Below are 72,089 nucleotides of genomic sequence, written 5' to 3'. Positions count from 1 at the left end.
CATATTTTACCTGGTGGACGCCGCCCCCCCTGCCAAACAGCTGGACTTCACTCTTTGGCCTCTCTAGGATGAGATCAGAGTTCACAGCACACTGTTTGCGCGCTGGCTTCTCAGATGCAATCAAATCTAAGGGGTGAGCGAGGGGAGGCAATAAGCACGATGGTGCAAGCCACCTTTTGTGATGTCACTACCGGTCGGGACGTCACTTCCGGTGACAGCATCCCCCCACTTCTTTTTTTGAGAATTGTGCACTGAATGTAAGTGCCAGGGAACCCGCTTAGCTGAATAGTTTTGCTCGATGTAACAGTGGTCAGCTGCTGTTTTGAATGAAGCTGTCCGCCTACTGTGGAAATACCATGGACATGTATTGCATGGACTTCGAAATTCCCCCTTTTAGAAATGCTTGAGATTCTTTCATGTAAGGTGCGAGAGTTGTGCGGCCTGAACATTATTATGATCAACTAGAATGGGGGCGGGGGCGTTTGTCTAAGTAAACCCTTCCCTTTTGAGACTACAGCTAGTGAGCATATGATAAACTCTATAATGTTAAAGAGTTCAGCTAGTTGAGTACAAGGCCATCAGCTTCACAGTCCTTAACTTAGGAGAGCTACATTTAGGTGTATTTATTTTTTAGCCACCTGCATAATGCATTCTGCGACTTGTAGGTCAAGTGCCAGAAACCTGAATACTGCTGGCTAAAATAAGCCTGGGCTGATGGAGGTGACCCCATGTCATAGGAACTGAGTAGAAACTAGTGAACTTTAATGGACCTCACCTGATGTCAGTGAGCATGGTGGTAGCCAGGTGTACCCGACACACTCGAGCCATGTTGGCTACTTTCACTTGACCTCACATGCCTGCATATATTAGTGCGTGCACTAGAGCACAGAATCTGTAAAAAAGTGTAACAAATGATTTTGTTTACTGGGCGATTCATGTGGGTTGTAAAATAGTGAAAACACATAGAGGCAGATTTACAAGCCCGTTGCTCCCCTTTTACGCTGCCATTGCGTCACTTTTGTGACGCAGCGGTGGTGCAAAAGATGCAGGGTATTTACAACGTAACGTATCTGGGAGATGCGTCACGTTGTAAAGCCCTGCGCCAGAAGGAGGCGTTCCTGCGCAGGGGGGTGTTCCGGTGCAGGGACGCCTCCTAAAAGTGGCTGAGTGAAATCTACAAGATTTCACTCAGTCACTTTTGGGCCCATGCTGCGTCAAAACCCTACGCCTGCTTGAAGCAGGCATAAGGATTGATGCAGCATTAGAAGAATAGGCCCCCCCGAAATCCTTGCTGGAGCCGCGTCGCGCTTGCGACGCAACTCAGACAATGCGCCGCTTTTACGGCACAGATGCATAACACATCTGTGCCGTTATGCCCCATGGTGCACCGCATTGTAAAGGCGGCGCATCCATTTTGGCGGGGGCAAGGCACACAATAAATGGCGCATCCCTGCTGATATACAGGGATGCGCCAATTATTGTAAATCTGCCCTTGAATATTTATACCGGCATGCTTTTCAGCATAAATCTCAAATTGTTGACTCTCCATGAAGGGCAACGTGAGATTTTCCTGTTGAAGCAAATGGAGGCAAACTACTTCTGGAAAGGGTGCACCCTTATCAATTTGACTGCAATGGGGACTTACTACTTTGGGGTGGGGTTCAGTTGTTCTGTTAGGGTGTGACATTTGAAATCTCTGCAGGTGGTTGGCGTGCTCGCACCTTCCAAATGAGGGTGAGTCCATGCCTTCTCAAGTCATCCTTTGACTGCCATATAGGAAGACCCGAGGGTGCCTTACCAGTCTCACTGGGGCAGAGTTTCAGCCCTGTCCTCTCCTCCACCCACCATGTAAGCATTAGGGCCCAGAATTACTCACCTTTTGTTCCAGGTTTACCTTACTTTTATATGCAAACTTGGCACAATGTGTTGTGGTATTACTGACTTTCTAATGCAAATCAAGATGTGCGTTGGAAAATTAGCAAAAGTAGTGATATCTTAACATACTCTCATCTTCTCTGGCCTCTTCAATGCCAGACCTTACTGGCCTCTCCTTAGACTCGCAGACAGAAGCCATTAGCACCTGGCTTTCCTCCTCCTGCGATCAGGTTGCCCCTCTCAAAAAGGTTAAATCTGTCCGCCCCTACGACGCACACAAATGGTTCACCAAGGAGCTTAAAGATCTTAAACTCGATCTCAGGCGCTCGGAACGTCACTGGAGACGTAATTACTGCCCCATCCTCCGTGCTAAGTATAAACTCCTTCTTACTGATTACAAAAAAGCGATCTTGACGGCCAAAACTAACTACTTCACTGAGAGAGTTGCTCTCTCTGTTAATAAACCTCGAGAAATGTTTTCCCTGGTTCATCATCTCGCCACCTCTGACCGCACCAGCACCAGTCTTGTCCCTACCCAGACCCTCTGCCTCTCACTTAATGATTATTTTATTGACAAGATCGCCAATATAAAGGCCAATATTCCCTTGGCACAACATACTGGTGTTCCCTGTTCCCTTACCCTGCCTTCCTCGTCAATGGACCATTTTTCTCCTATTTCTATAGATTGCTTTCTTAATCTGCTTTCTAAAGTCAAATCCGGCTCGCCAGCGGACTGTGCCCCGGCACGGATCCTTAAAGCTCTTTTCACCAACTGTCCCGCCCCTCCTCTTGCCCTTCTTAATGCTTCCTTGACCTTGGGTTCTGTTCCTTCCTCTTTTAAAAACGCAAGGGTTCTTCCCATTCTTAAGAAACCCGGAATAGATTCTTCTCTCCCCTCTAACTTCCGGCCTATTTCTCTTCTCCCCTACTTGGGGAAGATCCTTCAAAGCCATGTTACTTCTTGCCTGTCCTCTTATGTCGAGGAGAACCACCTCCTGGCTTCCCATCAGGCAGGCTTTCGACCAGGACACTCTACGGAGACAGTTATCATCGCCGTCCTGGACGAACTCAAGGGGAAAGCGGACACCAATCTTCCCCAAGCCCTGGTTCTCCTCGACCTCTCCGCTGCGTTTGACACGGTCGACCATGCCACCCTTCTCGACCGTGTCAGCGCAGCGGGCATCTGAGGCGTAGCCTTTTCTTGGCTGGCGTCCTTTCTTTCGGGCAGGTCCCAAGCGGTTCATCTCTCGAGTTTCTCCGCTCCCCCTCGTCCAGTCACCTGTGGGGTCCCTCAAGGCTCTTCCCTCTCCCCTCTTCTTTTTAACCTCTATATCCACCTTCTCATCATTTCCCTTCGCGAGCTGGGGGTCTCTGTGTACAATTACGCGGATGACCTCCAGCTCGTCTTTGATCTTTCTTCTACCTCGATTTCTCTTCCTAAATTCTGCTCCACTTTAGTTTTTATTTCTGATTGGATGAGCACCAATCATTTAAAGCTCAATCCTGACAAAACGGAGCTCGTCCTCACGGGTGGTCCCTCCAACCCTTGGTCCTCGATTCACTGGCCCCCCTCCTTCGGCTCCCCCCCTTCTCCGGTCCCCTCTGTTCAGACCTTGGGCATTAAGGTCAGCCATGACCTTACCATGCATGCCCAAGTCAGCTCCGTTGTATCCTCTTGTTTTTTGTCTCTTCGTCTCATCCGGAAGATCTCCCGGTATTTCTCAGCGGACGCCCTTAAAACCATAGTCCTGGCCCTTATCACCTCTCGCCTTGACTATGGGAATGGTCTGTATGTAGGCATTCCTGCTTATGAAATCCGCCACCTACAGGCCATCCAAAATCAGGCTGCCCGTCTCATCCTCCGCCTCCCCAAATCATCCTATATCACGCCTGCACTTAAGTCCCTCCATTGGCTCCCCGTGCACCTCAGATCATTTTTCAAATTGGCCTGTTTGGCCTTTCGGGCCTATACACACTCAGCCCCCCTGTTCATTAGTTCTTTGATTACTCCTTACACTCCCACCCGTACTCTTCGTTCCTCTTCTCTTTCTGTTGTAATATCTTTATTCGGCAATTTTTCACCATAAAAGAATACAAATACATAAAACATTTCACTTCAGTAAAAGATTATAAAATACAGTAAAAACAATGACACATCATTCAACAGTTTACTGGCAGTAAAATCGCCCTTAGCTAGTGGGACTTCCAATTTGAAGTTTCAGCAAACGGCAACGTGTCATCCACGCACTTCCTAAAAACTTGGCCACCCCACAGATCATACTGGCAGATGAAGAGTCTGAAGAAAGGACACGTAATGCCTGGCTATGGCACCTCAGCCCTAGTTCCCTACAGACGGGTTTCAACCAGAATTTCCTAGCCCCTTTGTAAGCTGGGCAGGCGAAGAACAAGTGGGCCACCGATTCCTTAGGGGCCGCACAACCCGGGCAACCACGCGAGCAAGCATCTGTATTCTTCCATCTACCCGTAAACTCACACACCGGGAGCGTCCCATATCGCAATTTTAGGTACAGTGCTCGATCCAATGGTTTGGTTATTAAATCTAGAAAGGGTTCCATTTTACGCATACACTTAATAGACAAAAATTGGTCAGTGAGTGAACCCAATTTCCTAGACCTCATAACATTATTCTGTACCCAGTCCCAGTATAGTTTTTTTATGACATCTTTCGGTGGTGGTGACTGCAACTCCCATGCCTCTCTGAGACCCAGCGTGAAAACCAATTCCTTCAGGTTATTTAGCCATGCTATTTTTTTACAGGTGTCCAGTAATAGCAGTTCATCTAGCCCTTCTGCATACTTTGCCAGCTCTTCAGTTCTTCGTAATCGGGACCAGAATAACAACGGGCGAAGCCTCACCAAGTCCTTAACTGATTTTCTACCCAGATCTAATCTTAAAGGGATCATTGGGGTGGAAGTGGGAAGAGCTACCACTTTCCTAAAAAAGTTGTTTTCCGCTCTCATCAAGTCAGAAATCCCTTCAAACCCCCACAGCTCAGAGCCGTAAAGTGCTGCGGGTAGGATCTGGCCCTCATAGATGGTCATAGCTGGGGAGACCGGTTTGCTGGTTGACTCACGGATCTCCTTCAGCGTCACCCCGGATACTCTTTGATGGTTTAATAGCATTTTTGACAAATGATCCTTCCAGGTCATGTGGCTGTTAATTCGGACACCAAGATAGTCAAAAGACTCGACCAGTTCAAGGGGGGCGTTGTTGAGCACAAAATTATTTTTAAATCTTTTCGAGGGAGCAAAGGCCATCAGTTTGGTTTTCGATGTGTTGATGGTTAAGCCTCTGTTGGTGCAGAAGGAGCTAAACCGATTCAAAAGTTTTTGCAAGCCCATCGGGGATTTAGAAATTAATAGGGTGTCGTCAGCGAAGAGAAGTGTGGGGATTCTCTCCCCCGCCAGGGATGGAGCATCCGACTCCTCCCCCATTAGATGATCCACCACTCCGTTTACGAATAGGGAGAAGAGAGTCGGAGCCATGACACATCCCTGACGCACTCCTCTACGCACAGGGATCCTATCTGTAAGTTGACCCTGGGATCCCCATCTCACCCTTGCATAGTTCCCCTCGTGTAGCTTAACGATTAGGCTCAGAAGACCACTGGGAATACCCATCTCTCTTAGAATTCCCCATAGTTTTGTGCGAGGGACCAGGTCGAATGCGGTTTTAAGATCAATAAACGCCATATACAAACTACCCTTCATAATAGTAACCGCCTTCCAATATATGGCGAATAGTCGAAAGACCTGATCCATCGTACCTACCCTCCTTCTGAACCCCGCTTGTAAATGGGAGAGGATACTAGCCTCCTCTATCCAGTCGCCTACTCTTGAAATGATGACCCTGCCGACCACTTTCTGAATTATGTCTATCAGACTAATGGGTCTGTAGTTTGCAGGGTCATCTCTAGCCCCCTTCTTGTATACAGTGACTACCTCAGCCCCTTTCCAGGAGTCTGGAACCTGGTGTCCCCTCGTGATCAGATTCATTATAATCGCGATTAGTTTAGCCCAGGCTTCCGGATCCACCAACAATAGATCCCCAGGGATCCCATCCTGCCCAGCGGCTTTTTTTGGGGTTAGGTGTCTAATCGCCAAAACTACCTCACCCGTTGAGAACAAAAGGTCGTTTTTATCCCCAGGGTCCCCTTCACCCTGGCTATTCACCCCTGGACTAGTTATTTCTTCCGAGTCTCCATAAAGAGATGAAAAATGTGTAAACCATTGCTGGCAAGTTATGTGATCAGCCAATGGTTGCGATCTTCTCTGCCTTGTTCTATTGACCAGTTCCCAAAAGAGGTTTGGGTTCCTGCCACTCACTGCATTGGAAAGGTCCAACCAATGCTGTTCCTCCCACTCCCGTTTGGCCAATGATAATGCTTTCAGGTAATCCTTCCTGGCCGCTCTAACCAGTGGAGGGTCCCCTGAAAGCAGAGCTTCTGTCAATTTTTTCCTTTTGCTTTTACAAAGGTCATTATACCATACTTTGCTGAGAGTAGAGGGTATAGCAGGAGCCCTATTACCTTTCCTCTTAGTGATAAAGAATTGGCCAACTTGATCTATTGTGGTTTTATAGGCAGAGTCAAGGGAGGGGTATTGGGGATTGACGGTCCGATTTTCACCAACCCATATATCTAAGGTAGAAGACAAGTCCTCAACCATTGCTTTAATACTTCCTATATCGCCCTCATTGAGCTTGGCCTTATCCCATTTCAGCCTACGATTGTTATTAAATGGGATAACTTCTTTAGTTGTTTTTAGGGTGACCACCCCTCGCCTGTCATTCAGCACACCCCAGTGAAACTTGCAACACAGGGGATTGTGGTCACTATCCTGGCTTGGGATGACCTCCATATCAATCAGGTCCGGCCAGAATCCAACATCCATTAGGATGTAATCGATTCTGGACGGGCCCGAAAGTCTATTAAAGGTCCATGCCCCCGACTGGTCGGATATAGTCCTACCATTCAGGGCTCTTAATTTATGGTCCCTTGTCAGTGCATTAATTTGTATGGCTCTAGGCGACCACTTCCTAACAGGGGGCAGAGAGAGAGATGGAATAGACCATTTTGAATCCTCCTCTTCGATTCCTAAAGGGTCGTCTCCGAGAAGGGGTTCAAATGTACAATTAAAATCGCCCCCCACCAGAATTTTAGCTGAGCAGGGGCAATTGGCTAAGGTCAAGTCCAAGGATGTTAGGGTCAAAGAGGGAGAGTCACCCTGTGTCCCTCTTGCATAAACATTAAAAAGGTCTAGCCTGGCAACATCCTCCCCTCCTTTTGCTGAAAGGTGGAGTATATCATTACACTCCACACTATGTCTTGTAACCACCCAGTCCAAATCTATTTTTATCCAGACTATTAGACCGCCCGAAGGTCTGCCCTTTCCCTTACTTACAGCGGGCACGCAGTGGGTGGTATACCCTGATTTATGTAGCGGCACAAAACTCCATGTCTCCTGAAACAGGCAGACATCGAACTGCTCAATTTGTGTGTGCCACTCCGGGATATCTAACTTCCTCTTTAGCCCAGCAATGTTCCAGGAGAGGAGGTTTATTTCCCTCCTTCCACTTGGCCTAGAAGTGTAACCTACCTTGGGCAACCTCTCATTAACCACCCTGGTCGGGGGGCGCCCCCCCTCCTGGGTTGGTGTAGTGAGGGTTGCAGAACAACCAGCCGTGCTCATCACGGGCCCAGTTGGCCTAGAATCCTCTGTTATTACAATGGTGGTCACCATGTGGTCAGTAGATAGACTATCTTCTTCTTTACCGATGCTACCCCTGGGAGGACAAGAATCCTTAGCCCCTGGAGGTTCATTATCATTTCCCCCCCCCCCTTGCCCCCACCTTCAATCGCAGTCTTCCAGTCCTGACAACTGGGAAAACCGATGGTAGGTATCCAACGGGGTAAAGGGCATCAGATGGTTCATACTAGGACCCTGGTTCAGCATATGTCTATGGGGGACCATGGACCAGGCGGAGTGTAGATCTGGCACCCTAGTCAGCTGATGGCCATACTGAGGTTGATTATTAATGTAGGGTGGAATAAAGGGCGGCCTATAACCTTGTGGTCTGTTTGAATGTTTAGAGTTAGTAACTTTTGACCTGGGATAAAAATATGTTAAGGCCCGTGGGATAACACAGGTTTCGCTAGTCCCAGGTGGCCAGTTTAAGATGTAATCAACTGCCCGAGGGTCTCTAAAATTGACCACCACTAGATCTCCCTCAGTATCTTTAGTTCTACTCCCCAGCCAATTGATCCGTCTTACATGAACTATGTCCCCATCTATGTTTGGTGCTATCGGCCTATGCAACCTTAGCCAATGGATAATTTTGTTTTTAAGGTCAGAAAATCCCTCCTTCTTGTTCTCAGATAGCTGCGGAACCCCCGTTAGGATCACCACGTAGGGCACTGCTTCTGGGGGGATCTCTACTTGTGGGATCCTTTTATGAGGCATTCTGCTTTTTCCATCATCCCCATGTGCACTTTGATTGTTACTCGTCGGGGCCTTTAGGGGTGGTTTTGAGGGGCCTGCTCCCAAGTCAGTAGCTGATGTTTTAGGCTGTTTAGATGGCAGTATATTATGAGTTGGGGGCACAGCTCCCCCCGAGGGCTGACAAGTTTGCTTAGCCGGAGCAGGAGTGGGAGGAATTCTAGATTTGCTTTGAGGTGTGGTTGGAGGGGGTATCGGCTGTACCACCACACTTCCTTTATTTTTGGTATGGGAAGCCATACTAGTAATGGCGGCTTCCAATATAGTTAATCTAATTTCCACCTTTTTAATAGACTCATTAATGGGTAGAAGGAGAGATCTTAACAAAAATTCCAGATTCCCTGATACTAAGGAAGGAAGTGGTGGTGAAGTGATAGGTGGGGTGACTCTAGTATTATTATCAGGGACCTCCTCTTGTCTGATTGCTAAAGATGGACAAGGACCCGGGGAAGCAACTACCTGTGGAGTGTGTTCCTGCTCAACTGCTGTAGGGGTCTCAGTTGTGGTCGGAGTTTTAATCCCTTTACCAAAATCAGCGTGCGATGTTTTTGCTTTACCTGTTACCACCCTTTGTTTCCTTCTTTTTTTACTAGGGGGCGGGCGATGGATCTGGGCAACAGGGTAAATGTTAACTTTCTGCTTCCTAGATTTGGATTTGTCGGCCACACGACTAACACTAGGGGTGGGTGAAACAATTATAATATTATCCTCAGGCAAACAAGGAGTGGCTACGAAGTCACGAAACAATAGGGGGATACCATCTTGACTTACATTTTCCTCGCTTAGGCCATTCGAATCACCTTCCCGGTTCAATTCAAGTAGACTATCAGTGAGGGATCTGTGTTTCATATTCTCTACAGAGCGACGCCGCTCTGCCCTACGCTCCGCTAGGATGGAATCCTTATCTCCCTCGCTCCTCTTGGGAAAGTAATTCTCCAGGGATCCATTACGTAATCTAGATTTTTTCCCCGGGGTTTCTGCTTCTGTTGCCCTATCCATTGTATAACAAACACTGACCTCCGGTCACCAAATGAAAGCGGTCAGGCCCTGCCCGGCCTCCTTCGGCCCTGGACGGCCACAGACGGTCCCGCCCTTGTCCCGGGCTTCTCCCGGGACGCTCCCGCGCGCTCCCGCGCGGCGGGAAAGTTACTTGGTTTTTATAACTGGGGGATTGAGAGATGAGGGGGTGGAGCCGGCAGGGAGAGCAGCCCAGGTGGTAACGGGCGCGCGGGGGCTCCTGGTCCTTGGAGTCCCCCGCTGGAAGCTCGCAGCCCTGCCGGTCAGAGGGACACCCAAACCCCCGCAGAGAGATGGAGCACAGCAAGGCTGTCAGCCGCGCAGCGGGACCCGCGGAGCGGGTCCGGCCAGTCGCAGCGGCAACAGCGGCACCAGCGGCAGCAGAAAACAGGGAGCCGAGTTCTTCAGCGAGTCCAGGTGAGGCTTGTGCAAGGAGGGATCCACTTGTCCAGTATTCGGCCGCCGGTTTTAACAATGATGGGGGTGGAGCCGGCAGGGAGAGCAGCCCAGGTGGTAACGGGCGCGCGGGGGCTCCTGGTCCTTGGAGTCCCCCGCTGGAAGCTCGCAGCCCTGCCGGTCAGAGGGACACCCAAACCCCCGCAGAGAGATGGAGCACAGCAAGGCTGTCAGCCGCGCAGCGGGACCCGCGGAGCGGGTCCGGCCAGTCGCAGCGGCAACAGCGGCACCAGCGGCAGCAGAAAACAGGGAGCCGAGTTCTTCAGCGAGTCCAGGTGAGGCTTGTGCAAGGAGGGATCTCTTTCCCTCCTGCATGTCCCCCGTTTTCGTGAATCTAGAACGAGGGGCACTCGCTTTTCGGTTCTGGCCCCCCGGTTCTGGAATACCCTTCCTCTCTCTATTCGTTCTATTCCCACCTATGCTTACTTCCGTAAAGCTTTGAAAACTTTTCTGTTCTCCCAGGCATTCCCCTGTTGAACTCCCTTGGTCTCCTCCTTAGAGTCTAGTTTGGTCTCAGCGCCAGGAAGCCGCTTGGTCGCAGTGCGCTTTATTAAGTTTCTTTTTCATTTCATTTCATTTCATTTCATTTCATTTCAGTGATATGCACTACTTTGCCTCAAGGGGGGGGGGGGTACCATGGGTGGTACATGAGAGTTCCCAGGCAACCACTCATGGACTTCGGCGCAAAATCCTATCTAGTAACATTGGTAGACAGGCATATAGGCCAAAAGCTTACGCCTCCTTGAGGCAGGCGTAAATTTGAAGACACTTTTTTAAATCTCCACATTTATCCAACTTTGCATGTGTGCTGCAGTGTACAGCACACATACAAAGTGGGAAAAATATTGCAGCATAGTCTTTGCACCGCAAGGGTCCCCCCGTGTTTTGGCGCATTGCCACCTGAAGTGCGCCAGGGCAAGGAGAGAGGGCCACAAAGCCATCTCTCTTGAGATATGGACCTGTTCTGTACTCTCCCTTTTATGCAGCGCACCGCGTTGCGTGCACATGTAGTATATCTATCTGCCTCTAGAGGTTTTTAAATTATCGACACCCAAAACTTAAAACCCAGTTGTTTGTACGAGAGTTCAGTGGGGTTAAGGATCTGAGGCAGAGATTGGAGCCTACTCTGCAGGTTTACAAATTCAAATGAAAGCTCGGAGGACTCATCTGTTCGAGGCTGGCAAAATAGGTGCCAGAAATTAGTATCAGAATCTGTCATTAAGCGCCAAGAGGCCTTTAAACGAGTTCAGTGTGCTCTGTGCTACTTACCCACATCCACATGCGTCACATAGAGGACACAAGGTTGAATAGGCGGACTTAGGCTCGCTTATTCTCTAGAAAGGGCTGTCTGGCATCTCTCCTTGAGAGCTGGGTGCGTTCAGTATTATTTAAAATGATAATGCTAGCGCCTAAGTGTTTCCAGAGAGTAGTGATGGAGCGAGGTGGAAAACAAAATTTTGTGTACCCCTGGTGAAGTTACTTCGTCATAACAGTAACATGAATACATTGTGTGATTTTGAAATTAACCAACATAGAATAGAAATGTAAACACGCAAATACACGTGGAAAACTAATTTGCTTATGTTGCAAATCATATTCGACCAATAAAGTGATATTGTTACGTCTATAATTAACGCAATTGCTATAACCGAACCAAAATCGGCATAAATGTGCTTTTGACTGTTTATTTGTGGCATGAAAGATGGAGATTGGTGAGTAACCCACTCATATATGATGCTTTATCTGCTAGGTAATAATGGTGGGAGGTAACAGAAGGGTTATATTTTAACAATTAACTTTTAATTGTGTTTGTTTCTATAATCGTTCCCATTCTGTTCCATGCGGCCTAATAAAAAATGGACGTCTCTGTGGCTCCGAGATTGTGGTGCTGTACGCATGCGCAACTGGGCTCAAGACGAGCGTGAGCTGCCTGTGACTGTGCAGAATGGGTCAAGGACAATGTGCCCTGAAAGCCTGACTGATTGCTAACAAAAATAAACATCCGCATCGTGGGCATGTGAAAAACTGTTGAAATATCCATTTTAAGGACACAAGTGAACAGACTATAGCCAAGACAAAGAGGACTTTCATATTTGATGACACCAAGATTGTTTAACAATAAGATGATGAGGTTATGCTCATCCACCCCTCGATTTGTCCAATCAGAACTGTTAAAGACCCCAAATGTTTCAAAATTTAGATTGTTTGGTTAGTGAAAAAGGGTATAATGGAGTACGTTTGAAATTAAGAAAAAACCCTTCCTTTCCACTTTTCATCTTTGCATGCAGACATGCTTCCGGATTGCTGAATCTTTCCTATGACATAAGGACTTTGAAATATTTCTGAACTTTAACTTTTCCTTGAATGGGTGCGGAGTCCTTGTACGAGATGAACAACTAGAGAGAATAGAGAGATGGTCTTTGGGAACTATTCTGTCCTATGCTGATGTCTTGTGTCCTGTGATTGTGGTAATATAGCTTTGTTTATTTCCTGAATTTTTAAGCAAATAAATATAAATGTTTTATTAAATTTACACCTTTTCTTCCTTAGGCTGTTTCTGATTAAATGAATAAATATAGGTCATGCTAGGAGGTTTCCTCTTTAAATAAAAATTAAACAAATGAGGAATTAAGCTGGTCTTGTTCATTCTTTAGTTAATTTTTACTAGCAGATCCATTGACAAAATAATGGTGGTGTGTCTGAATAATTTTTCTCGTAAATAAACCATGGTAAAAGAGTTTAAACTGCAGATGTATATATTATAAATATTAGCATTTAATTTAGACACTCTGCTATGATCCAGCAGCTCTCCTTCTGATCTTCACTGAATCCTTGAAGTAGGGTGAATGTGTGTGTAAGTGACTTGCAGGGTTATGGGCCCCACTGATGAGTAAATGTGTAATTGAGTTCTTCAAGGAATAGGTGATGGGTTTTAAAGAAATTTCTGGAGTAGCGCTGCATCAGTAGCCAACAGGTATATAAAAAGATATGCAATTCTCAATTTAGGATTTTTTTTCTAGAGCCTACGTGGTCCAGGTGTACACTTGCGATTGTGCGAATGGTCACTACTCTATTGTTTTTAACATTATGAGGACCGCTTTTACCATCCCTTATCAAGACAACTCTATCTATTGCCTTTCTGTCTGTGTGTAAAATGCACAGGGCGACCCCCCTGGTCAGCAAGGCCTTGCACTTATTGCATTCCCACCATTCAGGAAGGAGGTGTGCATTCAATGTCTGGGTTTAGGGTTGGCTCATTCCGTGTCATCTGGTCACACAGGGCCTGCAGGCAGGTTTGCGGGCCGCCGCACAGGGCGGGGAGGGTTTCGTGAGAAGAACAAGGCGACAATGGGCATGCTTGGGGGAGGCCCTTACCTCGTGGTGGGCGAACAATGGCATCTCGATGCATGTGCCATCTGTCTTATTGACTGCCATCCACTCAAAACCGCCCAGCCTTTAGCAGTCACTGTGGGCAGAGGAGCCCGCCCGGCACCGGTGGGGGCCCACTTAGCTCCCGCTGATGAGTTTAACATTTTAAAAGACGTGGGACTTTCAGAAGAACACCCTCCGCTCTTTCCACAGGGACAAGATGTTAACCCTCTGTTAGGAAAAATAATTGTATTTAGCAATTGAAATGAGCCCCCAACCCTCACGCGAGGTTATCCCTTGAGATGTATATTCTTTCTGTGGAGGAGTTATTCAGTCTGTTTTGAAGAGCGCACATTAGTAGCTTGTTACAGCGCACGTCTTCAGTTTTTACACTACTTTTTTACTGCCCTGGTGTTTAAGTTGCTTTATCACTGTTAAACTGTCTTCTGGCGTGTTTACCTCAGTCTATAACATGAGAAACGAAAAAACATGGAAAGAACTGATGCACCGGTTGTGTTGTGTCATGGAAGTAACATTACGTTAGCTTCGTCCATGTCCCACTGACACTTGCACGGAGTGCTGTGACGTGCATAGCTACCCTCTAAAGCTCCAACCGCAGGAGAAATAACAAGTGCGCGCGCCTCATGTTCAAAGTAAATTTAAAAAACACGCTTGACAAGAGTCAGCAGAGGGAGGGGAGAGAGGAGGTGGCCAGCACCTGTTTCCCTTATGGGAGCGAGCAGGAACCATCTGTTAATTGGTTTGAAAGCTCGCTCCCGCAAGGGAATTGCAAAACGCGTTGCTATTCAAAGCACTGCGTGCACGTTTTTGACCGCAACTCAGATTCGATTTCTAAAGGTCTTTTTCATATCCAGCACATGCGCGCTGCATAGGTGAGACCTAATAAATAATTGGAGGGCCGAAAGAACAACTGAAACACCGGATTTAAAAAAATAAAACAATAAAACACTCACATAAGCAAGTGTTTTTTTTTTCAATGTAACCTTAAACTGGGAAGCGTAGGGTGCCCACATTTACGCATGGCTTGTTTATTTATTTATTTTTGTGGCATTTGCTTGCAATAAAAAATGCAAACAATAATAATAAAAAATGCAAAAAATAATACTATTAAGAACCATGCCCGAAGCACACCAAGGCCAGATCTATTAGCTTTACTAACTCTGCTGAGGAAAGCGCACCAGAAGTGGTTCAAACGTTAGTAGAGATGTATTGCAACAATCTTTAAAGGAGCAAAATGTTCAGTGGTTGATCACTTTACCACTAGACTTTTTTTTAATAACGTCTTACATTCAATCATCCACACCTCAGTAAAATCTTCATTCCACATCTATTTATTTCTACGAATACCTGCAGATGCACCCTCCCTGGCAGGCAAATGCATCCCTACCCATCTATTTGCGGACGACACCCTCCTCATCTCGAAGTCCCCAGTAGGCTTGCAGAAGCTACTTGATAGTTTTCATCTGTTCTGCAAACTTAGGGGTCTGGCAATTAATACCGGCAAAACTAAATATCTAGTATTAAATCCGGCAAAAAAAATGGGAATTCCGCCAAACTTGAATGGGGCACAGCTAGATAGAGTGACAGAATTCGATTACTTGGGCATCAGACTCTCTGACCAAATGCACTGGGGCCCTCACATTAATAAAATGGTCCTCTCGCTCCAAAGGGTAACAGGCACACTCTTAAAACAACAGTGCAGTTCTACAATAAAACCTATTTCCCCCATTGTAGAGATCTACAACGCAAGAGCAGTTAGTGTGTCCCTGTATGGGGCAGAATTATGTGGTGCCTGTAATATTGACCAGCATACCCAGTCAGAGAATAAATTCTTTAGGTCATTGTTGTCCCTTCCCCAAAGTAAACCTACGATTCCGATATTGTATGATCTGGGGAATCGCCCAATAAAGGATCAGGCCCAGTTCCGTCCACTGTTATTGTGGTCACGATTATGGCGAGTACCGGAACTCGCTCATTATGCGGAATGGCTAACGGAAATTCTGTCTATGTCTGGTTGGACAAAAATAAGTTGGCTGCGAAATGTAAAATCCCTACTTGTTGAGCTTGGGTTGGGGGAGGCATGGTCAACTAGATCTGCTGTGCCAAAATCCCAATTGAAGCAGATTTATTGGAGCTGGGTGTACAATAAAAAATACTCAAACCCTAAAAATGGTAGGATTGTTTCTAACTATCTTCTTTTAAAGGATGTACCCTTGTTAGAGCCCTATTTTGATTTTATTACAAAACCGCGTGATCGCATGCTGTATTTTAGATTTAGGATTGGTACCCTTCCTCTTGGCGAGTTTACAGCACGCTGGAGCGTGTCCTCAAGTATCTCTAGCTCGTGTCCATTCTGTCCGCTGACCTTGGAAACAGTGCCTCATATTTTATTTGAGTGCACTGCTTATAAACTTCCGAGATCCAGGTGGCTAAAACCAGTGTGCAGGAATATGAGTACTAGGTCTCATTCGATGGCCTTGCGAATCCTCATGTCAGATACTCGGCAAGTGTATGTTTGTGCTATCTCTAAGTTTCTTAGCTGGGCATGGATCATTAGAACAAGAAGGCTTAAAAATAAATAATTATAATGTTTAATCTGTTCTTAACCCTAATGTGTTATCAAATTTTTTATTGATGGATGGTATATTGTGTATGACCATCCTCCTTGTTTTATCTTGTGGAATATGTAATGTAAAGTTGTTTTTATTGTGATGCTTTTTAAGATAACATTTTATCGAAATAAAGCCTTCTACAAACAAAACATTTAAAAAAAATGTTTTAATTAGTTTTATACATTCAACATATCACATGCCACATGATGAAAGGAATAGTAAGATCTTCCCTTTTTTATATTTGAGATTAGAAGGTACAGTGGGAGACATTCAGTGCTACATCCAAACAGTGTCCAATCCACCATCTAACTGCTAGGTGGAGGTGTGCAATTACAGGATAAGCATGTCCTCCGTCATTGTAAACATTCCACATTCATGTCGCTCATCATTGACCATTTTACATTCCACTCCTTCACCCTGCCACGCACAGCATCAGCATCCTGCATACACCTCATCAATCTCTCTAGCAGAGGGGATTGGCCTATGATGTCAATGACAGCAGATGGCTCAAAGAGTCCTTTACTGATGACGGTCTACTGCTCAGTTAGTCAAAAAAGCTAAGCTCCTAATTTGGATCTTGGTGAGGGGGTAATACTCCATCACATCCATCACCATTTGATCCTATGGCAATCGTAATACAAAGGACAGGATATCTGTTCCGTTTGCCTTCTGCTGAGATCTAAATAAATCCCTAAATACAGATTGTCACAAAAAGTGATCTTGTTTCATGACCTGGGAACAATTTCCTTGTTTATGGGAAGCTGGTGTCAAACAGCACTGTTGGTTATCTTGCTAAAGAAGGGTACCTTGCAAAAGTATCCTACAAAGTTGCATAACTACTGCTCACTTCAGTAGATCTTATTCACATATTTGGATGGAAGTGAGGTCTCCGAACCTTTGAGATCACAAACTACCCTTTGAATCAATCTCCCAACTAAAGAAGACAAGGACATGTTCTCCCACCTGCCCCTGGGGACTACTAGTCCATAAAGGTAACATTAACTGGCTGACTGAAATGCTTATAAAGCGCACGAATGCCGCGGCGTCTTGGCGCTGTGAGATACAGAAAAGAAAAGCAGTGAAGCAGTTAAGTTTGGGTAAAAAGCCAGGTCTTTAGGCCCTTCCTGAAGCTCTTTTTAGATTTTTGGGCGCGTAATACTGGGGTAGCGAGTTCCATATTTTAGCCGCCTGGTAGGAGAATGACTTTCCTCCCCATCGGGCTCTGTTTATTCTGGGCTGGCAGACTAGGTCATGATTGGCTGACCTCAGCATTCGAGAGGGTACATAACGGGGCAGTAGATTGCTGAAATCGTCAGGTCCCTTACCATGTAGAGACCTATGTACCAAGCAAAGAGCCTTGAATTGAATACGGCGCCTGACCGGGAGCCAGTGAAGCTCCCGAATGGCTTTGGATGTGGGGTGGCGTTTGGGGAGGTTCAGCAGTGCCCTGGCCGCCGCATTCTGGATTGCCTGCAGTTTGGACAGTTGTTTTTCTCCTGCTCCCAAATAGAGGGAGTTACAGTAATCAATCCGGGACATTACAAGGGCTCCCATCACCGTCTTTCTTAACATGATCGGGATGTAGGGTAAAACTTTTCTGAGCACCTTGATACTATAGAAACAGGTCGATGTCACCTGATTAACCTGGGCTTTACATGAAAGATCTTTATCTAATTGAAAACCAAGGTTCCTGACCTTGTCTACAGGGAGAGGGCAAGATCCTGCTTTGGGAGGCTACCACAGATCACTCCAGATAGATGGTTTATGACCGAACTCTATGATTTCGGTTTTATCCGTGTTCAGTCTAAGAAAATTGTGGCTCATCCAGTTCTTCACCCCGGCAAGGCAGTTTCTAAAGCGGTCCGCCGTGGCTTCGATGGACTGTGAAATTGACACTATGATTTGAGTGTCATCGGCGTAAGACACCAGTTGTAGGTCATAGGATCTGATCAAGGCTAAAGGAGTGACATATAGGTTGAATAATGTAGGCGACAATGCCGATCCTTGCGGGACCCCACCCGGAAGGGAAAATTCAGTTGATTATAATCCATTCCAGATCACTTGGTGAGTTCGGGCGTCCAGAAAAGAGGCGATAAGGGCCAGAGCAGTGCCGGTGAATGCTAGGGTGCTTAGTCTTTTTAGCAAGACAGAGTGGTTTACAGTGTCGAAGGCCGCTGTAAGGTCTAATAATATCAGGGCCGACCGACCACCCCCGTCCATGGTCTTACGTATTTTTTCGGTGGCCATGATAAGAGCTGATTCCGTAGAATGAAGGGGTCTAAAACCGTGCTGTGACGGATCTAGCAGCTTCTTTTCATCCACATGTCTCATAATTTCCTAATTCATGGCTTTTTTGCAGGTAGAGGCAGGCAGGAAATGGGACGGTAGTGTTTGGGTTCAGAGGGATCAAGGGTGTCCTTCTTAAGAATAGGTCTGATACAGGCCATCTTCCAGCTTTTGGGGAATTCACCTTGATGAATAATTTTATTAAGCAGGGGAGTCAGGATATTAGCGATGCTCTCAGGGATCAAATATAGTACATAGGGGGGGGGCAAGGATCCAAAGGAGAGACAGATTTCATCTGGATGAGAAGATCGCATACTTGCTTCTTCTCTAGTAAAGAAAAACTAGAGAAGCAGGAGGCGGTTGGAGTGGTCTGTCCGACATCATTGGTGGATATATCGGATACCATGGAGCGGAGGTCATCATATAGCATTTGTACTTTAGTTTGAAAAAAAGTGGCAATTCCATTAACAAAGCTCTGATCTGGACTAAAGACTGTGTCCCGGGGGCTTTTGATTAAATGGGCTACGGTTTTGAATAGTTCCCTAGAAGAGTTAGCGGAGTTTTGAATTTTATCTGTAAAATAGGCAGATTTTGCCTGGACAATTATTTGTTTATACTCCTGTAGGACTTTTATATATTCCAGTTTGTTTTCCTGACTGTAGTCTGAGCGCCATATCCGTTCCACTCGTCGGCATTTAATTTTGATTGCTTTCACCTCTGCCGTGTATCATTGAGCGGTGACGGACCGTTTTCTGTTTTTTTTTGCTTTCATTGGGACCAGTTCTTTGACTGCCTCAGTGATCCAATTGCTAAAGTTAGTTGCCCAGTCCACGCTATTTCCACATTCAAAGTCTGGGGGGTTTCTGGCCAATGTCTTGGCTAAGGGGTTAGATTCAAGCTTTTTCCAGGGGCGGGTTTTTTTCAGGAGGCATGTAGTTTCTACGCTGATTTACAAGGTTTTTCAGTTGTAAGCTAAAAAAGATAGCGTTATGGTCCGACCATGGTACAGAGAGAATATGTTATGTTATGTTATGGAAATTTATTATGCGCACAGCTGCTCCAGCAAAGGAGCGTCCTGAAGCATGACAAGGTAACAACATAACACAGCTAAGAGAGGCAGTAGACTAAGAAGTGAAACAATTAAGAAAATAAGAAGGTCTTAATGGCCCTACGAAATGAGAAAAGGTCATCAAGGGCACGGCTCTTCAAAGGAAGGGAGTTCCACAAGTTCGCAGCACGTACTCGAAATGAGCAGCCACCAGCCCGACTACCCTTGAACCGGGGGGACTACTGCAAGTTCCACGTCCGACGAACGTAAAGAGCGGGCAGGAACATAGGGAGACAAGAGATTCAAGAGAATCTGGGCAGGGGAGCCCTTAAAGATCTTATAAGAAAGACAGAGCACTTTAAATTGAATTCTCTGCTTAACCGGCAGCCAATGAAGGGAGCGCAGAGTGTTGGCAGCGGAACAGAACCTGGGCAGACCCACCACTGCTCTAGCTGCCGCGTTTTGCACACGTTGTAGACGAGTGATTTCAGCCTGGTTTATCCCTACCAAGAGGGAGCTGGCATAATCAAGCCGAGAAATCACCAGTCGCCTGCACCACGAGCTGCCTGGTCGAAGCGTCAAAGAATTTTAGCACTGGTCTTAAGCCACGCAGGATGCCGAAACAGCATGCAGCGGTTCTCTTAGTGTGGCAGACAAAGCTAAGGGCAGGATCTAACCACACCCCGAGGTTTTTTATCTCCGAAACCGGAGTCGGGGTGGGACCAAGCTCTGGAGGCCACCACATATCGCCCCAGAGTTCCGCCTGCTTGCCGATAATCATGATCTCTGTTTGTTTTGCATTCAACTGGAGACAGTTGGAGTTCATCCAGCTGGCAACCGCCCGAAGTCCATTCTGGAATCTTGGGGCATCCGAACGAGAGTCCCCGCTGAGCGTGACCGCCAGCTGAGTGTCGTCAGCATATGACACCATAGTCATACTCCACTGCTTGACGACATCAGCCAGCAGCCTCACGTAGAGATTGAACAACGTGGGGCTCAGCGAAGATCCCTGAGGGACCCCAAGATCCAGAGGATGAAATTTTGACTGGTGGGGCGGAATGGCCACGCAAAAAGATCGATCGGCAAGAAAGAGCGGAACCACTGAAGAGCAGGACCAACGACGCCAGCTTCCTCCAGGCGCTGAAGAAGAATCTTAATGTGGTTACTGTTGGTAAAGATCCCGTAAAGGGTGTGCCCTGCTGAGTGAGTGGGCCTGTCAACTAGCTGCTTCATGCCAAAGCTGAGGAGATTATCAAGTAGAGTGGCTGAGTCCGAGTCGTTATTCTCCTCAAGATGATAATTAAAATCACTGAAAAGTCTAAAAACAATCCCTGGAAAGGTATTCACTCACTCGCACTCCCTATTCTGAGTAATTTATTCTATAATCACTGGTCACAAACTACTTTATACCGTTCACAGACTTTTATTAAAAACATACATAAAAAGAAAATTCATTACACATTACAATTCATAATACATATAAAATCAAAGACATATCATTTTGTGCACGCAATAAAAAGCAACATTAAAAAGTATTCATTAATATATGCAGATAAAGCAGAGAAAGAAACAATTTTGCTAAAGTGTCAACCTATTCATAACAAATGAAACAACATACTAATCTAGGGCAAGAGATGTTTCCTATGAACAAAAACAGAAACCCCGTATGTAAGCAAAGTACCTATATCTGTTACTGATTGTAAGATTCAAATGCCCTGTTTACATATTTCATATATATCCTCTATAGCAGTATGCCTGGTATTAGGAATTTCCTGGGCTTGAATTCTAAGAAACAAGAAATGCGTCGACGCGTTTCGGTGTATCGCCCTTGGATGTTGGCACACCTTCTTCAGGACAGTTCAAGATCGTTTGGGGTTTAAGGTATATTATCCTTCCTGTGTATAGAAAAGGATTAATCAGTACATTGGAATTGCCTTACTTATAGATGAGTACACTTCGTAAAACTAGGATTCTGTTAGTACCTTGTGTACACATTTCTAACAGACACTGTAAATCTATATACATACAACATTACATTCCATTTATTATCATCACTCCTATGGTGCTAGACTTGCCTCTAGTGTTCATTTTTAGCTCTTATGTTACAACCTCCGTTATAACCTAGTTTATGACCAGTTCTTCTACGAATGTACTCAATCACACCATTCACACCGAAGTTACCAACCTTAGCGGGAAGGACTCATAATATGAAGTCGTTTCCACGTAGTACTGGATATTAAACTTGATCTTCTCTTTAAAGAGTAAAATCTGATGGTAAAATACACAAAAAATAGTGTTGTCACTATAGGAATTTTAAATATTCCTCTGGATAAATCTATCAAACTCTATTAGCATTTCTTACTACAAGGATGTGAACTCTTTATTACCGTTCAAGATGTTAACTTGCCCTTGTTTCTCAATGGAACGTTGTCTAGTATAGTTGGCACAGGATAGGGCCTTCTGGATAATCAGACTTGAAGCTGTTGCCTTATTCACTTAGATGGATGGAGCCCCTATATGTGGTAATACTGATATTTGCATTAGAATGGATATGTGACTTTTTATCATTACTTCACCGTATTCCCACCTGTGGGTGTGTACATACCTCCAAAAATCAGGGGTATCCTCTTCCCCGTGGTTTACTTTTCTGTATTACACTCCCATTCCGCTCTGGATAATGGTAAGGGGATATGTAGTAGCACTAGTTAATCTGCGTGGGAAGCAAATTGCAGTTTGTAACCCAATGTTTTTATTATTACTTCTGATTAGTTTTCAAATTTTAATTCTAATTTATTAGATATTTTTTCAGACTTTATATAGAATTTACTATCCATTAATTCCTGTTGTACCGTTGATCAACTGCCAATACTCTAGATAAGGCTCGTTATCTTTGTGTCGTTTCTATTAGTGTCATCCTATTCCTAACTCCCTTTTTGCGTAAGCGTTACTAATTTTGTTATTATCGCTACTCCTCTACATACTGCTGCAGGGTTGAACTAGGAAAAATTCCCCGTATTACCTAATGAAAAGCAGCCCCCGTTATTATACTAGCTGCTCCTCTACATACTGTTGCAGAGTTGAACTCGATAAAATCCTGGGTATTCCCTAATGAAAAACAGCCCCCATTGTTATACTATTAGGTAGCCATGGAGTTCCACCCTTGGTGTACTAGAAGGGAAATCCCACAAAGGCTCTGCTGGGCGCCTAGTGCAATTAACATGAAACTGGTAGGCTGTTTGAAAACCCAACCGTTCTTTCCGCTTACCTTCGCTGTTTTCCTCTAACGTGCAGCCACGGGTGCGTCCGATACTTTGCTTCCTCTCCGTTCGAGTGAAGCTGTGGTGTTGCCATATATATACGTCGGCAATCGCCCTTTCAGATGATAGTTATCAGCTGCGATTTTTCTTAACGGAAGACGCGCATGCGTGTAAGCATTTGTTTTCCTAGCGAGCGTGGGCGCCATTATTTAGTGGTGTAATTTGTAACTAGTGAGGTCGGATGATTAGCTAGAAGGACAAGAATTGGGTGCCTTTCTTTGATATATTGCGCTTCTCTTATTAATTAATTTGAATATAAATTCCACCCATGATTTATCTTACGGGGGTCTGGGTTTAATATTAATTTTCTGAGACCGCTTTGCGGGCTTACAATATTTCCAATCTAAGGTCGTTTTTCATTACATCATCAGATTCGCAGATAAGAATAATATATCTTATATATTTCTATTATCAACTTCCTACATTATTTTAGCTAAAGCAAATTACGATGTCACCTGTTGTTATGAGGGGGATTATATACCGTAATCTACATACTGAATTCACCTCCCAAAGTGTATTTCCTAGATAAGACTATCCCAGTCTTCTCTGGTATTCAACCCCCTTTTTACAGTGTCAAACTTCATAATATACCACTGTTCTTGGTGTTTACGTTTTTTCGTGCTATTGCCTAATCTTGTTTGTTCTTCGATTTTCTCTAGGATTATCCATTTTATCTCTGTCTCATTATGACTTTTTTCTTTCCAGTGGTTTACCAATGGGGCATTTTCTTTGCTTAGTCTGATAGCTGATTTATGTTCTCCTATGCGGGTCCTCAGCTCTCTACCTGTCTCGCCTATGTAGCCCTGGCCACATGGGCATAAGATTAGGTATATCAGATTTTTACTTCTGCAGTTGTTTAGAGTTTTTATCTTATGTGTGACTCCATTGAGGGATATTTCCTTTGTAACTATACAGGAATCACATACACTGCATGAGCCACATTTGTGGTTTCCAGTAGCTTTTGTGCCTGTCAAGGTTTTTTGTCCTCCTGTTGTATCCTCTCTATAGGTATGTACTAGAGTAGAACGCAAATTTGTATTCTTTCTATAGGCATAAAGCGGCCTGGGAAGTTTAGTTTCCATTCCTTCGTTTAAGATTTTCCAGTTGTGATTGATTATATTTTTTATTTGGTTGGCAATTCCAGAGAATTGCCTAACCATGACTATTTTATCCATCCTTTTGTTTTTCTCTTTTTTGTCTAACAGGCTTTCTCTGTTATAGTATCTTGCTCTTTTTAGTGAATGGTTAACAAGTTTCTTCGGATATCCCCTATCCAAGAACTTTTGCTTAGTCACTTCAGCATGTTTGTAAAAGTCCGCTAAAGAGGTACAGTTCCTCCTAAGGCGGAGGAACTCACCAAAGGGGATGTTGTCCTTCTGACTTTTCGGGTGGTAGCTGTTATAATGCAAGACCGTATTACGGTCCGTTTTCTTTTCATACAGTTCTACCGCCAACTGGTTATTGTTTACCTTAATGCTAATGTCTAAAAAATCTACCTTGCTGTTGCTGTATGATGCTGTGAACTTCAAATTGTCATCTCCTAAATTGAGCCAACCTAAAAACTCTTTTAAAACTAATTCAGGTCCAGACCATATGAAAAAAAATCTCATCGATAAATCTTACCCAATTTTTGATATTCTCATAAAAAGGACTTATTTCATTATATATGTGTCTTTCCTCAAAGATAATCACATAAATGCATGCTAGGCTTGGTGCGCAAGTAGCGCCCATGCTCGTGCCTTTGCGTTGGATGTAAAGATCTTTTTTGAAGAGAAAGATGTTGTTAAGTAGTACCATTGATACACATTGCACTATAAAGTCCTTATCTGCTCCTACTATTTCGTTCTCTTCAAGGAGTGTTCTGATGACATTTATTGTATCTTGTTGTGGTATATTTGTGTAGAGAGACTCTACATCTAAGGTTACCATATATTCTGTATCTTTATTGAAACTAAGTCCCTCTACTTTTGTTATCATATCAGTTGTGTCTTTAATGTAAGATTTTTGCACCTGTACTAGTGGTTTTAAAACTTTGTCCGCGTATATACTTAGGGGCTCTAGTAGAGAGTCGATAGAGGCCACTATCGGTTTTAAAGGTGGATCCTCCATGCTCTTATGGACTTTAGGGAGTCCGTAGAATGCAGGTGTTTTAGGGTTATCGTTTTTTAGAAATGTAAACTCTTCTTCACTGATTATACCATTATTCCTAGCATTAGTTAAAAAGGAAGCTACTTCTCTCTTTAGCGCTGCTAATCTGTGATGTGGTACCCTTGTATAATGTTCAGCATTTGAGAGGAGGGATAGTGCTCTCTGCTCATAATCAATGGTGTTAAACACCACTACCCCCCTCCCTTGTCTGCTGGCTTTATAGTTATGAAAGTATCTTGGGCTAAGGAATTTAGGGCCTCTCTCTGGTTTTTTGATATATTATGTTGTATATAATTTTTACTCTCGACTACCTTTCCTACTTCCATTTTAACCATACTTTCAAAGATGTCTACATTTTTATCCACCATGCCTATGCTGGGGGTGAAGGTTGATTTAGCTCTAAGTCCTGAGTCCAATGGAGGGTCCCTTTCTGGTCTACCTTCGAAAAATTTACGCAACCTGATTTTCCTAAAGAACGATCTAAGGTCCTTTTCTAATTGAAATTTATTAATGCCCACAGTGGGTACAAAACTAAAACCCATTCTGAGGACTTCTTCCTCTATGTCTGTTAATTAAAATCACCCAGAATAGTACAGGTAACTGAGTCAAACGTTGTTTCTAAAAAGGTGTGTAATGCTTTGGTGAAAGGACCTCTTGGGCCGGGGGGACGATACACAAGCAGTCCCTTGAAGATCAGGCGGTTATTCTCTTTAATCTTAAAGGTCATAGCTTCGGCCTCTAGGTCTTGTTGGGGGCATACAAGTAATTTGAGGTGCGATCTATGAATTATCGCAATTCCTCCACCCACAGATCCTGTTCTATTTGTGCATTCCACAGAGTAACCTTCGGGAGTAGTAGTGTTCCAATCAGGACCAGAGGCATTTGATGCCAGGTTTCTGTAAGGAACATAAGATCAGCGTTGTGGTCAGTGATCAACACTTCAATTTCATGTTTATGCTTCGGCATGGACCTTACGTTCAGTAGTATAAATTTGAGAGATCTGTTTCTATTTATCATCGTTTTTGAGCAATTGTCCTGATTAGTAGCCTGTGGCTGGTTAGTTAAAGCAGTATGCACTTTTTTAGCTGGAGGTGGGCCAGCCAGATTAACCCCATGCGCGCTAGCGGGTTTTCCCGCTGTGCGCTGAAATGTGAAAATCGCAGCTTTCGTGACAAAGCCAGCTCGTCATGTGCGCAGCGCAGGTAACGCCCATGACGAGCTGGCTTTGTCATCCGCATCAAAGGGGTTAAGTAAGATGGTCGGAGGGTTGGTTAGTACTTGAAAGCCACAGGAGGGACATGTGGGGGTCATACAAGTGTCACCAAAGTCAACTCTTATCGGGTGATCACAGCAGCGCTGGTCCAGCCTGCATAGATCAGATTTAGAGTATCGCAAGCCGTGAAAACGGGCATAGCTTCTGGCACTGGGTGCGGGTCCGCTTCGGCACGCAAACAGCGTGCCCGCTGCGCTCGTCCACTGCGCGTCCGGTAAATGCACATATTTTATAGGAGAAGTGACAGGGAAAGACGGGGCGTGGCCGACCGTAGTGGGCGTGGCCTTGGGAATCCCCGTGAATGGCGTCAAGGAGTAGATTGTATACCGCGACAGCGATAAATCCGCTGCGCGGGAAGAAGATCGTAAGTGCAAATTACAGTTTATAGGTGCCCAGGGAGTGCAATTCAGGTTTAAAAACACAAAATTTCCACAACAATTATTAAAACTTTCCTGCGTTCGGTCTCCCGGCATCCGCCTCAGGAGAAACTGAGTCGCGCTTGCAATCAGCGCGTTAAGTATACGGTGGTAGGGGGGCATGGCCAACCGTAGTTGGTGTGGCCTTGGGAATCCCCCTGAATGGCGTCAAGGAGTAGATTGTATACCGCGACAGCAATAAATCCGCTGCGCGGGAAAAAGATCGTAAGTGCAAAGTACAGTTTATAGGTGCCCAGGGAGTGCAATTCAGGTTTAAAAACAATTATTAAAACTTTCCTGCGATCGGTCTCCCGGCTTCCGCCTCAGGAGAAACTGTATCTCATTGGCCATTCTCACAGAATTCCCACCAGTGGGTGGGTTCTTGGTACATATAAAGTTCCCTTGCTTTTGCCCCAACTGTGAGCAGGCTGGAGTTGGAAAGGGTGTGCCTTGGTCCACCACACATAAGAACCTCTGCCCCTATTTTTAGGAGGGGTATGAAGACCTTTCCCCCCACACTATTCTGAGACCGATCTGTGTCCTTTGAGAACTCCGCTTCACTCTGATGGGGGGAATCTACACCACCCTCTTCAGGATCAGTTGCGGGTTGTTAGAAAGGCGATCTTAGGGGCGGGAGGCAGAGGCTGTCTGGCCGACCACCCCAAGACCCACCTCTCCTTCGAGAACTGACCGAGCGAGGTTGAGAGGCCTCCTGGCGAGGTTCCTCTCCTAGGATCGTACAGGCAAGCAATCACACCACTACAGATGAACACCACACAAGGATAGATTCTTAACGTTTTTATCAGCAATCAAGGCAGGTTATCTCAGTAATACAGGTACGAATGGATCGAGGGATCCTTATGGTCTTAGTCACTGCGGGAAGGGGGTAGCGGGACAATCTTGGTACCAGCTTGGTACAGGGATACCCTACGCTCAGCTCTCAATCCTCGAGCTGGGGGGTTCCTCAGGGTCAGGCCGTGGCAGCGCCAGCAGGCTCCAAAGATGGATTCAGCGAGGTTGGGCCACGGCAGCGCCAGCAGGGCTCCAAAGATGGTTTTCCGCAAAGTCGGGCCACGGCAGCGCCAGCAGGGCTCCAAAGATGGTTTTCCGCGAAGTCGGGCCGCGGCAGCGGCAGCAGGGCTCCAAAGTTGGTGTCAGCGAGGTTGGGCCGCGGCAGCGCCAGCAGGGCTCCAAAGATGGTTTCAGCGTGGTTCGAAGTAGGTGAGGTCTTCTTGGGGTCTCTCGACTCCAGGATACAACTGCCGACCCATTCCAGGGCTGCCCCAGATATAGGTCTGGAGTCCTATGATGTCCAGACCCTCGCACCTGGGGGTCAAAGGGGCCGGGATGAGAGCGTCCAGACACCCAGCAGGAGGGTGGAGCCAGCGCCCAGGGTGGCTGGAGGGCAATCGAAACCAGGCGTCCGGGGACGGCTGGAGGGCCATCGAAACTCCCCTCTTCCTTGATCCGTCAAGTGGCCGTTTTACCACCTGGTCGGATTTTGGTGCCTCGATGTCGGTGCTTTGTTGGGGCCGCGGCCGAGGTCGGGCACAGGCCACAGGTTCCGGACAGGGGAGGCCCAAGATGGAGTCGGGGCCTGAGAGGGTGGCCCGAGAGAGGGATCGGACCAACAGCGTGGGGCGAGTAGGGGTCGCCATGTTCTGGTGGTAGAGAGCCGGGGGTCGTCAGGAGTGGCGGCTCTCGTGAAGGTTGGAGGGGGTATCTTCAGCCCAAGGGACAGGGGTCGATGTCGTCCAGGGCCCACCATGCGGGAGGAGTGGGACCACGCCACGAGGCCGGTTCCAACACACGTCCCCCTCAGCTAAAGGCAGGGAGAGTCACCCATCTTCTTGGGGGTTCTCCTCGCCGAGGCGGAAGAAACGGGACAGGCCGTCAGCATTGGCGTGGTCGCTGCTGGGGCGATGTTCCACAGTGAAGTCCATCCCTTGCAGGGAGATGGACCAACGTAGCAACTTTGGGTTCTCCCCTCGCATCTGCATCAGCCACCGCAGGGGCCGGTAGTCAGTTTGCACCTGGAAATGGGTGCCGAAGAGGTAAGGCCGGAGTTTCTTGAGGGCCCACACCGCGGCGAAGGCTTCTCGTTCAATGGTGCTCCAGCGCTGCTCTCGGGCCAGCAGACGCCGGCTGATGAAGGCCACCGGCTGATCGATTCCTTCGGCGTTGATCTGGGACAGGACTGCCCTGATACCATGCTCGGAGGCATCTGTTTGGACTATGAATTCTCTGCTGTAATTGTGTGCTTGGAGCACGGGGGCGGTACACATCGCTGTCTTTAGGGTCTCAAATGCGGCCTGACACTCAGGTGTCCAGTGTACCTTCTGGGGCTGCTTCTTGGAAGTGAGTTCAGTGAGGGGCCCCACAATGCTGCCATAATTCTTTACAAAGCGCCGGTAATACCCGGTGAGCCCCAGGAAGGCCCGGACCGCTGTCTGGGTGACCGGGGGTTCCCAAGCCAGGATGGCGTCGATCTTGGGTTGGAGGGGGGCCACCTAGCCGCTCCCCACTTGGTGTCCCAGATAGGTCACGGAACCTTGGCCGATCTGGCATTTGCTGGCTTTTATGGTCAATCCAGCCCGGCGGAGGGCCGCCAAGACCTCCCGGAGGTGTTTGGCCCAGTGGAGGCTGTACACCGCGATATCGTCCAGATATGCGGCACTGAACTCTTCTAGACCCGCCAGCACCTTATTCACCAGTCTCTGGAACGTTGCGGGGGATTTTTTCATCATGAAGGGCATCACCCTGAAGTGATAGTGGCCATCGGGGATTGAGGAAGTGGAGCGTTCTTGGGCGCCTGGTGTGAGTCCGATCTGTCAGTAGCCGGAGGTTAGGTTGAAGGTGCTTAGGTAGCGGGCCGGCCCCAGGCGGTCGATCAGTTTGTCAGCCCGGGGAATGGGGTGGGCGTCCGTCCGGGTGACTGCGTTCAATCCCCGGTAGTCTACACAAAACCTTAGTTCGGGAGCAGTGCCAGGGGCGGCGGCCTTGGGGACCAGGACGACAGGGCTGTCCCACGGACTGTCAGAGGGTTCAACCACCCCCAGGGCCAGCATCTTAGATACTTCTATTGAATGCAGGTCCGAACTCGATCGGGAACTCGGTAGGCCCGGTGCCGCACAGGCGGGCTGTCCCCGGTGTCGACATCGTGGACGCACCACGGGGTGACTCCGGGGGTGAGAAAAAACAAGTCTGCAAATTGTCCCAACAGCTCTTGGCAGTCTCGGCGTTGTTCTGGGGTTAGGGTGGAGGAGAGGTTGACTCCCTCCACGGAGCCATCTTTCTCGGAGGCGTTCAGGAGGTCCGATAGGGGCTTGGAGTCGTCTTCGGCCCCACTGTCTGTAGCCATCAAGAGGCTAAGTTCCGATCGAACAAAGTGAGGTTTGAGCCTGTTGGCGTGGAGGATCCGGAGGGGGTTCCTGGGGGATTCCATGTCCACCAGGTATGTGACGCGGCTCTGGCGCGCCACCACTTTGAAGGGCCCAGTTCACTTGTCCTGGAGAACACATGGTTCGACCGGGAACATGACCCAGCTCGAACTCAATGGAAGAGGTGTTTTGATCATACCAGCATTTCATTTCTTCTTGGCTGGCCTCGAGGTTGTTTTTGGCAAGTTCCCGGAACCGTCGAGTCTGGTTTCGGAGGGTCAGGAGCTACCGGTATACGTCGGGGGGAGCGTCTTGGGCGACCACCTCCCAGCCTTCCTTGACCAGGCTTAGGGGACCCCGGACGGGGTGTCCGTACAATAGCTCGAAGGGGCTGATTCCCAGGGACTTCCAGATAGGCGAAGAGGAGGCAGGGCAGCAACACGTCCCACTGGCGTCGTAAGGGCTCTTCAAGGCCCATGATCATTCCCTTGAGGATTCGATTGAAGCGTTCCACCAGTCCATTCCCTTGGTGTGGTAGGGGGTCGTGAATTTGTACGTGACCCCGCATTGTTGCCACAGGGACTTCAGGTAGCGGGAAATGAAGTTTGTACCCCGGTCACTGACGACCTCTCGGGGGAAGCCCACCCGGGATAAGATCCCCGTCAGTGCCCGGCCCACCGCGGGAGCCGTCACGGTCCGGAGAGGGATGGCTTCGGGATAACGGGTGGAATGGTCCACCAGGACGAGGATGAAACGGTGACCTTGAGATGTTCGGGGCTCCAGGGGTCCCACGATGTCGATCCCCACCCACTCGAAGGGAGTGTTGACGACCGGGAAGGGTTGCAGCGGGACCTTGAGCTTTCCGCCGCTCTTCCTGCTGGCTTGGCAGGTGGGGCAAGTCCGGCAGTGATTGCTTACATCATTCCTCATCTTGGGCCAGTAGAAATGGGTCACCAGGCGGCTGTACGTCTTGTCCTGCCCCAGGTGCCCGGCGAGGGGCACATCGTGTGCCAGATTCAGGAGGAAGTCTCTGAACCGGAAGGGGACCACCAGTACCCGGCTGGCCCCCAGCTCGGCAATCATTTGCTCACTGGGATTGTTGTCCCAAAAGACCCAGTGGGACCCCGTGGGGTCTCCGGTGCTTTGAGCGGCGGCTTGCTGTCAGATCCCATCGAGGGAGGGACACGTTTTCTGTTCTTTTCGGAACTGCTCTCGTGTGGGGCCACCTTCTTGGCGCCATTGGGCCAGTTCCGGGAGGTCGCTGAGCGGGGCAATTTCTTCACGGCTGGGTGCCAGCGGACCGGGCTCAGGGTCGGTGTCTTCGGAGACGGCGGGCGGTGGAGGCTCGGGCCACTCTGGTTCTTCGGTTGGGGTGGCAGCTCGGGTGGCCATTGATCGGGTTGTCGCGCAGACCCACTCAGGGAGGCCTAACATCCCCAGATGCTCTCTCCGCTCGACGTCGGCCCAGGGGGAACTCTCCAGATCGTTCCCGAGGAGGCAGTCTACGGGGGCATCGTCCCGGACGGTCACTTTCAGCATGCCCGACACTCCCCCCCACTCAAAGGGGATGCGGGCCATCTGGCACAGGCTCTCGGAATTGTCCGCGGACCGCACTGGGCACAGTACATTGGGCAGATTTGGTCCGGGGTCACCAGGTGGCAACGAACGGCCGTCACGCTGGCTCCCGTGTCGCGGAGGGCTTCGGCCCGGTGTCCATTAATGGTGACCCACTGGCTGTACTTCTGAGTGTTTGGCCGGGATTGGGGCCCGGGGTACCATGTCTCTTTCGCCCAGACATACCAGGGCCATGGTGGCGGGCTCCCACTCGGTCTGGTCTTCGTCATAGTTCTCTTCTTCGCCCCTTACCTCTCCTAGGGAGGTGGCAGCGATCTGGCGGTTTGGCGGACCAGATCGCTGGTTCATTGGGCAGTTGGGGTCATTGGCATAGTGACCAGGTTGCTGGCATTTGTGGCAGATAACGTTCGAGCGGGGTCCCGGCCGTGCTCGGGGGGCCCCTCTTCTGGACAGGGAAGGCAAAGTGTTGGTCAGGGGAGGCCCCGCAGGGGCTTCCCGGGCCCGGTTCTGGCTGCCTCAAGGACGGTGGGGCCCCTGGGAAGCTCGGCCTTGGTCTCCCATCGCGTTCCAGGGGACCCGGGTGCTCTCCCATCGATTGGCTTCGATGGCGAGTTTACGTGGCTCGGTCAGTTTGCTGTCGAGGAGATGCTGCCTGAGTTCGACAAAACAGTTGTTGGAGAGGTGCTCCCATACAATGAGGTTGAACAGCTGCTCGTAGGTGGTGACCTGGCTGCCTTTGATCCACTGCTCTAGGGCTCTACTATAGAAGTTCACATACTCCATCCAGGTAGTACCAGGGATTCTCTTACAGTCTCGGAATCGCTGCCAGTACATCTCGGGGGTGAGCCCATAGCGGGTAAGGAGAGCGGCTTTCATGTGTTCGTACGAGGTCATCTCGGCATCTGGGAGCTGTAGCAGGGCGTCTCTCCCCTTGTTGGCAAACTTTCCCCATAAGCCGTCACCCCAGTCTTTTTGCGGTACCCGGTGCGAGGTCATGGCAACCTCGTAGGCCTTAAACCATTGTTTGATGTCGTTTTTATAGTATTCTCTGACGACATCCTTGGGGATGTGGACCTTGGTGTCCGCAGGAGGAGGTGGGCTCCGGATCCCGGAGGCGCTGGCCTCCCCGTTTTTGGCCTTGATCTCAAGTTCTTTTAAACCACGCTTGTGCTCGTACGAGAGCTTCTTCTCCTCTAAATCCCTCTGTCTTCATTTCTCCTCCAGGTCCCCTTGCAGCCGTAGTTGCTCAAGGGCTCTCTTTTTCTCGGCCAGCTGTAGTTCTTCATCCAGACGGAGTCGGGCCAGCTCCAATTCGTGGAGCCGGCTTCTTTCTCGCTCTCGGGCGTCTTTGTGGGAGAGGCCCGTGTTTACGTTGGTATTTCTTTCCTCCGCTGGGGTTGTGATGCCTCCCGGGTGCATATGTGGGACCGTGATATCTTCGTTCTGGGGTGGCGTTGCTCCAGTGTCTACCCATGTTTGCAGGGCCTGCTTGAAATCGTCCTTGGTATTTAGCCCAGTGGTAGCGATGCCCAGGTCCTTGCAGATTTGTTTCAATTCTTTGTGGTTATAGTCTTCTAACCGTTCCATCTGGAACTCTGCGGTCGGTCTGGTTTCCTTGGTAGTCATGATCGTAGTGTGTTTCTGTTAGTAGTGGGTGAGTCCCTCTCTGTACGATCTGCGTCGGCTCGGATCCCACCGCTGCCACCAATGTTAGAAAGGCGATCTCAGGGGGGAAGGCAGAGGCTGTCTGGCCGACCACCCCAAGACCCACCTCTCCATCGAGAACTGACCGAGCGAAGTTGAGAGGCCTCCTGGCGAGGTTCCTCTCCTAGGATCGTACAGGCGAGCAATCACACCACTACAGATGGACACCACGCAAGGATAGATTCTTAACGTTTTTATCAGCAATCAAGGCAGGTTATCTCAGAAATACAGGTACGAATGGATCAAGGGATCCTTAAGGTCACTGCGGGAAGGGGGTAGCGGGACAGTCTTGGTACCAGCTTGGTACAGGGATACCCTACGCTCAGTTCTCAATCCTCGAGCTGGGGGGTTCCTCAGGGTCGGGCAGCGGCAGCACCAGCAGGGCTCCAAAGATGGTTTCAGCGAGGTTCGAAGTAGGCGAGTTCTTCTTGGGGTCTCTCGACTCCAGGATACAACTGCCGACCCATTCCAGGGCTGCCCCAGATATAGGTCTGGAGTCCTTTGATGTCCAGACCCTCGCACCTGGGGGTCAGAGGGGCCGGGATGAGAGCGTCCAGACACCCAGCAGGAGGGTGGAGCCAGCGCCCAGGGAGGCTGGAGGGCGATCGAAACCAGGCGTCCGGGGACGGCTGGAGGGCCATCGAAACTCCCCTCTTCCTTGATCCGTCAAGTGGCCGTTTTACCACCTGGTCGGATTTTGGTGCCTCAATGTCAGTGCTTTTTTGGGGCCGCGGCCGAGGTCGGGCCGAGGCCACGGGTTCCGGACAGGGGAGGCCCAAGATGGAGTCGGGGCCCGAGAGAGGGATCGGACCAGATGCGTGGGGCGAGTAGGGGTCGTCATGTTCTGGTGGTAGAGAGCCAGGGGTCGCCAGGAGTGGCGGCTCTCGTGAAGGTTGGAGGGGGTATCTTCAGCCCGAGGGACAGGGGTTGATGTCGTCCAGGGCCCACCATGCGGGAGGAGTGGGAACACGCCACGAGGCCGGTTCCAACACGGGTCCCTCCTCAGACACTCTGGTACTAATCCAGAAGCCTGCCTCCTCTGCAGACTCCCCGGGGTCAGTGAAATTGTGGTCAATCAAGGGTTGGTATTGCTGTGAAAAATAATAACTGAACATGTGGTCTCTAGCAACTAAATTGTAAAGCCCCTCATAAGTGTTACCTCACAACCCTTCACCCAACCATCCAATGCCTGACAAAAGTAGTCCACGAGATCCACCCAAGACTGTTGAGACAGCTTCTTACTCTTCCAGAAGGTTTATCTGTACTTTTCGGTGGAGAGTCCATACTCCCTAATAAGTGTGTCCCCCATGAGTGGATACTTCTTCCTGTTTCATTTTCTTAAGGCCTGCAGTGCATCCCTCCCTTCATTGAGAATTCGCCTCCAGACACTAACTCGTAAATCCTCCTTAGGGGCCCTGTATATCTCTAAGTCAACTTCATAGGCCTCAAACCACTTATCTATGTCATTCCCTAACAGCAAAGTTAGATACCAGATCTTTGGGTGTGGAGACAGTCCTGTCTCCAATCGAAATTCCACTGCCTTCATTTCAATTGGATCTTGAGGCTTATTTGAACTTTAGGTCCAGCTTCTTTAATCTCACTTCATTAGCCCACAACAGTTTATATTCCTCAAAGCTACCTTTTTCTCCTGTAGGGACCTTTTTCTGAGCTGCCTCTACATCAGCAAAGTGTGCTTTTGTAGTCAGTTCCAGCTGGACCAGCTGCAGCTTGGTATTGCAACGTTACACAAAATCACTGTATGGCACTGCACAAACATTGTATCCCACACTGAACACCAATGTGAGAAGTTGGGCTGTTGGTTGAGGAGGTTGAGAGCCCTTCTCAGGCAACCGTCACAATCCCTGTGAAGAAGAATCACAAAAGTCATTAAATAAACGTGGTTTTAACACTCTGGTAGCTTGGCACAAAAGCAATCTGTGTTAACTTAGAAGAAATGTGTAACACATTAATGCAACACACAAACTGAAATACAGTGAAAACAGAAGACAAGAAAAATTCAAAAACAAATTAGAAAAATAAAGTACATTTTAATAAATTATTTGACACTAAAATGACAAAAATCCAATTAGCAGGCCGGGAGATATGAAACTTTGAAAGCTTAAGTAAAAATAGTGCTTAAAGGCGCAAATTGTGGCAATCTGGTCGCACCCGACCAGGACAACATTTAAAATTCAGGATGGAGTGTTGGCAGCTATGGGGACCAGGACAGACCCATTGAGAAACGTACTATAAGAACTGGATGCAGAGCATTGCGAAGTGCAGTCCAGAGGATCAATGTTAGGTAGAGATCGCAGATGCTTCACACAGCAGTGGTACTGATGGGCTGGGAGGACCATGATGCATACTTACATTAAGTATGCACCACGCAGTGGAGGTTCTGAAGGGCTGTGTTGCAGGCTTGTGTCTGGCTGTGGCATGCTGTGTTGGTTCAGATGAAAATCTGTGAGATGAGGTATTGAGTTTGCATCCTGTTTTGTTGGTTCTGGTGGATGCCGCAGCTGGGCTTGCAAAGCACCTTTATCTCCACTTACAAGGGAGAAGGGCAGAAGGGGTACCACTTGGGGTGTTATAACCCACAGCAGGCAGAGTCCAGGTGAAGTGTTCACAATTGTTTTGATCCTTTTCTGTCCCCGAGGCTCCGATCAGCAGTCCAGCAAACTAGTCCTTGAAGTCACTCTGGTGGTACAGGATTTAAGGTACAGGTCCAGTCGTCCTTACTAAGGCAGCAGAGTAGCAGGGCAGTGAGTCTTCCACAGGCACAGATATGAGATCAATATTTGGGATTCAAAGTCCACTATTTACACCTTATGCATACTGTGAAGTGGGAGAAGCATTTACAACCCTCCACTACAAAGGTGTTTGGAATTTCCTGCCTCTCTACCTTCCTGCCCTGACCCCAGTTTGTCTGGGGGCATAAAAGACTAGTCTGAATCCCTTTGCGAGTGTGGTGAGGCAGACTCTTTGTGATGTTCAAGTGTAGTAGATGACAGCTCCGTCCCTCATATTAGAGAAGGCCCTTCCTGCCAACAACAATTCCCCCTTTGTCTCATTGTCTGAGGGAGTAGGATCTGCTCTTATGGTTACCCCCACTTTTTGCTGATGTTTCACTGTTTTTCGACTTTAATCTGCCTGGGGCCCTGCTATCCAGGAACCAAACCTAGCTGCTTCCTCTCTTTTTTTTTTTTTTTTTTTTTTGGAAGACCTTTATTGCACATTTAACATATACACAGCGGTGTGCCTACAACCCACTGCTGGGGCCGGCCGCAATCGGCGCACCACACAAATCATACGAGTCTGATATTATACGCCATCAACACCATCACAGGAGTCCAAAAGTCTCGGCTCATGAAGGCACAACAGTTGATCCAGATGCAATATTTACAGCACACCCTTAGAGTGCGGCCGTGTCGCCCCCATGTGATCTCGGTCTAATTTTCATTTTTGCAGAAAGAAAAGTAACATCAACAACACCCAACCCCCCCCGCCACCCTTCCTTATCCTGGTGTCAGTGAGTAGTCCAAGTCCAGTAGCCATAGTGTAACAGGGCAGCCAACATATCTAATGTGCAACAGTGCATCCCCAAGGAAGGGAACCTGCACTCCTTTCTTGTAACCAACCATAGGCATTAGCGAGGCTAGGGAGGTGAACCATTCCATGCCAGTCTAAACAGCCCACGACATTCCCCCTGCTGTGTCCCCCGCACAGTCACCCTTCGCCAAACACAGATCAATTATAGTAACATCTCAGGCAGCTCCATCCTCCCCGTCCAACAGAGCAGCATTCACACTCTCGTCGCTGTCGGTGTCTGTTAAGGACAACATATAAAGTGTAAACGGAGCCCACACATCCCTCGGGCGAGAGGCCGTGGGTAATTCGTCATAATAACAGTTCAATTGGTCTCTGCAATAGGCCATATCCTTCAGCCACAGTTGCACCTCTGGCGCTCTCCTCCCACCCCAGACCATAGCGACCCTCCTCCTGGCCAATTGAAGCGCCAGCACCACCAGCCGCCGCGATGTCGCAGCCACTCCAGAAGCAATGCCCAAAAGGCACAGGCGCACATCCAGCTTTACCTCAGTCGAAACCATGACAGTCAGCCTTTCAGTCACCTCCTTCCAAAAATCGTAGACGCGTGAGCATCCCCAGGCCAGGTGTACAAAGTCAGCGTCTACACCTCCACACCGGACACATTGAGCAATTGACCTGAGCCCGTAACGTACCAGTTGAGCCGGCGTATAGTACCACTGTTGTAGGAATTTATAATGCAGAAGGCGGAAGTTGCCATTGATCACATACCCCCCGGTCATAGCACAACACTCATTCCAATCCTCATCGCTTAGCGGTTCCGGGAGACTCCTATCCCACCTCGCTCTAGCCAGGGTCGCCCCTCCACCCTCGTCTTCCTGCGCAGCCTTATATAGTTTAGATAGCAATTTAGTCCTGTCCTTGGCCGTATATAACAACTGCAAGGCTCCTAGGGCCATCGGTTCCTCCGGATACATTGGGTATAAGTCACGCACGGCTGCCCGAAGCCTGACATACACAAAGGTGGACATAGTAGCATTCGACAAGCGGGTCGTCATCTCCTGAGATGTGAGAAACGATGCTCCCGGAAAGAGGTCCCCCATAGTCTGTAATCCAGCCTCCCGCAGGATCTGCAGCCCTCCAGGTTCGCCTGTCACGGAGATATCCGAGTGATAAAGCAGTGGCATAGCCGGGGCATATAGCGGTAATCTGCCAGCTCGTTTACCCAGGCTGTTCCATGCAGTCGCCGTGAGCCGCACAGTATCGATCTCCCCTTTCTCAAACACCGAGTGCTTATTTACGATCATAGCCCTAAGTGGATACGGCAGAACCGCGCTCGCTTCCAGAGCTACGTGCGGGGTGTATGGTGGAGCATTGATCCAGTAACTCGCAAAGTGTGCCTGTGCACAAAGATAATAAAGTCTCATATCCGGCAGGGCGAACCCTCCCAGATCGTACGGCTTGATCAGCACCTCCCAGTTCACCCGTGGTTTCTTGCCTGCCCAGGTGAGCGATATCAAAAGGGATCTTAGTCTCGCAAAGAAGTGTGACCTCAGCGGGACCGGAATGTTTGTGAAGAGATAGAGAAATTTTGGTAGAACTACCATTTTGATCAAGGACACGCGGTCAGCCAGGGTCAGGGGGAGACGAATCCATCTCGTCACCTGGTCCTCTAATTTGGAGATGGCAACGCCGTAGTTGGCCCGTATGACTTCTTGACAATCCCTATGCACCCAAACACCCAGGTATCTAACCGACTCCGCCGCCCATTCCAGCGGGAACTCCAGTGGGACCGGATTAGTGACATCCGTGAGAGGCAGTACCACAGACTTGTCCCAATTTATGGTCAGTCCCGAGTGACGGCCAAATTTAATGAACTCTCTGAGAATGTTTTCCAGGTGGAGCGCCGGATCCCTGACATATAGGACCATGTCGTCAGCGTACATTGACACAGCCAACGATCGGAGAGGGAACTTCAATGCTGCATCCGCATATCTCTGCCGCAAGACACAGGCCAGCGGCTCCATCATGATGGCAAAAAGCAGGGGCGAAAGGGGGCAACCCTGCCTCGTCCCCCTCTGAATCGGAAAGGAGGAAGAGACATGACCATTGACCCTAACTCTCGCCGTGGGCGCAGTATACAACAGGGAAATTAGTGACGTGAAGAAGAAAGGCACCCCCATCCGATGTAGAACGGCCATCATATACTTCCATGCTACCGAGTCAAAGGCCTTGGCGGCGTCCAGCATGACCGCCACCGCGGCCAGCTCTGGCTTAAGGAGATGTAGGACGGCAAATAGGGTCCTTAGGTTGTGAGTGGTGGACCGGAGAGGGATAAACCCCGATTGATCCGGTAATACCATAACCGGCAGGAGGAGACGCAGCCTTGTGGCTAACACTTTGGCAATTATTTTGACATCAGTATTCATGAGTGAAAGGGGACGGTATGAATCGCACCTATTCAGAGGCTTCCCCGGCTTAGGGAGCGCCACCAAGAGCGCCTCCCTCATAGTCCCCGGAAGCCGTCCGCATTCAAAAGCTTCTTCCAGGACCATTGCCAACTGCGGAATTAGCAAATCTGCATATGTTTTATAGAATTCGGCGGGCAAACCATCTGTGCCAGCCGCCTTCCCGTTCGGGAGGGCTGCAATTGCATCTCTAAACTCAGCCGCAGTAACGTGATGCATCAGGAATTCCTGTTGACCCCTGGATAGCCACACCAACGCCACATCCTCAAAGTATCGCGTTAGTTCTTCCTCTTCCGCCGTTTCCCTGTGCTCATAGAGCTGCGCATAATGTCTCGAAAAACAAGCAAGTATACCATCCGTTGTAGTCACCACATCTCCCTGATCTTCAACTTCTAACACTGTGCAGTGTCTTGCCCAAGGTTCTCTAATCCGATCAGCAAGACCCTTACCCGGCCTGCCCCCCTCTCCATAATACCTGGCTGTAGCACGTTTGGACAGAAATTTCACCTCCTGGTCCGCCAAGTCATTATATTCTGTGACCTTCGCCCTAACATCCGCTAGTAACGCGACTTCCGCCCCCTCCTCCAGTCGGCGCTCTAGAACCAGCAACTCCCTTTCTAGTTTGGACATAGAGTCCCTGATGGACGAGAGAACCCCGGATCGCAACCCAATACACGCACCCCTCACTGAGACCTTAAAGGCCTCCCACACTGTGCTCATACTGTTGACAGAGCCCACATTGTTCACAAAGAACTCCTCAACTATCTGCCGCAGACGTTCACACAAAACCTGATCAGTTAACACTCCAGGGGAGAGTCGCCAAGAAAATGGAGCAGGGGCATGTGCAGGTATCTGCAGCTTCAAAGTAACAGGGGCATGGTCGGAAATCGTACGGGGCAGATGTTCTATATTCAGCACCCATCCACTCACATCTCGGGTCAACAACCAATAATCCAATCTCGACCACGTATCATGCGCAGATGTGTAGCAAGTGCCCTCCCGCCTGCCAGGATTCCGCAAGCGCCAAACATCCAAAAGTTGCAGCCCAGTCATACCCTCGCACACCGCATCCGCCGCTCTCTTACGCTCATATGGCCGGTCATGCCTCTTATCCAACTCAGAGTCTAACGCAACATTCCAGTCCCCCCCACAGAGGAGGGCCGATGGTGGTAGGCTATACAGCTTGTTCCAGAGTGTAACGAAGAAATCAGGGTCATCTATATTAGGGCCATAGACATTTAGTAGAGTGATCAATGTGCCGCACAATTTACCCTGCACGACAATATATCTACCATCCTGGTCCACCTCCTCGTGCAGCACCTCAAACGGGACATTCTTTTTTATGAGAATCATTACCCCACGGGCATAGGAAGAATATGCCGTGGCCCACCTCGCCCCCGCCCACTGTCTGCCCACCGTCTCGGCCGCTTTACCCCTGAGATGCGTCTCCTGCAGAAACGCCACCTGTACACCATGTCTATTTAGAAAGGCAAGCATTCGTCGACTTTTCTGCGGCTTATTAAGTCCTCGCACATTCCATGTAACACACTTGATAGTACCTCCCCTATCCATATCGCCAAAGGTAAATGCAACCCAACAGTAAGTTCTTCCTCGGCAGCCCCCACCCACTAGACCAGACCTCAAGTCTCACCAACCCGGAGATAACACCAATGACACTGTTCAAGATCCCAAACCCCCACCTGAAGTCCCATTCATTGCCCGTGGAGTCTTTGGACTCATTCCCCTTAACCAGGAAACTCGACAACATCCCAACAGAGTCCAACACCCCGTCCCCCAACCCGCCGCCCACTTCAGCACCCCCAATTTGCCAAAGCCTCCCCATGTCCCCCCCCTTTACAACCCCCAACAATGCAAACAGACGTATTTGGGGAGCTCCCATATCCGGGGGCGTAGTGGCGCACCACTCTCGTCAGAACCGACGAGAGCGCAGACCATTGCCATTAACCTCAACCCCAACCCCTCCACCCACACCCTCGGTCAAAGCATTAAACATTTTGGTAATCAAATAATAGTACATTGCTCTGGGCGCCCCCGGAGGCGTCCATACCCACCAGAGCAGCACCAGTACCATGAAAAGCCACCTCATCTGGCGTTTAGTCACGTAGAGCTCAATCGGGCCACGTTCAGCCAAGGTCACCTGGAGGAGAGCCCCATTGAAGCAACATGTCGTTATCAGCAGGGCAGCGCCAGCCGGAGCAGTCCCCCTCCCGCACCATGTAGAGCAACAGTACAAAGTGGATCAGGAGCTAAAACGCCCAGATAGCTCTCAGCAAGTAATAAATGCGCCATAACAGAGGCGACCCAACGCAATACTCCGCAGTTCCTCCATCACCACAGCCAGCAGTGCAATGCAATTCAGGCTACTTCGTCCAGTCTTTCATCATCACCTTCATGACGCCCAGCCGGTTCTTTAGCACGTTTTTTCAGCTTCTTAGCGTAGTCCATGGCTGCCTTTGGCGAAGAGAAGATCTTGTTATCCGAAGGCGGCCCAATCCGAAGGCGCGCAGGGTACAACATGGCATAAGCTATGGTCTCGGCCCTCAGCAACTGTTTCACCGTAGCGAATTCTTTACGTGCAGTCTGCACCGCCATGGTGAAGTCGGGGTAAAACTCCAGTTTGTTACCCTGGTATTCTATGGAGCCCTTTTCCCTGGCAAGCCGTAGAATAGTGTCCCGGTCCCTGTAATTCAGGATCCTAGCCACGATAGGCCGCGGCGGGGCTCCCGACGGAGGCCTCTTAGCCAGAGACCGATGCGCCCGTTCCACAATAAAGACCCGAGACAGCTGGTCCGCCCCAAAGATGTCGATGATCATACGCTCCATGTAGTCCTCCATGCGCCCCACATTCGTGGACTCTGGCAAGCCCGTGACGCGAACGTTGTTCCTCCTGGACCTCCCTTCTAACTCCTCATTCTTCGCTTGTATGACCGCCAGCACTCTTTCCATATTAAACACTTTGGACGAGACCGTGGCCAGGCCATCTTCCGTGGCGGAAACTCGCTGTTCCACCTCTCCCATCCGCTCGTTTTGACGGTCAAATTGCGTCGCCATGTGGTCAAGCCGGTGATTCACTGACTCCATGGTGCCTTCAATAGATTGCAGAGTCTTCTGCATAGCCACCAGTGTGGATTCCAAATTAGGCGTACCCCCAACAGCCCCAGCCGGGTCAGGGTCCGCAGGCGCCTGTGAGGATGTGTGCGCAGTCTTTTTCGCCTCAAAGTTGATTTTAGGCTGGTTTCTCTCGGGTCTGCCCATGTCTGCGATCAGGCTCAGCGCGGTCTAAGGCACAGCTGTGTAGGGCAAAGGCTCCAGATAATGCGCTCAAAACTGCAGCAGGGGACCCACCAGTTGTCTCACACCGCAGAGTCGGCCCAGGGCCAGGCCCCACAGACACTTTCAGTCTAGTCCAAGCAGCTCATCAACCCCTGCGGGCAAAGCGCGCCAGGTCGACCTAGCTATGTGGTGTAATTATATATAGAAACACGCAGGAACGGAGTGGCCGCCTTGAGGAGGTCTCCGGGTCCAGGCCCCCTCCCCGGCAGCACCGAAGGTCAGGATAGGCAGCGCTGGAGAAGCGCCGAACACCGGAGCCCGATGGTCAGCAGCCAGGAGAGAAGAAGGTCCAAGATGGCGGGCGCCAGCCAGAAGTTCACTGCAGCAGGCCTCCCAGCGAAACGTGCGTAGCGGAGAGAACGCTCCCCTGCAGCCCAGGTCGTGGCCCCGCAGAAGTGCTCGTCCGTCCAGCCACACCGCCCCTCAGCCGACCCTTCCCCAGCCCCCCCCCCCCCCCGGCCCAAGCTCGCGCGACGTGGGCTATCGCGGCCCGGCACCACCTCCGCAGCCCCAGGCTCACGTAGCGCCCCGCCCCACTCACCGAGACCAGCAGGGCCGAGTCCAGGCCGTCCGGTGCTCCGATGCCGCTCCAGGCAGATTCCGCCGTCGCCTCCGCTACACCGCCCCCGCAGACACAAGCGCCGCTTCAGAAGCGCCGATGTCTCAGGCAGCAGCGGGGACAAGGATCCAGACCACAGCGGGACCTCCGCTCCGCATCAGCCGAGGCCGCAGTCTTCAATGTCCCGGCCCGGGATCGTTCCGCTCCAGGCGCCCACAGCACAGCCTCAATCACGGCACAGAGCGCTCCAGGGGGCCCCCAATGTTAGCGGAGCAAGCTCAGCCGGAGTTCAGGGTGAAGGCGCCGGGGAAAGCAGGATTAATGTGCGGATTTTGTAATGGTCTCGGCGGAGCCTCACACGAGTGCGGCCATCTTGCCCGGCGCCCTCTAGCGCCCCCAGCTGCTTCCTCTCTAAACGGATTCCAAGTACTTTAGGTACACTCCAGTTTGGTAACTGGGGTTCCCTTATGAGTCCCTAGTATATGGTACCTTAGTTTCCAAGGGCATAGGTACCCCCGAGGCCTACCAGGGGCTACAGCATGTAATATGCTACCCCAGGGAAGCCTTCCAAAATGACACCACAGGACTGCTACTGCAGCCTGGGTAAGGTGGTGCATGCACCCCTTACTTAGATATAGGTTACCAATATCTACCTTAAATTACTACATATATAAACCTATCAGTCACCCCTATGGAAGGCCTTATTAATCCTGAAGGCAGGGTGCTGGGTTTTGTGTGAGAGGGTGCCCATGCAGGAGCAGGGCCTCTCTGCAGCTTTCAGAACCTATTCTCTGGGGCTGTTCTGTGTTATCCAGCCAGACCATATACTCGAGTCCATTACAACAACGCAGTAAATGCTAACTTTGGAATGGCTGCACGGAAACTTGTTGTGTTTGGTGCCAAACACTTTGGAATCATACCCCCTCCCCCCCAGTCCTGGCGGCTGGGGTATGATTCCACCCTTCTAGAGGGAGAGACACATACACACCGGTATACCCGGCACCAGTTTAAAAGATCCCTGGCATCACAAATAGATGCTGCAGCCACAGATACGAGTCTGGCATTCTGCTGCTGGACGAAACTCCGGCAGGGGAGGCCTGGACAATAGGTTTCCTGCCACAGGGAGGTATAAAACACCTCCCAGACAGGCTTTTTTATATTGGGGCTGGGTGGGTGCACTCTGAAGTCTGCACTGGGGCAGATTTGGTGTCCATGTGCATAGCCCCATTCAAACCAGATGCAGGGGCTGCCAGCCCCTGCTCTGCACGAAACTGGACAAAGGAAATGCGTGTAGCCACCCCTCTTTCCAAACCCTCCCATAGGTGGGTCCCCGGAGTAGGTCTTACCCCTTCCTTGGGTATAAGAAAGAACCCCTTAATACAGGAACTTAGATTACACCTGGATAAAACTCTGCTACAGATATCCTGGAACTTCCACGATCTACACGACTAGATGACTGAAAAATCTCCCTTGGAGTAAAGGAGTTATTGCTCTGCTTGGCAGGCACCAAAGACATCTGACCGGTCTGCATCTCTGAAGCTCCCGAAGGATTCCGCAGTAATTGTAGCCCAGGAGGTGGATTTCCAGACTTCTCCAAGGCCAACCAGAGTCCCCAGCAAAGCTGAGACCCGCAGCCCTTGTGAGTACTGTGGATCCAGACCCCTGGACACAGTGCACATTTGCAAGTGCATTAGCTACTCGTCGTTCCTTGAGGGTGTGCATTGGGTTACTTGTAGCCCAGACCCGAGCACCTTTTCCACCGATTATTGCTGGCCTACCCTCCACAAGTGTTCCTAGAGCCGGGCCTTTGTGTTTTCACTCTAGGTAGCTTTGCGATCACTGTTCCGTTGACTGGTGGGTCTCTGAGAAGGCAACTTTAACTTCCATTGGGTTTCCCTAGTTGCTCCAGATGTGACTTGACTCTCCACCACTTGGTGAGTCCCCCAGACCTTGCGGGTCCACACAGAAGCATTTCTTCTCTTTCTGCATGGGTTCCCTTTGTCAAGGTTTGTTGGGTCCAATCCGGTCACCAAAGCCACAGCACTCAACATCCTTTGAGGGACAGCAAGAATCCAGCTCCTGGTCATCGTCGACGCCTACTGGTCATCATGGCTGCAGAGTCAAGCTTCACCTCTTCAACCTGAAATCACCCGACATCAGTGTGCATTTGTCTATTGTGCCCCTGGTCACTGGCAAGTGACCCAGACTTTGTCCCCTCTGCTTTCAGGTGCTTCTCAACTGATCCATGCTTCAATCACTCCGGACACTTTCCACTTCGACGGCAGCAACAGTTTGCAACAGATCGCCATTGAAATTAACAACGATATCTGACACCAAAAGACACCTATGCGCCTGGGTGAGGTAACTCGAGTACTCTGGTGCTCCTGTGGGTGTTGTCCCTATAACCTCTTAAGTCTAAAGGGGTTTGCTCAAATTCCTCTCCTAAGTGTCCTTAATCTTTAAATTTCCAACCACGACTTTCCCCACAGAAAGTAATGGCATCTCGCAGCTGTGTTCTCACACTGCACGCGTCCCCCGTGGGTCCCCTGTGTCACTACCTTAGGTGGTTCCTTGTGGTCCTAGATATTCTACAGGCTCTAGGCTTTGTGTCTAGTCAAGTCGTGGTTCTTATACCACTTTAATATATGGTTTGTTACGTCCCTAGGGCTCAACGTATATTGTGCTAATTTACTGTAATATATTAAGTGTAATGTAGGTGCTTGGACCTCTAGCCTCATAAAGAGACTAGTAGGGTGTGTTTAGAATAAATACATATATTTTATATATACCTGCTGTGGTTCTCCTTTTGTTTTGTCATTCAAAAGATTATAGACTGGTAACACAAGCCGATTTACATTCCTTCATGACTTAGCCTGAAGGCTGCTCTCCATAGCTACAACTAGGAGAGCTTTCAAAAAAGGTTTCCTTTAACCTATCAACTCTAAGGGGTTGTTTGGACTGGTGCAAGGTGCTTACTATAACTAGTGGATAGCATATGCAAGGCCAACCTCTCAGAGGGTAATACACTAAAACCACCCTCCCAGCTATATCAAGTCAAGTGACTCAGGACACAGGCACCAAATGGTTGGGACAAAATCCCAATATCCTAAAAGTCTTTTAGACAAGAGAGGGCGACCCAATATTCCCTTGAGGACTTCGGTGAATATAACATAACAGATGAAGGTGTCCAACAAGGGAATTATTCCAGCACTAATATGTAAGTTTCTAAACTTTTGAATATGTCAAAGCTTGACATTACAACATAATTGAAAGTTATTTTCAAAAACATAAAAGAAATATTTCAAAAAGGTGGATATATTAAAAAAAATTGTCTTTACATTGAAAACGAAGAATCATCAAATATACAATGACAGGTTCACAGTAAAAAATATCATGACACTTTGAAATTGGTCATTACTTAATCATATCTAACTACATATGCCACATGTCAATGTATCAAACAACCACTTCCTATACACATGGGATACACCTAACAACAAGTATACTGGGCTGTAAACAGCATATTTAATCAGTCACTACAAAGGAAGTTGGAATGTCCATCGCTCCTTCAGTCTCGGTCGTTAACAAATCAATGAGACCATCTTCAGGACTGTATATACCTCAAGATGATAAGGAATCCCTCTTTGTGACATAATTGGAGAAAGTGTGAAAGATGACAACAAGCTAATAGGGGCCACAAAAGACGTGATTTAAGTAGTAGTTGGGATGCTCACTGTGCACTTTTATGTTCACTGATTTCACAGCAAGCAGCCATCTGTTATTCAGCGCCAAGAGGCCTAACAGGGTGACCATGCACTTTACAAATACACGTTATGTGATCCTTCATTTACATATTATATTTAGGCACACATGGTGCACTTAGCTTTCCCCTTGTAAAATAAGGCAAACAGTTGAGTCAGTCAAGATATTTCACAAAACTTTCCCTAGGTTCGTTCGAAAGATCCCAGCATATTCAAAGGCTGTATTACACCCTCTCTGAAGAAACCAAGCTGGAGTAACCTCTACCCTAGTCCTCTTTGTTTGCTTAGCTATGGCCTTCCTTTGTTTGCACAATAGGGTTCCTTGTGTGAAGACAAGTTCATGAAACCTTATCCTTGTAAGGTCGCTGCCCAATAATATTGGTAAGATCATTAAAAAAAAGTCCAAAGAGTGGGGCTTCATCACCCAAAAACCAAATCAAATTTTTCTTTTTCCAGATTATTCTCTATAGATGTCATTTTAAAGATAATAGAATAATGGTTATACAAATACCAGCATCAGATACCTGGGATGTCTTCTGCACTGTCCCATGCTAGGAAATTTAGCACTCCTCACTAACTTTTCACCTGTGATGGCAAGTAAGTCACATGCTCAATCAGAGCATGAAATATATACCTGTATTATACATTTGTAGAATTGTTCAAAACACTTTTCAAGAGAACAGTCAAGTCAATGTTCATGAGACTATCTAAACGAGACTGGTCATACGACTTTGGCTGGAAGTCTCAGACTCAAAGGTTTTAGTTCTGCTGTCCTGTGAATTTCGAATCAGATCCTCGTCAAATATTCCTTTGAACAATGTATAGAGGGATGTCTTGAAAAGTCCCCTGAATTTTTCACCAATTAACAGGTACAGCATTGGGGTGCAACCAGCATTAATGCAGCACAAGATGATGGACAGGCTCCTCACTATCAGGAGGAGAAGCTGGGGGATAGACTCTAGGTAGACGATCAAGCCGCTATAGATATGGTAAGGTAACCAACACACAAAGAAAGAGATGACAGTGGTAGCAATCACCTTGAATGGTTTGTTAGTCTTATTATGGTTCCCAGCCTTGAGCGTCATGGCCAATTTCATGTAGCATACTGTCATAATTGAAAAGGGTATAAGAAAACCCATCATAAGCTGGATGATGAACATTGACAAATGGACTGTTCTCTGTAGGCGTTCTACCTCAGGAGTAAAGTTGCCATCAGAAAAGGCATAATCGTTGAAGCAGGATGTTTTGTGGTTGACATCAACAAAGGTTTTTGGGAAGGCCAAATAGGGGACACTAAAAACTAGTGCTAGCACCCAAATAGAAAAACACACTACTGATGCCCATTTGGTTTCTCGGTAAGACATAGTCCAAAAAGGATATAGGACAACCAAACATCGGTCAACACTGATGGCGGTGAGCAGGAACACCGAGGAGTACATGCTTAGATATAACACAAAGGTGACTAGCTTGCAGAGAGTCAATCCGAATACCCAGTCCTCGTTCTTCAGCAGGAAGATGGCATAGAAAGGAATGATCAAGGTGAAGAGCATATACGACCAGATGAGATGGTAGAAACAGATGGTGCTGGCTGTCTTGATCATCTTACAGCTCAACATCCACAAATATAAACTGTTCCCCAGAATCCCAATGGTGAAAGTAATGATGAGTAATGCAGCAACATGAAGAGAAACCTGCATTGAAGTGGATGTGAGATCACTATCTTCAGAGGTCACGTATTCCATGGTGGAGCCAGGATGTGCGGCTGTAGGCTGCACACTTCCAAGAAAAGAGACTATGGTTGAATACCGAGTAGAATTTACAGCTCCCACAAAAATGCCTGATGTTGGACGCTCAGGAATGGTACCATCTCCAACTGATGTCCCGGTAACTCGAAGATGGTTCATAATATCCTGGAGCAGTGTTCTCTAGGGGAGAGAATGAAAAAATGTCAATGAAAACATTTGGTGGTACAATCTTTTTTCGAGCTAAGAAGTTATGTCAATATTGGTTGTCATTTTGTTTTTACATTCTTCAGTTTAAACTTTTATTTATTGTTTGTTGACCATGAATCTAAGAATGATGAACTGCACAGTCAGAGGTTATTAGGGTGTATGCAAGGAAAGTAATGTAGTTTACAACAGGAATCCTAGGCCACCTTCCCAATTATGACTCACCAAAATGTGTCTTTCCAATTACTTAAAGCTTATTCCTGAAGATGTTTGCAGATTTGGAACTGAAATTTAGAATAATAAAAGTAATGATTCAAAACAAACTCAATATTTTGATGCAGGTAAACCTTTAGAAGATAACACGTCCTAATTGACTTTAGGAAAGGGAGATCACCCGAAAACCATTGTACACGCAGACAACAGTTTTCTTTTTAGGCGTGTCCATGCCTTAAATTTATTTTTGGGGCGTTTTGTGAAAGGACTGTCCAGAGGAGTCCCACAGCACCCCTGGGGACTGCAAGCACCGGCTGGCAATGTGCCAGGAGGCGTGTGTGCAGAGTTCATTTTTTTAAGGGGGCAGCGGCTACTGGCCAGGCTGGGCCTCCCCCTAACATTTTCGGCTTCACCTATAGCACCTAGGTAATTCCAATCAACTGGAAACAGGTGGGAAAATAATACCTACTTTGGACTCTTTTCTTGTGATGACAACACATTTTTTAACTAAAGAAATATAACTCATTGAACTGAGACTTTCATTGGGAGGGCTGGAAGAAGGGGAGGTTGGTGGGGATACCCCACAGAGGCCCAACCTTAGCGACTATCAAACCCAAATACTGGGTCCACATATTGCAAACTTGGATGCCCTATATGACAAAGTGCAAACCCTCTTGTCGAGTATGGTTCAGTCATTATCAACCTGCCAGGGAAAAATTGATCAAGGGGTGATACAATCGATTGATCAGGGTGGGCAAACACATAGAGCAGGGCCACCTGCGCTAGTTTAACTCTCCATGTGCTTTGAAAACAATGCTGACTATACATGAGGGAGGAAAGGCAGGAGCAGAGACCAGGGGTGAAAGGTCCCATCCTTCCCCCTTGGCCCTAGAAACGTACATCAGCCATCAGCCCCATGCCCCTAAAGAGGGGGCGCTGGAGTTATTTCCCCAGGTAGCCACGATAGGAGATTGAGCGTAAGACAACCGTCATTTAGTGAAACTGATACTAGGTGAAAAGTCAGGGAGGAGAGGTGGAGAAAATGACAGGTATCTCAAAGGGAGAGGGGGAATGAGGTGCAGTCCCTAAGCCTCCCTCCAGCAGCTTGCCCATACCTCATCGTACTTGTCAATGCACCGGAGCTAAGGGTCTCACAACAACAGACAACAGACCACCTAATGGCAAAGGCACTTCATTGGATGACCAAGCTTGTCAGACTTGGTACGCATGTACAGGGGCACCCTAATGGCAATGAGAATTCCATGGGTGGGCCCAGCCTCAAAACAAATTGTGGCGGATTGTATTGTAGTTAATTTTAATAACGAAATTATTAACCAAAGACTAGTTGGGGACCTTTTAGGCCGACTCCCCATAGCACCTTTGGTAGGTTCCAAGATCTACGCTCTACCTTTGGGGTTTTTCTACAAGGCACATGACATTCCATGGTTGCATAGACTGGGAGACGTAAAGATGGATACCAAGAGGGATATCAGGGCCATATGGCCCCAGATGGACCAATACCCTAAACCGGTTGGCCCCCTTAGAGAGCTTAGAAGGCTGTGACCGACTCTCTGGGGAAGGAAAAAAGAGGGATTATGAGGGGGCTCGTTGGCAACTATGCACAAGGGAGAAGGGTATAAAGCATGTGAGGGTAAAGGAATGGAAAATTATAACTTGGAACATTGCAGACTATGGGGCTAAGGAAGATAACAAAGATTGGTTAAATGAGATTACAAAATTTGATTTCATTTGCCTCAAGGAAACATGGGAGGGTGAATTTTTTTGGATGGTTATCAATTGTTCCAAACCCTGGCACATCCCTCTAGAGCTAGTAGAACAAAGGGAAGACTAGTAACATTATTAGCAAATACCCTCAGGCGTAAGATTTTAAAATGTGTTAATGAATCCCACTACTTCCACTTTTTGGTTTGTGAGGGTCAAGGTGAGTGAGATCTTGTTATTATAATTTTTTACAATAACTCTTTTCGGCGCTTGGTATATAATGTGGACCAAGCTGAACATAGGATTAACGACTTCAGTCATCAACTTCCCAAACCTCTGAAACCCCTCTGGATGGAATACTTTAATATGAAGAGTGGTCAAATAGTCAAGAACAGAAGTGATATGTGTTTAGAAGTGTGGTTTTAATTTGCAAATAACTGTTCTTAAGGGATTTTTTATTATCAATGGTGCATTTTGTGGGGGGAAAATCGCATAGAGGTTCCTCATACCCATCTCACCATCTTGGCACTACTCCTCTAAGCGGGCGCGTCTCATGGTCCACCACTGGTTCTACCCGCTTGAGTGGAGGAAGCAGAAGAGTAGAGGGAGAGGCTGTGGGCACTTCTGGTTTTGCAGGGCAGTAGAGCGGAGGTTAGCGGTCTAGTTGCTAACTTCCCCTACCTAAACGGATGGTTGGCATGACGCGCAGCGGGCGCGCCTAAAGCGAGCCTGTCTGCAACCGTCCGTGCCTGGATGTTGCCAGGAGCCAGGACCCTGATCGACCCGCAGCAGAAATAGGGAACAAGCATTTGCAATGCAATAGGTCTCGCATTAGGACATTTTGAGCTATTGTAAAAGGCAGTTTTTTTTATTTCTGTGTTCGTTTTGAAAATAGCTAAATTAATAGCTTTGTCATTTACAATGCCAATAGTTATACCTATCGCAAATGTGACACCTATAGCATTTGTAATGCAATATGTGTTGTATTTACGTGACTTAGATGTATTGATATTACAAATAACAATGGCTTTGAATTTTTTAAAATAATTAAATAAAAGTTATTGTAATTTATAATAGCTTAAACTTTTGTAAATAACTTTTGTGAAGATTGTGTTAGGTGTATTTTATTGTGACGAAAATCCAAGAATAGAAGTGAAATATTAACATATTTTTGTGACATTTGTAATAAAGTTTGAGATATTGAGAGACCATATTTGAACCAGTTGTTGTTGAATGGTTGCACAGATTGATGCTGTGGTGCTGAGTGAGGGCTGTAGAGAGAGGGCGATAGAGTGAGGGCGATAGATGGATAGATAGAAAGTGCCTATAAATAAACCCATCAAAAACAAACAAAAATGCCTGATTATTGAAAAGGAATAGACCAAGATATTAGATCTGTGCAAATACAATAAACAGAAGCAAGACAGTGAAGGGGCAGGAGAGAGATAGAGACAGAAATAGAGGAAAAGTGGAGAGGCCAAGACAGGGAAGGGGCAGGAGAGAGTGAGACGGAAACAGAGGAAGAGTGGAGAGGCCAAGACAGGGAAGGGGCAGGAGAGAGAAACGGAAACAGAGGAAGAGTGGAGAGGCCAAGACAGGGAAGGGGCAGGAGAGAGTGAGACGGAAACAGAGGAAGAGTGGAGAGGCCAAGACAGGGAAGGGGCAGGAGAGAGTGAGACGGAAACAGAGGAAGAGTGGAGAGGCCAAGACAGGGAAGGGGCAGGAGAGAGTGAGACGGAAACAGAGGAAGAGTGGAGAGGCCAAGACAGGGAAGGGGCAGGAGAGACAGACAGAAACAGAGGAAGAGTGGAGAGGCCAAGACAGGGAAGGGGCAGGAGAGTGAAACCGAAATAGAGGAAGAGTGGAGAGGTCAAGACAGTGAAGGGGCAGGAGAGAGGGAGGCGGAAACTGAGGAAGAGTGGAGAGGCCAAGACAGTGAAGGGGCAGGAGAGAGTGAGACAGAAATAGAGGAAGAGTGGAGAGGCCAAGACAGTGATCGATACATAGTCCGTGGATATCCTGAAAACGTGTCAAGGCACCAATCTTCCTGGACTTACGATGGACACCCCTGATGTACTGTTTTGTGTGCATGCATATGTTGTTTTAATGGTGTGCTGGCATACACTTTTGATAGTGGATCGTGCATTATTTGGGGTTTGGGTGCACGCACGGTATGCTATGAATGCATCCAGTGTGTGTGTGAGAGTGCGTCGGCTGTCTGTGCATCCTGTGCGTTAAGGGAGCCCAGGCACAGTTTGACAGCATGAAGAGTGGGCTACTTGTGCTCTGCTGAATGGGCGAATGCGCCGATTTTATGAGCAAGTACACCTCTCTGATGTGCACGCATGCTGCAGAACACCCCTATGGAATGAATGACTTGAACTTTGCAGTTACATATGGTGCCAGTGAAACGCTACCGTAGTTTGTCGTGAAATATGACTCGCAACCATAGAATGAGGAGACAACTTTGGAGATGCGTCACGTCCTGCTATCGGGGAACAGTAGGGAAATTCAAGATGACTGGTTTAGGAATGCTGGTTAGTCAATATGACTGGCTTAAGGAACGCTGGTTGCCCTCCATTTTAGCTCAAATATAGTCTGCTTAGCTTTCCGATACGACAGCTTGCACTTAGTCTTTTGTTTTAGAGGAAACTTTTTTTTTTTTAAATAGAGTTTTATAGAGTGTAACTCTTCAAGGCACGGAGACTGGCTAAGCAAGTTACACCTGGCTCTGGATTCACAAGAGGGAATGCGGGTACCAAGTCTTTCTTCACTCTTCAGTGTGTAACGCAAGCCTCTCTTGTTTAACCACACCCGCCGTTCAGGGGCCAACATGACTTGGTCACAAGTTGTGAGCCAAGAAAGTAGCCAAGCAAGGAAAATATACCGTATCTGGTTTCTTCAATTTTAAAACGCTATCAAGAACATTGACTCAATGGGGCAACCCGATGATGCCAAGGATAGGAAGGAGGTGGTTGCGCCAGAGAAGACATGCGAGTGAGCTAGAGAGAGGGGACTTGGAATTTAAAAGTAATGTGGAGATGGGCAGAGGGGGATGAGGGTGACGGGGGAGTGCCCGCTTCAGAGCTCGAGAGAGTTGATTGAGGGGCGGAGGAAACAGACGGAGACGGAAAAAGGAGGTGAGAAAGGAGGGTCCGGCTGGGAAAGAGGCTAAAAGGGCTGAAAGGGAGGGGAGAATGCACGAAGCGCCTTCCAATGAAGTCGGGTGCGAGGCGTGGGTGCGGGCATATGATGTTTCAGTGAGGCCAAGCGCGCGCCTGGGGAAGCTTCATGCTCCAGTACACAAGATGCATTGTGAGAAATCTGCTTGTGTTCAAGAGAGTTTGGTCACAAGTAACAGGTTTCGAGCAATGAATTGCTCTACCTAAAAAGGACTGGGTGAGATATACCTGGCAAGAACTGCTAAGCTACAGGAAAATTGACTCCTATAACTGCACTCAGCCACCTATTACAATACCACGCTTGACATTTTAAGGTCCCTTTTCATGTAGAGCATGTTGCTTTCAGAGCATGAAACCATCTACATATACTTTTAAAGGAACGTTGTTGGGTGGAAGTAATGTCCAACGTTGCTACTAAGACTAGACCGACCCTCCTCCTTCGACCTCCCTGGAATCGCAAAACTGGAATTGCTTATTATGTAATGTGAGATCTTTTCCAAAATATTCAACAGAAATATAGGATCTGCTCTCCTCTAAACTCCCAGACATCGGGTTCCTTACGGAAACCTGGATAAAACCCAGCTCAAATCCATTTATTGCTTTGGCTCTCCCGGAAGGATATCGGATCCAAAAGCTTGACAGACTCCAGAAGAAGGTGGGGCATAGCTATTATTCACAAAGAGCCGATTAAATTGTCTATAGTCGACAAACCTAGCAGTGACACTTTGGAAATATTGGTTTTCAGAATTGATCTGCTCCACTGACATTGTTGGAAAGGTGCTCCGGTCTATCGACCTCCGGGGCCCCTTTCCAATTTCTTGATGCAATTTATCCTAACACATGTGATTTCTACTAGAAACTTTGTGTTGCTAGGGGATTTCAATATCCATAGTGAAAATCCCACAAACCAAGATACAACCAGCTTTTTGGCATATCTAACCTCACTTGAACTGAACAAGATCAATAGTGGATCCACTCATTTAGCGGGACACATGCTAGATAATATTTTTTCTAACTCCCCTAATATCCTCTGTGGTGCCACCGCCCCACTCACCTGGACAGACAACTCACTTGTAGAGTTTTTTATTAAACACCCGGGGACCTCCAACAATCCTATTACTAATTCTGCCAGGTGGCATCAACAGTGGTTCAAACTCACGCCTGAGGATTTTGAAAAAACATTCCTTAGCTCTAACAATTCTGACACAGGTAATGTGGAGGAGCACCTAGGGTGCTCAATTCTAATACTAAAAACACCACTGACTGCTTGGTTCCGCGGAAAAAATGCACTACCGTAGTCAGATTCCCTCAGTCAACCTGGTCCTCTTCTAATCTTCAAACTGAAAAAAGTAATCGCAAAAAAATTGGAGCAGCTATGGCGCATATCACATCTCTCAATGGATAAAGAAAGATATAAACTAGCATTGGCGCAATACCATAAAAACATCAAATACACTTGCAGAACCCATATAGCACAAGAACTTGAACAGACAGGGAATGCACCGAAAACCCATTACTAGATTTTTAAAACTTTCACTAACCCCAAGGCATGTGACAAAGAAGAAACTCACTCCCAAGCCATATGTGACAAATTAGCTATACATTTTACTCAAAAAATTGAATTAATTTATAATAAAATCACAGCATCTGGAAGCCCTCAGGTCGAACCCACGACTAACCTACATGCAAGTGCAGATAACACACAGTGACTAGAGGCATTCATGGCACTCAAACCTGAAGAAGGGGAGACTTTACTTAAAACAATAAAATCAGGTTCTCCGCTCGACATCATCCCTGCTGAGATCCCCTCACTGCTAGCCAAACAACTTGCTGCTCCTATTTATTCTATTCTATATTACTCCTTAGAAAAGGGTATTCTACCCGCTGCATGGAAGGCGCGCAGATAATCCCCATCCAGAAAATCTCAAAGCATCCATGGACGATCTATCCAACTACCGTCCCATTTCGTTATTACCACTCCTGAGTAAAGTACTAGAAAAGCACGTGAACACGCACGTGTCTGATTCTGTTGAAGTTTCTAACTGCCTTAATGCATCTCAGTTGGGCTTTCGAGCCAGGCACAGTACGGAGACGCCCTTGATTGAAGTAACTGATAACATCAGAATGTCCCTAGACAACGGACAAGTGGTGCTGCTGGTGTTACTCGACTTATCAGCAGCCTTCGATACCATCTCTCATCAGACCCAGCTTAGGAGACTTGGGGAAATCGGCATCCATGGAAGTGCTTTGAAACGGATGAAGAGTTCTCTCTGACAAAACGCAAACTCTAAATCTGGGCCCGTTCCGTTCTAAAACCACACAACTGACTAAGGGAGTGCCGCAGGGCTCATGTTTGAGTCCCACACTATTTAACATTTATGTTGATCCCTTAGCAAGATTGCTAAAGAACCTAGGTTTTGTTCCTATGTCCTATGCTGATGACACCCAGCTTCTATTCACATTTGACAGGAACAATCCCAATGCTTAGACAATCTTCGCAGAGGGTTTGCAGTCCATTGAAAGATGGATGCAAAATAACTTTCTATAGCTTAATGCAGGGAAAACGGAGATAATACAGTTTGAAGAGGTAATGTTGAGGTGGTCTCCTGGGTGGTGGCCCAAATAAATGGGCACTGCACCCACGCCAAAATTAGTAGCAAAAAAAACTTGGGGGTCTGTTTCAACTAAAAGTGGACTATGAACGAGCATGTTTTTATGTGCGGGGGCTTCTAAGGAAGGTATTCCCCTTCTTGCCTCTATACACGTGACAAACACTCATCCAGGCGCTAGTGTTAAGCTGACTAGATTACTTTAATTCCTTGATGATTTCAGCAAATGAAGCATCGCTGAATAGACTGCAAATAGTTCAGAACACCGCGGCTCATTTGGTAGCTAACCGCCCCCCTCAAACTTCCTCCGTGCCCGTTTCGACAGTTACACTGGCTGCCAATACGAATGCTAATTAAGTTCAAGATTTGCTGCATTGTGCACAAATCCTTGAATGGAAAATGCCTCATCTACTTAAAGAAACTGTCGTGCTACTGAGCCATACCTACATCGGCCTCAAACAACTACTAATTCAAATGCACAGTTATGCCATGGAAAACAAACTAAAAATAAATTTAAGCAAAACTCGCACTATGTCAATAAACATACACAAAAAGCCGCAGAAGATATGGACACTGGGGGGCCAAAATATTGAGCCAGCTTCGGACTATAAATACTTGGGAGTCATCTTCGACCAAGATGGTTCATTCTCACAGCAAATGCTGGAAGCAAAAAGGAGAGCGTCTTGTATTGCCGCCACATTAAAAAGCATAGCTAACCAACTAACAGGACCAATTTTGACTCCTTACTTGAAAATCATCCAGGCTAAGCTACTACCATCCATCTGCTACGGCAGCGAGGCTCTACGTGGGAGAGATGCCAAGAATCTGGACGTAATCCAGACAAAAGCCTACCGAACAATGTTTTCGCTCCCATCCTATACATCGCCCGCCCAACTCAGGCTGGAATTTGGACTACAAAAACAAGCTCTTGCAAGACAGGGAGCTTACATCATCTGTTGCCACAAACTTCGTTCTGCTATTACTAACACTTTAAATGAGCTGTTATGGCAAGACATTCAAAGAAGGGACGCATCTCAGGCAAGATCTTACCTGAAGACAGCCTTGGGGACTACCAAACTAACTGCGATCTGGGATTTGCAACTCGGCCACAAAGCATTTAAAAAACTGGTCTGGAAAACTGTCAAAACTCTTTCACTACTAGAGGATAAAGAGTCATTCGCTAAAAGAAACCATGCATGGATGACCATAAACACATATAAATCCCTGACACCTCAACCATACTTCAGCCAGGGTTATCCCAAGACAATAAAACTGAAGTTTCTGAAATACAGACTAGGGGTCTTGCCTACCAGAGAGCATTTGCCACCATGGCTAAGGAGCAATGGCCACGAGCCCTGCACCTTCTGCAATACAGAGAAGGGCGACATACTTCATATGACTTGCCTCTGCCAAGAGTTCAGGCCAGCACGCCAGCTGTTCCTAAAGGACCAACTTAGACAGATAGGAACTCGCACTAGAAGGCAAGCAGTACTGGCTTGTCTTAACCCTGCAAACACAAAACTGAACTGCAGGTATGTAAAGTTCCTTGCGCTAATTGAGCAGAAACTGCCAAAAAACATTACACAGCATCTAGACACTAATTTGAACTTAATGACACCTGCTCTTACCCAAAAGTAACGCATCTGGAAATTTGTATTGGGCTTTTACTGTTTGCTCTTTTAATGACGTTTTAAAGACACAACTTCTTTTATGATATTTAATCTGTTTTGTAAAATGTTTGCACTGGTTTTAATTAACTATGCATAATAAAATTACCTTACCTTACCTCCTGGGTGGTGGCCCAAATAAATGGGCACTGCACCCACGCCAAAATTAGTAGCAAAAAAAACTTGGGGGTCTGTTTCAACTAAAAGTGGACTATGAACGAGCATGTTTTTATGTGCGGGGGCTTCTAAGGAAGGTATTCCCCTTCTTGCCTCTATACACGTGACAAACACTCATCCAGGCGCTAGTGTTAAACTGACTAGATTACTTTAATTCCTTGATGATTTCAGCAAATGAAGCATCGCTGAATAGACTGCAAATAGTTCAGAACACCGCGGCTCATTTGGTAGCTAACCGCCCCCCCTCAAACTTCCTCCGTGCCCGTTTCGACAGTTACACTGGCTGCCAATACGAATGCTAATTAAGTTCAAGATTTGCTGCATTGTGCACAAATCCTTGAATGGAAAATGCCTCATCTACTTAAAGAAACTGACCGACTACCTCCCGACCCGTTCCCTTCAATCATGATCCAACTCGATCCTTGTCACTCCTCGCTATAGGAAAGAGCGCCCGGGAGGAAACGCTTTCTCCCGTGTAGTCCCAACCCTACGGAATGCACTACCAGAGCACCTCTGACTTTGTCTAGATTACTTACAGTTTAGAAAACACCTTAGGAGCCTACTGTTCTAACCCTCCTTTAGATGTGACTGTAGCAGCAATCCAACAGCACGCGGGTGAAGGGGTGATTCAGGTGCTCTTTAAGAAATCAAATCAAAAAACGATTTTTGGAGTGACAGATTTGAACAGAGATTCCATAATACATTTTACTTACTCATCCTATGGTAATGCCTTGAATATGCTTCTGATAACATGGAATTTATAGGTTGGAAATAGGATAAATATGATCACTGGTTCTTTGGATCATACCTTTGAAAGAGCAGGGAAAGGGTCTACAATAGATTATATTGTATCCTCTAAAAATCTGAGAGACAGTATATAGAAACCTCCAGATACTGGCCATAAATGTTAGCGATCACGCCCCAATAACATGCAAATTAGTTTAAGGAGGTTATGTTAATCTGAAAGAGACAAGACCCCAAAGTCAATTCTATCTAGGACAAGCATTGGCATAGCCAAAAGGTCTCGCTTTTGGGACCTTATAAGTATTTAGTTATGCAGCACAATATCCTTGGTGCAACATCAACTGTTGCATGGCTAAACACTTATAAGGTGCCAAAGGCGAGATCTATTGGCTAAGCAATAGGTTTCCCATTTGCAATAGTTTAAGCTATTGGTATTGTAAATGACAATGCCTTTTATTTATCTGTTTTAAAAACACAGATAAAAGGCAATATAATTTACAATTCCAATAGCTCAAACTCTCGCAAATGCGCGACCTAATGCATTGCAAATGCTTGTTTTTCTGTCAGTCATTTCCCCCTGAACCATAAGACGTCAGCGTATTGACCTATCTGATGCTCCGTCCATCGCCACCCCCTTTTGTACCGCTTTGTTCGCCATAATTTTCTAACTTCACAATAATTTCTTGTGAACAAGTTTCAAAACTTCTCTTAGCTACCAAATCTGGATCTCCGTTGGATACTTGCCCTCCTACAGTAACCCATATGATAGTGGAGACCGTCGCTCATCCACTCATGGAGGAAATTAATTCTACTATTGAATCAAGGATCTCCCACAAGATGTGGAAAAAACACCTATTCTACCTCTGCTAAAAAAGTCACATTTAGATAAAACAGACCCAGGGAACTATCACCCTATTTCCCGCCTACCTTTGCCACCAAAAATCTTGGAGTAACATATGAACCAAGAATTAGCAAACTTTGAGAACAACAATGTTCTGGACTCCACCCAATATAGTTTCAGAATAAGGCATAATACTGAACTGGCCTTAGTCACAGCAACATAGGAAATTATACCTGCAGTTGACAACTGAGGCTTTGCAGCCCTGATATTGCTAGTCTTGTCAGCTGCCTTGGAGAAGGTAGATCATGGCATTCTAATAAACTGGCTTCAAGAGGCAGGAATAGTAGGACCAGCCTGTGCACTCCTCAGATCTTTTCTATCAAACCGGGTACAATTTGTTGAAGTAGAAGGCTTTAAACCTCAGTGCTTCAGGCCCCCATATTTGATGCCACAGGGCTCGTCTCTGAACCCTACCTTGTTTAATGTCTACATTACACGTCTAGCCCTCTTGATTAAAGCCCGCTGCATCGATTTGGTATCATATGTAGATGATATTCAGATTACTGTATCCATCTCGATTAAAAATCACAACACATTGCCCACAATTTCAAGGAGTGCATGAGATGTGTAAGTGAGTGGATGGCAGGGAATTGCCTCAAATTTAACTCCGATAAAATAGAGGTTTTACTCTTTGGCAGAGACACATCTTTCTGGTCCCCATAACTGTGGCCAGCAGAGCTGGGGATCTCCCCCACCGAAGTTACCAAGGCCAAAAATCTTCGAGTCATTATTGACACTACCCTACCCTTTTCCCCATCATTTAAAGCTGCTTACCTCATCAACCTATTTTACCCTGAAGATTCTGAGGAAAGGTCTTCCATTTATTCCGGTGGAATTGCGGAAAGCGGTGGTGGCAGCCTTAGTTCTATCTAAACTTGATTATTGTAATGGACTTTTGGCTGGAGTAAATAAGACGGTAGTGGCAAAATTGAAAGTACTCCAAAACTCTACAAATCGGTTGCTCTTTGGCTTAGCCAAATATTCTTCAGCCAAACATGCCCTCATCATCCTGCATTGGCTACCTGTAAGAGAATCTAATCAAATTCAAGGCACTTTGCTTTGCCTTTAACCCCTCCCAGGCTCATGACGAGCTGGGCTCGTCATGAAGTAGCCTCCTACCAGGCTGATGACGAGCCCAGCTCGTCATGATCAATGGACTTTTGAAAATTCCAGCACAGGAGGAAAATATCACTAGCAGCGATGGTGTTAAGGGGCTGCATAACTTAGGTCCTGCCTACTTGACAGACTGCTTCCAATGGCATATCCCAGTACGTACACTTCGGTCCGTATCTCTGAAGTTAGTGAAAGAACCAAAGTTACGCCTTCATATTTGGGGCAGAAAACGTTTCACAACTGTCACAACCAGATGGTGGAATAAGCTACCAATAAAGCTAAAAAACTCCCCCCGATCTACTCTCCTTTAGGAAAGGACTTAAAACCTGGTTACACAGATTATAACCTTCCCACAAGTAAGAGACGCAACATCTCTCTGGTGCAATGTGTGTTGAGCTGCAAGCGCCTAGACACCCTTGGGTAGTAGTGCGCTATATAAATAAATAAAAAAGGAGGCAGACTTTGCAAACAGATGCGCTCACCAATATACTCCTGTGGGCAAATATTTGTATCCTTGATAAAAAATTAGCAATGCATCTCCATTAACATTCTCCTATCAGAGTGGCAAGTTATCATTTGTTGAAGAACGAGATCAAGGTGTCAATCAGCCGCGGCCTGTGGAGGGAGTTGCGGTGGGGCAGAGAGGCGGGGGAGGGGCAGGGTGGGGGGTGCTAAAAACCGGCATATGGATAATTGAAGGTAAGTAAGCAATGTAATTAATAAAACGAATATCGTAGCGCGTGCTGCATTAAGAGAGGGACAGAGAGAAAGGGATAGAGAGTGAGAGGAACCAAGAGAGATATGGGGATAGAGAGGGACAGAGGGGGGAGAGAGGAATTTGTATAGAGAGATTGAGAGGGATAAATAGAGAGCGCGTGAGGGAGAGAGAGCGAGCACATTGTTCCCTTTTCCATCCGCATTTGTCTTTTTGTCTTCCTTTCATCTCTCTTCCACCTTGATTTTTGCTTGGTGTTTCACTCTCTGTCCCTTCTTTGTCTCTGACCCTTTTGTCCTTGCCTTTTTCTGGTTTCTCCCTTTGAATGTAGATGAAACTTGCAATCAAAATAAACCGATGAGGAGATATTTTCATGCTGTCCTGGGCCAGTGCTACGAAATATAAGAGGTGGGCCTTCCAAAACATAGTTCATTTTTGTGTTTTAGGTTTTGAATATTTCAGGAACACCGGCATTAAAAATGCATTCATATGACAAGGACATATATAGCTGCTATAAATTCAAATAAGGCGCTCTGGACCATACAGATGTTTTATACACTGGAATCTGCACAACCCTGGGCTCACAAACTCCAGTTAGTGCGTTATTGTGTGATGGGTGTATCCGGTGGTGCCACCTTTTAAAAGGTATGCAATGCATCTGTGATAATAGGAAATTGAGATCTCGTTTGCTCGTCGTTGTGTTCAACCAGGACGTCTCTGTGATGCAAACGCGCCAAGCCCAGATCTTGCGTTTACTACTCTTGCGCAAGGCGTTTCGGAGATTAATTAGTGGCAATACGCTAATAGCGGGACCCCTCCCCTTCTTTAAGAGATTTGCTTGTACCTGCTGGGTTTACAGTCAGGCAGCCACTCTCTGAAAAGGCACATTTAACAAGCATTTGCAATGCAATAGGTCTCGCATTAGGAAAGTTTGAGCTGTTGGTATTGTAAATGACAAATTTTTATGTATGTGTTGGTTTTGAAAATAGCGAAATTAATAGCTTTGTCATTAACAAAGACAGTACTTTTAACTTTCGCAAATGTGACACCTATAGCATTTGTAATGCAATATGTGTTGTATTACGTGTCTTAGATGTATTGATATTACAAATAACAATTGCTTTTAATTTTTTTAAATAATTAATACTTAAATAAAAGATAATGTAATTTATAATGGCAATAGCTTAAACTTTTGTAAATAACTTTTGTGAAGATTATGTTAAGTGTATTTTATTGTGACGAAAATCCAAGAACAGAAGTGAAATATTAACATTTTTTTGTGACATTTGTAATAAAGCTCGAAACATTGAGAGAACATATTTGAACCAGTTGTTGTTGAATGGTTGCACAGATTGAAGCTGTGGTGGTGCTGAATGATGTTGTGGTGGTGACGAGTGATGCTGTGGCATTCAGTGATGCTGTGGTAGCGTATAGTGATGTTGTGGTGCTGAGTGTTGCTGTGGTGGTGCAATAGAGTGTAATTATGTGGCGTGTAACTATGTGGCACTGAGTGGTGTTTGGAGTGTATGTTGCGTTGAGCACACTGTTATTATGTAGCATATAATTATGTGGCACTGAATGGTATTGTGTAGAGTGTATGTTGAATTCAGTTGAGTAATTGTGTGGTATGTAATTATGTGGCACTGAGTGGTATTGTTTGGAGTGTTTGTAGCATTGAGTACATTGTAATTATGTAGCATATAATTATGTGGCACTGAGTGGTATTGTGTGGTGTGTGTGTTGCATTCAGTAGTGTAATTATGTGGCATGTAATTTTGTGGCACTGAGTGGTATTTGGAATGTTGCATGGAGTGCAGTGTAATTATGTGGCGTGTAATTATGTGGCACTGAGTGGTATTTGGAGTGTATGTTGCATTGAGCGCGCTGACATTTTGTATCATATAATTATGTGGCACTGAGTGTTATTATGAGGAGTGTATGTTATGAGTGTAATTGTGTGGCGTGTAATTATGTGGCATTGAGTGGTATTGTTTGGAGTGTATGTTGCATTGAGTGTAGTGTAATTATGTAGCATATAATTATGTGGCACTGAATGGTATTTGGAGTGTATGTTGCATTGAGTGCAGTGTAATTATGTGGTGTGTAATTATGTGGCACTGAGTGGTATTTGGAGTGTATGTCGCATTGAGTGCAGTGTAATTATGTGGCATGTAATTATGTGGCACTGAGTGGTATTTGGAGTGTATGTTGTGTTGAGCGCAGTGTAAGTATGTAGCATATAATTATGTGGAACTGAGTGGTATTGTCTGGAGTGTATGTTGTATTCAGTAGTGTAATTATGTGGCACTGAGTGGTATTGTGTGGAGTGTGTGTTGCATTCAGTGGGAGCATTTCTGAGAGCCCCTACTTATTATCTCGGCCAAAGCATTGCTAACACAATTCCTTAGACGAGACCTAAAAATTAAGGACTGGTTATAATAACTACAAACACTTGAATATATACAAAATATAGGCGTTAAAATAGTGAATCCTGCACCATTAATGCACATAAACATGGCAACCAGAGAATGAAAACCCGAGCAGTGAATAAAGAAGCGTGCCTCGGAAATAATCCAAAGAGACAACACTCAACACCACCAAAAGTGAGCCAACAACAAAAGAACGCTCAGATTGCATCTCAAGGTAAACACTCAATAATATGAACTCCTGCACCACTGTATTGCAGACCAACCAAGTGAAACACAAATGCATGTTAACTGGTAGCTTACGTGCTGAACACCAAGATCTAATGTTGAAGATGTGAACTGAATGTTGCTATCTGAACAGAAGGGGAAATGAAGTATGATTGTTCAAACAGACATAAATGAACAAACGCTGGTACCCATAATACCAAATTAATGAAATACCCTACCTTTCTGAGCATGTACGCAAAGACGCACCACTGAAGTCTCAATACCCCGCGTACAAGGAAACGTCTGATGTCGTGAGGTAAAATGGGAATGGATCCTATTACAACAAGACCTATTGCATTGCAAATGCTTTTTCTTACTTGAAGAGAGCTGCAGGCAGCAAAGCGTGCTTCCAGGAGCTGTCCTCGTCTCCATTGTGACACTCTCACCCATCCATTCATACCAAGGTGCAGCTTCCTGATAGGTCCTGGGGACAGGGCCATCCACCAAAGAATGTAAATCCAACTTAGATTTGTCTCTCTTTCTGTTCACCTACTGTATTGTGTAAAATTAACTAACACTCTGGTCAGTCGTGAAATATGTAGGTGTAATTCAGTTCACAACACTGCACTCCCTCAGTCTCTATTCCTATTTTGCTTTTTAATCCCCCTCTTTTTGGTCTTCCAGAGTCACTGCTTTCTTGTTTAAGTTGCGTAACCAGAGGAGATAAAAGAGACACCAGCCGTATCTGAACGCTGCTCTCTGATACCTTGCGTCACTTCCACCTGCATTCCGAGACAGACAGATCTCAAATGAAAGAGAAGACAGCCTGACTCTTATCTTATTGACTCCATAGGTCCGCCCGGCTTATCAAGGCAACAGGTCATTCAGTAAACGTTTTCAGTTCCTTAAAATCCTTTCTTCCTCTAAGTGCTCACCGTGTTCTGTGATTGTGTGCAAATGCGGTTGTATATGTTTGTGGCCATGTGTGTGTGCTGCATGAGCAGATGCATCTATAGCGCCACGGAGATAGCTCCTGGTGATGCCCGCATTGATTTCCTATGCAAGGACAGGATGGCGCTCGCAGATCCCAAGTATAATTAAAGCAAAATTCTGGGTTGCTGCTTCTACATACTCAAAATGTGTCTATAATTTCTGCATCTTGCATTCTGCGAGCTAATGTAGAAACAATTGCCTGTCTATCTTTTCTATAAGTATTCGGAGACAAACAGCTTCGTAAGGAGTCGGTTTTGGTCTGTCATTTGAGTATTTTTCACATGCTCGATGGTTGCAACGTTTGAGTCACTGCCTTCTCGGAACAAATCTGTAAAAACAGATTAAAACGAGGCACCCGAGAAGGGCACCGCAGGTAAGACTGCTCCCGGAGGAAGGCAAAGCACTTTCTCTTCTGACGTCCGCTTCCACCAGGCCGTGCACTGCTCGGAGTCCGGGCGTCGCTGGGAGGCCTTGGTCAGCTTGCGACAGGTGTATCTGGAGCGAAGTTGACTATGAGGTGAGTAGACACAGGTGTGAAGGAGTAGAAGAGAGTCCAGGGCTAAAGGGAACCCCAGTAGGGAGCGCGCTCAATTCTGTCCATACATTTGGACTCGTTAGGATTGGATAATACCGTCAGCACAGCTACCACATTTTCAGTTTGTTTACCAATGATATTTCCAGGTTTTTAGTGCGCATTAGGGAACATTTCAATGCATTACGCCTGCCCATGACTTTAAATGGGACAAAAACACCAAGTTCATATTGTAGAGTGCCGCCGCGCTGCCCGCGGCGACCCAGAAGCTCTTGGCCGGCCGGCCAATCCGCTCGCGGCCGACCGAGGTCCGTGAGCTGCCGGCGCATGGAGCGCCCTGCCGGTCCGGGGTAGCCCGGGTCCCCAGGAGGGGGCCGGGGAGAAGGAAGAGTGTGGCGCCTGTTGCGGGGCTCCTCTGACCTGAGGGAGCCCCGATTTAGAAGAGGAGACGCGCTGTGAGGAGCGGAGCGCGAGAGGAGCCTCGACGGAAGAGCGCAGTCGGTGAGTGGGGCCCAGGGCTGATGTGAAGTGCGTGCGTGCCTGTGTGTATGCCTGTGGGGGAGGGGAGGGGAGGAAAGGGGGGGGGGGGGGGGGAGTGTGTGCGCATGCGTGACTGTGTGTGATTGAAAGAGAATGCGAGGCGGGGGATAGTGTGCCTGTATGTGTGCCGTACGCCTGCGTGTGCCTGCGCGCGCCTGTGTGTGTGTGTGCGTGCATGCAGAGGGGTGGGGGCTGCCTGTGAGCAAGGGATTTGCTTCGCGCATGCGCAGCTACCAGACGCTCGCTCCCGAGATGAAATCTGACCTCGTCAAAGCGCGCGTCTGGTAGCTGTCCACATTCCTAAATACGGGCCACAATAGGTCTGAAGCAGACACCTTCAATGCTCACGCATTGAGGGTAGGTCTGCTCGACCTAAAAAGGAGGGCTGCTCACAATGCAAAAAAAATAAAAAAATAAAAAAAGAAGAAAATTAGAAGCCATTTATTTTATATTGTCGGAATTGCCAAAGCAATCACAGTTTGACTTGTGTGCCTTGTCGGATCAAAGTGAATTGGCAAAAACAGGCTCACACCTGCAGTAAGGACGGGGAGTGGTGGGTGTTCATTACATGCACGAGATTCTATCAGATATGCGGCAGGTGCTGCAGGGAGAGAGTACCCCCCTCCTCCTGTGCCACAATTACAGACATCGAAAGGTGGATGAGTCAGTCAGATGTCGCGCAGGCTGGAGGTTCGGCATTTCAAGCCATCTTCTGTAAAAACAGAGTCCCTGGCACGGGGATTTGTACTGGCAGGCACGAGGGTACTTATGTACGGTTTACACCTTTGAATGCGTCTGCAGTACCGTATGCCCAGCAGATGCGCGTAACAGCAGACCTGCCAGCCTGCAGCAAGGCATGGCCCCTGCATTCCAAGAATATTTACAACAAGGGGTGGTGAGGGACAGAGTCTCTGAATTAAACAGAATACTCTCACCCAGTCAAGAGATCAGGGCTAGATCCAACACCGTTTTTTAGCTCACTGCACCATCCCAGTTTCAGAACCTGGCTGTATGCAAATTAGTCTGTTCCTGTCCCAGTGCATGATGGGAACAGGGCAAACCAAACTACAAAAGCCAATTCTTACACTGGGAAGAAAACAAGCTACCGGGGACCGGTTTCTGGCATTTCAGCCTCTTCGGCCCAGCTTGCTTGAATCCTGATGGTGCAATGAGCAAGGGACTCACATCTGAGTATACCCTTCCACGCTTAGGGTGGACAAAAATATTTACAACAAGGGGTGGTGAGGGACAGAGTCTCTGAATTAAACAGAATACTCTCACCCAGTCAAGAGATCAGGGCTAGATCCAACACCGTTTTTTAGCTCACTGCACCATCCCAGTTTCAAGGCCACTATAGGTGTGGCAGGGTATACTCAGACATGAGTCCCTTTCTCACTGCTCCATCAGGATTCAAGCAAGCCGGGCCGAAGAGGCTGAAATGCCAGAAACCGGTCCCCGGTAGCTTGTCTCCTTTCTGGTAAAGAATTGGCTTGGTAGTTTAGTCTGCCCTGTTCCCATGATGCACTGGGCCAGGGACAGACTGATTTGCATATAGCCAGATTCTGAGCTGGGATGGGGCAGTGAGATAAATAACGGTGATGGATCAAGCCCTGATCTTTGGACTGGGTAAGAGTGGTCTGCTCAATTCAGACACTCTGTTCATCACCACCCCCTTTTGTAAATCGATTTTGGCCACTATAGGTGTGGCAGGGTATACTCAGACATGAGTCCCTTTCTCACTGCTCCATCAGGATTCAAGCAAGCCGGGCCGAAGAGGCTGAAATGCCAGAAACCGGTCCCCGGTAGCTTGTCTCCTTTCTGGTAAAGAATTGGCTTGGTAGTTTAGTCTGCCCTGTTCCCATGATGCACTGGGCCAGGGACAGACTGATTTGCATATAGCCAGATTCTGAGCTGGGATGGGGCAGTGAGATAAATAACGGTGATGGATCAAGCCCTGATCTTTGGACTGGGTAAGAGTGGTCTGCTCAATTCAGACACTCTGTTCATCACCACCCCCTTTTGTAAATCCCTGCATTCCAAGGGCACGTTTGTTTCTATAGACAGGCATGTCTATAGATGTAGTAGGCAGTGCGAATGAGCTCCCCTCCGCCCCCTCCCCCAGTGTGCTCTTTCACCAGGAGTTTGGTTGGGCGGCATTCTCAGAAAAAAAAGCACTTGCAGCACGGAAATGTTAGAATGTAGGTGCTAGAATTTCTGGGAAGGCAGTTCTCTCTCCCATATGCCTGCCAGTCAGTAACATTTTGTGGTTTCTCCGATAGAAACGGTTACCCACAGCAAACAAGACATGTCACAAAGACTACATACATGGGCAATTACATGCATGGCCACTCTGTTATGGCATAGGTGTTCTAGAAGCAAGGATAAGTACATATGTTCAGCTGCTTTGAAGTGTCAGGTCATGACTGCATGTTTGGGGGCATGTCTGGCTGCTAAACGTTTTCATATCAACATGGTGAACACTGCATGCACTCTCATGGAGTGCACCATGTTAGTAAACATTCTCTGGTTGCTTTTACTCCTGCAGTGTGTGCATTGTCTGGTGGCACGGCATCCGAGTTAGACCCACACACATACACTTCACATTTGGGGGCAGTGGCTGTCGAAGCGTTTCATGTAACCGTGTGTAACAATAAAAAAACAACAACAAAAAAACACTGCTTGTAGGATCATGTGCTGCACTTTTTTAAGGGTGTGGCCACACCTTTCAATACCACCTTGGGCAGAATGTGGAAGGTGACATAAGGGTTTTTACAGAGGTAAACTTACCCCCTAGCCAAAGAATGAAAAAAATCCATATGTATTTCTCTCTCGGACACACACACACACAATGTCTCCCCTTTCTCTTCTCTCTCTCACACACTCACTCTCGCTTGCACGCACGCAAACCCCCCATTGTGTATGTGTTTTTCTACTTCCCACTCAAACATACGAACAGAATCAATATGGCTTTTGCACACATGTAAATACATACATAGTCTCGCTGTCACACACACACACATTTGCACCTGTCTCGCTCTCACACACTAACAAAGACACATTACTTCCCTCTCTCATTCCCCACCCCTTCCACGCAGTGAAACACCTGTATGTCTAAGCCTGGCCTGCCATTATTACACCCACCGTATGGTAATGCTTGTGATATATGCAGGGATCAAACCAGACCCAGTGTCGCGAGGACAGTATCTGGTCGCACATGCATTTTTCTTCCCCACTGGCTGAACTAATGAGGCACATCACGTTCATGTGGCTTCTGAGTTTAATTGTTAAACATTAAAGAATGTATAATTTGCGACCATAACACACAGAAGCCATTTCTGCATTTTTAATAAAACAACCATTCCGATTTTGAGAGGAGTAAACATCTAAACATTTTTTGCCTTTGGAACCTTAATGCCATTTACACCCATCTGCTGAGAGCTAAAGGCGTTTACAGAAGCAGGAAGAGTTTCTCTCATAAACGGGACACACATACAGATAAGTGGCATCTGAAAAAAAAGCAGTTGCAATTCAATAGGTCTCGCATTTGCTAGAGTTTAAGCTATTGGCATTATAAATGACAATGCTTTTTATTTATGTGTTTTGAAAACCAACACAATAAATAAAAGGCATTCTCATTTACAATGCCTGTAGCTCAAACTCTCGCATATGCGAGACCTATTGCGTTGCAAATGCTTGGTTTTTTTTGCACATACCATCAGATTAGGCCTCAATCTGATGGTATGTGCAAAAAGAATTAATTGGGCCTGTAATTTACTTTCGGTGGCCGCGGCCGCCCCCTCCAGTCCCGAGAGAATGAGGCGGCAATCACAGTAGCCTAGGCCGTGATTGAAGAAGGAGAACGAACAAAGCTGCCAGCCAGCCTACATTAGTTTAGTTCAGTTCTACTTTAAATCACGGCCTACCGGCATAGCTGCCCGCACCATGCGCAACACATCAAAAATTGTAATCATGATGATGATTGATTCATCATCATAATTACACATTTTGATTTATTGCCTGCACCTGCGACGGTCCTGTGAGAGGCTGAGCGCACAAGGGCCCCCTCAGCCTGAGTTCTGCACTCAGCTCATTGAAGGCTGAAGAAGGCGCTAGCAGGCGAGAGGCCTCTCTGCATGTACACAGAGCGGTGCATTTACCCATAAACGTCATCAAAGGCAGACCACCTCGCTCCGCACTGCCTCCCTGGCCCCTGCTCACAAGTCACTCACTGACTCACAACAACACAGGCAGGCAGCAATCAATTAACTTAATCCAGATCACCACGGCGCGACGCCAGCCACCTGTTTGTGCCACCAATGCCAATTATGCCATGACGAATCATTAATTGATTTGGAGCCGGAAAAACTCACCTGCTGATGGTGGCAGACAGAGGTGGTGGGCGCTATGTTGGCGGGCTAGCCTAGGAGTAATTTAATTATGGTTGGCCTCCCGCAAGCTTCGGTCCAGAAGTGCGCACAGTGCCTCTGCTCGTCACTCTCGCTCGTAATGGTGCAGGCAGTCTCGCACAGGCCTAATGCCCTAAAGAGGCGCGCAGACGCGGAGGAGTCGACAGCGCAACGTTCTGCGTGCTGCGCGCAGGCACCTCCTCCTCCTCCTGAATGTTTGGTTGTTACACACCCAGGGCACGGGTCAATCAAACGTGCTGCTGTTTTGTTTCCCTGCAGCTGTACAGAGCGGCCTCTAGGACTGGAGTTGAGTAGTATTGGAAGTCTGACTGATTGTCTGTCTGAGTCTGACACACAGACTCAGACAGACAGTGACTTCTTCCTCTGAATGAAATGACTCTAGTGCCACGTCACTCACGGTTCGATGGTCGGACTGAAAATCGCCCCCCCAGCCACAAAACCGGCCCTCCCTGTCGGAAAACCGGCCCCCACCCCATCCAGGCTACCGGGTTATTATTGCCCGGTGCCCGAAAGCATCAGCTTCCTGTTGGGTGCAGAGGAGACGGGGCAGAGGCGGTAGCACCCGTCGGCATTCAGGTAAGTGCCTTTAATTATTATTATGGTTTTTTTTGTATTCACTAACTCCCATTATCCCCCCACCCCCTGTGCTTAGGAGCGGCCGCGAGTAACAGGTGCTTTACAAATACACAATGTATGCTATGTTATGCAATCCCTGGGAGTGTGTCTGAGCGTGTGTGTGTGTGCTGGTGGCATGACTATCGCCGCGCCATCTGTTTCATATCCTCACCTTTTATTTCGTCTTTATTATCGAATCGTTCCGTGAGGTACGGTGTCCTTTCAGACGGCGCAAACCGGTCTTGTGTTGATGACCCCTCCTTTCCAATCCACCCGCTCTGGCGACGAATCGCGACTGCCCGAGGCCGCTAGTCCAGCTGGGAAGATGCCCTGCGGCCGTCTGTCTGCTGCGGGCCCGGCCCTCGCGCCAGCTTTAATATTGCGGATCGTGGTTACATCACGGTTCCAGCTCCGAGCTCAACGTGCCATCGAGGAAAGAGAAGTGACGGAAAAGAAATTCGAGATAAGTTCTTGAGACATCGGCAAACCCAGGGAGAGAAGGGGTGTCGTGATGGAGTGAGGCAACTGTAGTCAGGGGTGATGCAAAGGGCGGAGGGGGGCGGGCGGCGGGGGGGGGGGGGGGGGGGGGGCGGGGGTCGTGTGTGGTCGACAAGTTGTTGGTGGCCCGCGGGCACACAAGACAATCACAAGGAT

The 72,089-nt window shown here is 47.5% G+C and overlaps 1 protein-coding gene across 1 annotated transcript; it reads right to left on the bottom strand.

Annotated features, from left to right (window-relative positions):
- Window positions 1–46,237: 46,237 nt before the first annotated feature.
- LOC147701109 (putative G protein-coupled receptor 33) lies at window positions 46,238–70,910 on the bottom strand. Its single transcript, XM_086928576.1, has 2 exons — window positions 70,764–70,910; window positions 46,238–48,628 (listed from the first exon to the last, which is right to left on the bottom strand). Exon 2 carries the CDS (start codon window positions 48,605–48,607, stop codon window positions 47,411–47,413), a length of 1,197 nt encoding a protein of 398 aa, XP_086784702.1. The 5' UTR covers window positions 48,608–48,628; window positions 70,764–70,910; the 3' UTR covers window positions 46,238–47,410.
- Between the last annotated feature and the right edge of the window lie 1,179 nt (window positions 70,911–72,089).

Source organism: Lissotriton vulgaris, chromosome 7, assembly GCF_964263255.1.
Source record: "Lissotriton vulgaris chromosome 7, aLisVul1.2, whole genome shotgun sequence".
NCBI classification, from domain to species: Eukaryota; Metazoa; Chordata; class Amphibia; order Caudata; family Salamandridae; genus Lissotriton; species Lissotriton vulgaris.
Note: the sequence above shows the minus strand (reverse complement) of the source record. Positions and strands in the feature narration are given on the sequence as shown.

Bases quoted from the DNA above. Each gene is read 5' to 3' on its own strand.
- LOC147701109 (XM_086928576.1), bottom strand. From the start codon at position 48,607: ATGAACCATCTTCGAGTTACCGGGACATCAGTTGGAGATGGTACCATT.